The 68730-nt window shown below is 48.8% G+C and overlaps 5 protein-coding genes across 15 annotated transcripts in view; all 5 read left to right on the top strand.

Moving 5' to 3' along the window:
• Positions 1–1635: 1635 nt before the first annotated feature.
• Positions 1636–13890, top strand: LOC308127978 (uncharacterized protein). Its single transcript, XM_080493637.1, has 5 exons — positions 1636–1916; positions 6223–6768; positions 9546–9588; positions 9767–10550; positions 12982–13890. Exons 1-5 carry the CDS (start codon positions 1812–1814, stop codon positions 13847–13849), a joined length of 2346 nt encoding a protein of 781 aa, XP_080349763.1. The 5' UTR covers positions 1636–1811; the 3' UTR covers positions 13850–13890.
• A 2843-nt stretch (positions 13891–16733) lies between these two features.
• On the top strand, positions 16734–30510 carry rnf168 (ring finger protein 168). 3 transcript variants are annotated; one of them, XM_080493646.1, is made up of 9 exons: positions 17061–17348; positions 23810–24033; positions 24373–24574; positions 24866–24933; positions 25479–25634; positions 29229–29308; positions 29583–29631; positions 29702–30182; positions 30274–30510. In XM_080493646.1, the coding sequence occupies exons 2-9, from the start codon at positions 23863–23865 to the stop codon at positions 30312–30314; spliced, it is 1248 nt and encodes a 415-aa protein (XP_080349772.1). In that variant the 5' UTR covers positions 17061–17348; positions 23810–23862; the 3' UTR covers positions 30315–30510. The 3 variants fall into 3 exon arrangements, with proteins under 3 accessions (XP_080349771.1, XP_080349772.1, XP_080349773.1); XM_080493647.1 differs by having other exon boundaries at positions 29702–30010; positions 30139–30485; XM_080493645.1 differs by having other exon boundaries at positions 16734–17348; positions 29702–30485.
• An 18352-nt stretch (positions 30511–48862) lies between these two features.
• LOC308127986 (transmembrane 4 L6 family member 5) lies at positions 48863–55652 on the top strand. The gene is made up of 6 exons (XM_080493654.1): positions 48863–48991; positions 51857–52033; positions 52819–52887; positions 53174–53328; positions 55028–55220; positions 55510–55652. The coding sequence occupies exons 2-6, from the start codon at positions 51857–51859 to the stop codon at positions 55528–55530; spliced, it is 615 nt and encodes a 204-aa protein (XP_080349780.1). The 5' UTR covers positions 48863–48991; the 3' UTR covers positions 55531–55652.
• Positions 55653–57563: 1911 nt separating this feature from the next.
• On the top strand, positions 57564–64588 carry LOC308127983 (carboxypeptidase inhibitor SmCI-like). Of its 4 annotated transcripts, none has more exons than XM_080493648.1 (9): positions 57564–58536; positions 62087–62257; positions 62340–62528; positions 62865–62888; positions 62968–63129; positions 63439–63480; positions 63561–63773; positions 63858–63966; positions 64058–64588. In XM_080493648.1, exons 1-9 carry the CDS (start codon positions 58401–58403, stop codon positions 64143–64145), a joined length of 1134 nt encoding a protein of 377 aa, XP_080349774.1. In that variant the 5' UTR covers positions 57564–58400; the 3' UTR covers positions 64146–64588. The 4 variants fall into 4 exon arrangements, with proteins under 4 accessions (XP_080349774.1, XP_080349775.1, XP_080349777.1 ...); XM_080493649.1 differs by having other exon boundaries at positions 58193–58536; positions 62971–63129; XM_080493651.1 differs by lacking the exon at positions 62340–62528 and having other exon boundaries at positions 58193–58536; positions 62971–63129.
• A 2215-nt stretch (positions 64589–66803) lies between these two features.
• atg16l1 (ATG16 autophagy related 16-like 1) overlaps positions 66804–68730 on the top strand; it is a 15759-nt gene continuing 13832 nt past the window's right edge. For 2 of the 6 annotated variants that reach the window (XM_080493642.1, XM_080493640.1), the window contains exon 1: positions 66979–67372. The gene's annotated coding sequence lies outside the window, so the exon portion shown is untranslated. Of the gene's footprint in view, positions 67414–68730 lie in introns of all 6 variants that reach the window. The other 4 variants (XM_080493641.1, XM_080493639.1, XM_080493643.1 and 1 more) reach the window with 4 other exon arrangements.

Genomic DNA, 68730 nt, shown 5'->3' with positions numbered 1-68730 from the left:
TCTGATCCCTGCTGGTCTCTGCCCCCTGCTGGTCTCTGCCCCCTGCTGGTCTCTGATCCCTGCTGGTCTCTGGTCCCTGCTGGAACCATCTGGTTCAGTTCACCTTCTGGTTCAGTTCACCATCTGGTTCAGTTCAGTTCACCTTCTGGTTCAGTTCAGTTCACCTTCTGGTTCAGTTCACCTTCTGGTTCAGTTCAGTTCACCTTCTGGTTCAGTTCACCTTCTGGTTCAGTTCAGTTCACCTTCTGGTTCAGTTCACCTTCTGGTTCAGTTCACCATCTGGTTCAGTTCACCTTCTGGTTCAGTTCAGTTCACCTTCTGGTTCAGTTCACCTTCTGGTTCAGTTCACCATCTGGTTCAGTTCACCATCTGGTTCAGTTCACCTTCTGGTTCAGTTCAGTTCACCTTCTGGTTCAGTTCACCTTCTGGTTCAGTTCACCATCTGGTTCAGTTCACCATCTGGTTCAGTTCACCTTCTGGTTCAGTTCACCATCTGGTTCAGTTCAGTTCACCTTCTGGTTCAGTTCACCTTCTGGTTCAGTTCACCATCTGGTTCAGTTCACCATCTGGTTCAGTTCACCTTCTGGTTCAGTTCAGTTCACCATCTGGTTCAGTTCACCATCTGGTTCAGTTCAGTTCACCATCTGGTTCAGTTCACCATCTGGTTCAGTTCAGTTCACCTTCTGGTTCAGTTCAGTTCACCTTCTGGTTCAGTTCACCTTCTGGTTCAGTTCACCATCTGGTTCAGTTCACCTTCTGGTTCAGTTCAGTTCACCTTCTGGTTCAGTTCACCTTCTGGTTCAGTTCACCATCTGGTTCAGTTCACCATCTGGTTCAGTTCACCTTCTGGTTCAGTTCAGTTCACCTTCTGGTTCAGTTCACCTTCTGGTTCAGTTCACCATCTGGTTCAGTTCACCATCTGGTTCAGTTCACCATCTGGTTCAGTTCACCTTCTGGTTCAGTTCACCATCTGGTTCAGTTCAGTTCACCTTCTGGTTCAGTTCACCTTCTGGTTCAGTTCACCATCTGGTTCAGTTCACCATCTGGTTCAGTTCACCTTCTGGTTCAGTTCAGTTCACCATCTGGTTCAGTTCACCATCTGGTTCAGTTCAGTTCACCATCTGGTTCAGTTCACCATCTGGTTCAGTTCAGTTCACCTTCTGGTTCAGTTCAGTTCACCTTCTGGTTCAGTTCACCTTCTGGTTCAGTTCACCATCTGGTTCAGTTCACCATCTGGTTCAGTTCACCATCTGGTTCAGTTCACCTTCTGGTTCAGTTCACCATCTGGTTCAGTTCACCTTCTGGTTCAGTTCACCATCTGGTTCAGTTCACCTTCTGGTTCAGTTCACCTTCTGGTTCAGTTCAGTTCACCTTCTGGTTCAGTTCACCTTCTGGTTCAGTTCACCATCTGGTTCAGTTCACCTTCTGGTTCAGTTCACCTTCTGGTTCAGTTCACCATTTCACCATCTCAACGTCAGCAGCGTTATGAGACGAAGCCGCTGGCCAGTAAACTATAGAGGACTCGCATGGAATGTGTCTGATAACCAGCAGGTGGCAGCAACACGCCAGTCTTGCGTCTAGGCTGCCTAGTCCATAGAAGAAGAAGATGACCCGGATGTAGACACCACCGTCTACATCCGGGTCATCTTCTTCTCGGTCCACAGCTTTTCAGAACTTTATCTCTCTCTTCCGTCTCTCCCCTGGTCTCTCTTCCGTCTCTCTTCCTACCCCCCCCCCCCCCCCCCCCCCCCCCCACACACACACACACACTCTCCACCCCCAAGCTGTCCTCTCAGCGGTCCGCAGGCGACATGACGCCGGACACGGAGCTTCTGACGGCGGTTCAAACTTTCTGCTCACAGGCGGAGGTCATCGTGAGGCTGGCGGCCCAAGCTGCGGTGCTGGAGGGGGGGCAGGTGAGGGGGCTGGGGGGACGACAGCTGAGGGTTCTGGGGGGAGGACAGGTGAGGGTGCTGGGGGGAGGACAGCTGAGGGTTCTGGGGGGAGGACAGGTGAGGGTGCTGGGGGGAGGACAGGTGAGGGGGCTGGGGGGACGACAGCTGAGGGTTCTGGGGGGAGGACAGGTGAGGGTGCTGGGGGGAGGACAGGTGAGGGGGCTGGGGGGACGACAGCTGAGGGTTCTGGGGGGAGGACAGGTGAGGGTGCTGGGGGGAGGACAGGTGAGGGGGCTGGGGGGACGACAGCTGAGGGTTCTGGGGGGAGGACAGGTGAGGGTGCTGGGGGGAGGACAGGTGAGGGGGCTGGGGGGACGACAGCTGAGGGTTCTGGGGGGAGGACAGGTGAGGGTTCTGGGGGGAGGACAGGTGAGGGTTCTGGGGGGAGGACAGGTGAGGGTGCTGGGGGGAGGACAGGTGAGGGGGCTGGGGGGACGACAGCTGAGGGTGCTGGGGGGAGGACAGGTGAGGGTGCTGGGGGGAGGACAGGTGAGGGGGCTGAGGGGAGGACAAGTGAGAGTTCTGGGGGAGGACAGGTGAGGGTGCTGGGGGGAGGACAGGTGAGGGTTTTGGGGAGAGGACAGGTGAGGGTGCCGGGGGGAGGACAGGTGAGGGTTTTGGGGAGAGGACAGATGAGGGGGCTGGAGGGAGGACAGGTGAGGGGGCTGGGGGGAGGACAGGTGAGGGTTTTGGGGAGAGGACAGGTGAGGGTGCCGGGGGGAGGACAGGTGAGGGTTTTGGGGAGAGGACAGGTGAGGGTGCCGGGGGGAGGACAGGTGAGGGTGCCGGGGGCAGGACAGGTGAGGGTGCCGGGGGGAGGACAGGTGAGGGTGCCGGGGGGAGGACAGGTGAGGGTTTTGGGGAGAGGACAGGTGAGGGTGCCGGGGGGAGGACAGGTGAGGGTTTTGGGGAGAGGACAGGTGAGGGTGCCGGGGGGAGGACAGGTGAGGGTGCCGGGGGGAGGACAGGTGAGGGTTTTGGGGAGAGGACAGGTGAGGGTTTTGGGGAGAGGACAGGTGAGGGTTTTGGGGAGAGGACAGGTGAGGGTGCCGGGGGGAGGACAGGTGAGGGTGCCGGGGGCAGGACAGGTGAGGGTGCCGGGGGGAGGACAGGTGAGGGTGCCGGGGGGAGGACAGGTGAGGGTTTTGGGGAGAGGACAGGTGAGGGTGCCGGGGGCAGGACAGGTGAGGGTGCCGGGGGGAGGACAGGTGAGGGGGCTGGGGGGAGGACAGGTGAGGGTTCTGGGGGGAGGACAAGTGAGAGTACTGGGGGAGGACAGGTGAGGGTGCTGGGGGCAGGACAGGTGAGGGGGCTGGGGGGACGACAGCTGAGGGTGCTGGGGGGAGGACAGGTGAGGGTTTTGGGGAGAGGACAGGTGAGAGTGCCGGGGGGAGGACAGGTGAGGGTTTTGGGGAGAGGACAGGTGAGGGTGCCGGGGGGAGGACAGATGAGGGGGCTGGGGGGAGGACAGGTGAGGGTGCCGGGGGCAGGACAGGTGAGGGTGCCGGGGGGAGGACAGGTGAGGGGGCTGGGGGGAGGACAGGTGAGGGGGCCAGGGCAAAGGTCACAGCTAGGACACTACACACTCAAATATTTATTTGTTTATTTAGACGTATAATGTTCTGACGTAAGCAGAAAGGCGAATCAAGGTTCTTGATCATATCAGTCACTAACAGCTGCTAAAATACCAACTTGAATAATTTTCCATGTAGCACTGCCCCCTGTAGCACTGCCCCCTGTAGCACTGCCCCCTGTAGCACTGCCCCCTGTAGCACTGCCCCCTGTAGAACTGCCCCCTGTAGAACTGCCCCCTGTAGAACTGCCCCCTGTAGCACTGCCCCCTGTAGAACTGCCCCCTGTAGCACTGCCCCCTGTAGCACTGCCCCCTGTAGAACTGCCCCCTGTAGAACTGCCCCCTGTAGCACTGCCCCCTGTAGAACTGCCCCCTGTAGCACAGGTGCGGTACTGAAGGGTCTAGTGCTCTACAGGAAGCATCAGTGGTTCCTAGGCTAAAGGAGGTTCTAAAGGAACCATCAGTGGTTCCTAGGCTAAAGGAGGTTCTAAAGGAACCATCAGTGGTTCCTAGGCTAAAGGAGGTTCTAAAGGAAGCATCAGTGGTTCCTAGGCTAAAGGAGGTTCTAAAGGAACCATCAGTGGTTCCTAGGCTAAAGGAGGTTCTAAAGGAAGCATCAGTGGTTCCTAGGCTAAAGGAGGTTCTAAAGGAACCATCAGTGGTTCCTAGGCTAAAGGAGGTTCTAAAGGAAGGAACAAGCCTCCTTTCCTTTGCTTATTGAGAACTCAGACGGTCCTCATCATGGCCGCCACACTAAACCCTTCTGGGGTGAAGGAGACGTGGACAGAGAAGGAGACAGGAGGGACAATTTGGACAGACCCAGAGTCTCAGAGCTTCTGTCTCAGCCTACCAACTCCCAGTCAGGAACCTCAGCTCCAAAGTGACTGAGGAAGGTTCTAAGAGCAACTCTGATCCAGGAGTTGACAACTTTTATCTTAGTGAGGAGGAGTGGTGGACCCGTTGCTCCGATCAGGTTCTCCAGGGGAACACCTGGTGGGCTACGGTTCTATTTCAGCTCTAGTGACTCCAGTGTGTGCAGAAGGGTTTAGCCACCACATTCTAACCATGAGGTTCTCACCTGGTTCACCTGCTGGTTAATACTTTGAGTTGATTGTTGTCTTTTCTGTCCTCGCTGGTCGTTTTGCAGAGACGGTCCACCAGACAGAGACAGAAACAAACACCCCTTTAGAATAGTTACGTTTTTCAAAATAATAGTCTGCACAGTGCGCGGCACCACTGATTAAACAAACGGAGAACGTTTAACAAACCCTGTCTTCTTAAAGGTTCTCCTCTCTGCTCTGAGCGGTTCTCCACCTCCGGAGCTCTGAGGCCTGAAGATACTTCCTCAATTACTTTTATCTGAGGAAGGAAAGTTCTAGGAAGAATCTTCCATCTGGAGGAATTCTCCCTCCAGAGCGTCGTCCCAGAGCGTCTTCTGGCCTCAGGACGCTGTGAAGACGGAGCTGCAGGTCTGCGACCTTCCAGACGTTCCATTTTCATTTCGATGTCGGAAGAAGCAGAAACCCTCCGATTGCCGTTTTGGATTTGATTTTGGGAAAAAACGAAAAACATTTTTTGTTTTAAAATTGAAAATGTAAAAACGTAAACGGGGCCGTTTCCTGTTTCCTGTTGTTTGTTAAACAAAAAGCAGGAAAAGAAATCCGAGCCTAAATCTTTATTTCAGTTTGATTTAAACCCAGAAGTGGAGAGAAAAGAACTTTGCTGCCCCCTTCAGGCTGTGTGTGAGCATTGCCCACCAGTTGATCCAGATGTTTATCCAGCTGCTGCAGTTTAAATCAAATATTAATAATCCTGATGAATACACAGGAGGGGGGCGGGGCTTCATTCAGCTCCGTCACTCCTTTTCACACACGCTAGCTTTTCTACTGCAGCCAGTGTTTTTCATTTCTTTATGTTTGAAATGAAAGAAATGATTAATAAACTTTTACTTTGATGTTCTTTGAAACAGCATCAGTTCATCATTCCCTCACTTCCCAGCTGTTCTCTGGTTTTTCATTCATTGAATTCATGAACAAACAAATCAAAATAGAATTCCAGCCTTTCTTCAACTCACTTTATTGGAAGAGCAAATCCTCTCATGAAGAATGAATATGGATCTTTGTGGTTCCCTGCTGAGCCGGATGAGGTTCTGCAGAGCTGCAGAACCTCCAGCCAGACCAGTACTGACGCTGAAGACGAAGACGAAGACACTCCACTTCCAGGTTTTCCACCAAATCAAACCTGAAATAAAGAATTACAGTCGTATTTTATTTCCTGATGTTTGTTTAACAAACATATCGGGGAACGGGAAATGACCCCACTTTTTTTTTTCGTTTCCCAATATCAAATCAAAAAACAGAAATGAGATGGGTTCTGGTTTTTCGTTCTCCGACGTCAAAAGGAAAATGGAATGGCTGGAAGGGACACGGACCCCTGGACTCTATTGTAAAGTCTGTATGTGGGTCAGCAAGATGGCGTCCAAACTACAGGGACTCGGTCTGAATGTTGACCACAGACCCACGTCAGGCGCTGGAACCTTCCAGAACATTCAGGAGGATCTGGAAACAACTTTGTTTCTGAGTCCAGGTCAACGTTTGAACCAGAAATCTGTGATTGCTCTGGTTCCTGTTGTGAATAAAATATCCTACCATCCCTCCATTCCTCCCTCTGTCCCCCCCCCCCCCCCCCCCCCAGGCTCCACTCAGTGTCTTGTTGGACGTCCTATCCCGGGAGACGGTCCACAGACTGTCTGCTGTTTTCAAAGAGCTGTACATCGGCGTCTTGATGCAGAACCAGGACCTGAGGGACCAGATGAGACTAGCAGAGACGGACCGGACGACCCGTCAGAAGACATCTACAGCAGTGGAGACGCAGACGTCTGGTCAGAACCTCCATCAGGGTTCAGCCAACATCCAGGCTGAAGCAGTTCGAAAAGCCACTCCAGGTCCTGGACTTCATGATTCCCTGCAGACCACCACAGACGTGACATCACTTCCTGTGGCTCGCGAGGAAGACGTGACATCACTTCCTGTGGCGCGTGAGGAAGACGTGACATCACTTCCTGTGGCGCGTGAGGAAGACGTGACATCACTTCCTGTGGCTCGCGAGGAAGACGTGACATCACTTCCTGTGGCTCGCGAGGAAGACGTGACATCACTTCCTGTGGCTCGCGAGGAAGACGTGACATCACTTCCTGTGGCTCGCAAGGAAGACGTGACAGCTGCAGAAGAACAGAGGGCTGTGAGTTTCTGTCAGCATGAGTGCTAATGTTAGTGCTCGCTATGCTAATGTTAGTGCTCGCTATGCTAATGTTAGTGCTCACTCTGCTGTTAGCCCCGGCTCTGCTAATGTTAGTGCTCGCTATGCTAATGTTAGACTCTCACTACTAGAGTTAGCCCCACCCTGCTGTTAGCCCAGCTGTGCTAATGTTAGACCCGCTCTGCTAATGTTAGCGCTCACTCTGCTAAAGTTAGCCCCACCCTGCTAATGTTAGCACTAGGGACGTCCCGGTCACACTTTTCTGCCCCCGATACCGATCCGATTTTTCAGAATTGAGTATCGGCCGATACCGATACTTTCCCGATCCGATACTCACATTGCTATTGCACAAATACTCAACAGAGTATTTTAGGAGTAACTAAGATGTCTGGAGCTAAAAGTACTACTGGCAGAAGCTTTGTTTACCTAGAAATTATTGTAAAACTCACTTATTGAATCAGAATTCTTCTCAGAACGACTTCAGAACTTATTTAAACTTGATTCAGTCAGAAGAACCAAACAGTTCCACTCTGCAGTCTTGTTTCTCTTATTTATCTTAACTTAAACTACTTCTCCTGCATTTTGTGGCAAATAAAAAGAATTAAAAATGAAACCCAGAGAATCAGTTTGACTAACATAGAAAGTATAAAACACTACAACATAAACAGTATTCAGTAAAACCAATCAGAAGAACCCAGTTCTACTTCAAAGTGTCTTTGACTGGTTGGGTTGAAAATAAGTCCTAAAAAAGTGCAAAAACAATAATAAAAATAAATAAATAAATGTTAAACATAAATACTCTGAGGCTCCAATGTAACTTCTTTGTGTGTTAAATTCCAGTTTACCTTAAAGCAGTATGAGAGGTTTGACCTGAATATCACTAAACATTTACATTTCAATGTGAAGTATAAACACTTAATTCCACTTCAAAGTGGTAAAACCTGTTTGACTAAAGTACTCTGAACATAGTACTCTCAAAAACGTATTCAGAATACGATCTTTGTCCTCCCTGGCCTTCTCCCAACAAACCTCCGTCCTCACCTCACTATGAACACGGCTCAACACGAGGCTTCAGGGCATGTAGTACACATGCCAGGCCTGTAGGGGCGCTGTGACTCACCAAACAACAAGAACACAGAAGAAGACAGACCACATAGAAATATAGAAGTAGACTCCTGCACATAAACACATAAACCACTGTATATCACTCTAGTTTTATAGGTCTATGGCCCCGCTCCACCTGCTTCTAGCTTCTGCAGCTCCACCCGAGCTTCTAGTCCCTGATTGTTGTGGTTATTAGGTGACGTAGCGGAGCGGTGGGGGGAGGAGGGGGGCATTACGTCATCTATTGTCTACGGATGATGGTCTTTGCTGAGCGTACTCCGCCGCATGTTTACTTTTTAGATTTTTTATCAGATTAGTTGTGTTAAACGAAGCTCTGGTGCTCCACCTCTCAGGACTGTGGTGAAGCTCTGGTGCTCCACCTGAGAAGCTCTGGTGCTCCACCTCTCGGGTGAAGCTCTGGTGCTCCACCTCTCAGGACTGAGGTGAAGCTCTGGTGCTCCACCTCTCGGGACTGTGGTGAAGCTCTGGTGCTCCACCTCTCGGGTGAAGCTCTGGTATTCCACCTCTCAGGAGGACTGTGGTGAAGCTCTGGTGCTCCACCTCTCGGGTGAAGCTCTGGTGCTCCACCTCTCGGGTGAAGCTCTGGTATTCCACCTCTCAGGAGGACTGTGGTGAAGCTCTGGTGTTAGCGCTCACGCTGCTGTTAGCCCCGCTCTGCTAAAGTTAGCGCTCACTCTTCTGTTAGCCCCGCTCTGCTAATGTTAACGCTCACTCTGCTGTTAGCCCCGCTCTGCTAATGTTAGCGCTCACTCTGCTGTTAGCCCCGCTCTGCTAATGGTAGCGCTCACTCTGTTGTTAGCCCCACTCTGCTAATGTTAGCGCTCACTCTGTTGTTAGCCCCACTCTGCTAATGTTAGCGCTCACTCTGCTGTTAGCCCCACTCTGCTAATGTTAGCGCTCACTCTGCTGTTAGCCCCACTCTGCTAATGTTAGCGCTCACGCTGCTGTTAGCCCCACTCTGCTAATGTTAGCGCTCACTCTGCTGTTAGCCCCACTCTGCTAATGTTAGCGCTCACTCTGCTGTTAGCCCCACTCTGCTATTGTTAGCGCTCACGCTGCTGTTAGCCCCACTCTGCTAATGTTAGCGCTCACTCTGCTGTTAGCCCCACTCTGCTAATGTTAGCGCTCACTCTGCTGTTAGCCCCACTCTGCTAATGTTGGCGTTTACGCTGCTGTTAGCCCCACTCTGCTAATGTTAGCGCTCACTCTGCTGTTAGCCCCACTCTGCTATTGTTAGCGCTCACTCTGCTGTTAGCCCCACTCTGCTATTGTTAGCGCTCACGCTGCTGTTAGCCCCACTCTGCTAATGTTAGCGCTCACTCTGCTGTTAGCCCCACTCTGCTAATGTTAGCGCTCACTCTGCTGTTAGCCCCACTCTGCTATTGTTAGCGCTCACTCTGCTGTTAGCCCCACTCTGCTAATGTTAGCGCTCACTCTGCTGTTAGCCCCACTCTGCTAATGTTAGCGCTCACTCTGCTGTTAGCCCCACTCTGCTAATGTTAGCGCTCACTCTGCTGTTAGCCCCACTCTGCTAATGTTAGCGCTCACTCTGCTGTTAGCCCCACTCTGCTAATGTTAGCGCTCACTCTGCTGTTAGCTCCTGCTGATGTTCACGGTGTGTTTATGTGTTGCAGGTGGACGCAGCAGAAGACCGGAAAGTCCAAGAGAGTGAGACAGGTGATACATTTCAAACTGCTGCTCGTCTCACTTTCTACTCAACCCTCACTGTGTGAGCAGCAGGTTTAGCAGAGCAGCAGGTTGTGTGACAGAGATATCCTGCTGTTTATCACGGATCGTAGTCCAGATGTTGTGGTGGTGTTCCAGGAGTAATTGCCGGTGTTTCTCCTGCCTGCAGGGCCTCAGCAGCACCTCCTCCTGGGCGAGGAGGCGCAGAAGGAGCAGGAGCGGAGGAGGCGACGGGAGCGCTATAAGGAGAAGCGTTTCTTCTGCGAGCTGTGTTCCAGAGGTTTCCACCAGAAGCACCAGCTGCTCAAACACTCGTCGTGCCACCGGAAGCCGTTTCCGTGCAGCTCCTGTGAGCGCGGCTTCTACCGGGCGCAGACGCTGCAGCGCCACCTGCTGCTGCACCGCCTTCGGGAGGCGCAGCAGAACGACCCCGACAAGCTGCTGGGCTGCGAGCAGTGCGGCCGCAAGTTCCGCCTGCTGCGCCAGCTGCGGGCACACCAGGCGTCCCACCGCGCGGAGCGGACGCCGCTGCATTGCCACACCTGCGAGCGCTCCTTTGCCTCCGCCCGCGCGCTGCGCTACCACCAGGCGGCGCACGCCGACATCAAGCCCTTCATGTGCGACGTGTGCGGGAAGAGCTACGTCCGCAAGAAGAGCCTTCGGGAGCACCAGGCGGTGCACACCGGCGCCCGGCCATACGCCTGCGCCGCCTGCGGCAAGAGCTTCTCCACCGCCGGCAACCTGCGCGTCCACAAGCGCTCGCACTCCGACGAGCGGCCGCACAAGTGCGGCGAGTGCGACAAGGCGTTCAAGTCCCGGGTCAGTCTCCTGCAGCACGGCGTGGTGCACAGCGGCCACAAGCCCTTCGCCTGCCAGACCTGTGGCCTGCGCTTCGGCCTCAAGTTCAACTTCCAGAGGCACCAAAGGCTGCACAGCGGGGAGAAGCCCTTCAGGTGGTGGGGGGCAGGGGGGGGGCTTCAGGTGTGTGTGTGGGGGGGGGGGGTAACGGACTAGAGGCTACAACAGTGGTGTCCAAACTCTGTCCTGGAGAGCCGGTGTAGGTACCAGATCTGTCTCCGGGTCGGGGCTTGCACCCGCGCCTTCTGATGACGTTTCACATTATGATTGGCTGCAAGTGGAATAAATCAGGAGGTCTCTGGTTTAACTTCAGGAGGGACTGAAGGTCTCTGGTTTAACTTCAGGAGGGACTGGAGGTGTCTGGTTTAACTTCAGGAGGGACTGAAGGTCTCTGGTTTAACTTCAGGAGGGACTGAAGGTCTCTGGTTTAACTTCAGGAGGGACTGACGGTCTCTGGTTTAACTTCAGGAGGGACTGAAGGTCTCTGGTTTAACTTCAGGAGGGACTGAAGGTGTCTGGTTTAACTTCAGGAGGGACTGGAGGTGTCTGGTTTAACTTCAGGAGGGACTGACGGTCTCTGGTTTAACTTCAGGAGGGACTGAAGGTCTCTGGTTTAACTTCAGGAGGGACTGACGGTCTCTGGTTTAACTTCAGGAGGGACTGAAGGTCTCTGGTTTAACTTCAGGAGGGACTGACGGTCTCTGGTTTAACTTCAGGAGGGACTGAAGGTCTCTGGTTTAACTTCAGGAGGGACTGGAGGTCTCTGGTTTAACTTCAGGAGGGACTGAAGGTCTCTGGTTTAACTTCAGGAGGGACTGGAGGTCTCTGGTTTAACTTCAGGAGGGACTGAAGGTCTCTGGTTTAACTTCAGGAGGGACTGGAGGTGTCTGGTTTAACTTCAGGAGGGACTGGAGGTCTCTGGTTTAACTTCAGGAGGGACTGGAGGTGTCTGGTTTAACTTCAGGAGGGACTGGAGGTCTCTGGTTTAACTTCAGGAGGGACTGGAGGTCTCTGGTTTAACTTCAGGAGGGACTGAAGGTCTCTGGTTTAACTTCAGGAGGGACTGACGGTCTCTGGTTTAACTTCAGGAGGGACTGAAGGTGTCTGGTTTAACTTCAGGAGGGACTGGAGGTCTCTGGTGGAGCTTTGTCTGATTTTTTAAAAGTAGAACTAAAGCTACTTCACTACTTCACTACTTCCTCCAGAAGGAGCAGTGAGTAGCAGCGCCCAGTATTCCTCACTGCTGTAAAGACCTGGGATGAGAGACAGAGACATTTAGTCTCTTCCTCATGTCTCCAGCAGGTCAAACAATAAACCCAGTTTCCTAGACTGAAGATTAATATTGTGGCCTTACTGCTGAAGCTTTATGATGTAATATTAGAACAGTTATGGGGTCAAATGGCCACAAATCTCTGTTTGCTTATAATATATCAGGATAATCTGTGGCCCGATATGTTATAAATATATATAAGTAAGAGAGTGAAAATAATAATCTATGTAGAAAAAGTTTAAAACATGTACAGATATAATGTAGAGGTGTCACTGTCACATTACCAAATACACAATATTATAATATTGGAGAGAGCTACAAAGGTAGAATCATTATGAAAAAGTTTATTCGCCCATCCGTCCATCCCTCCATCCATCCATCCATCCATCCATTCATCCGTCCATCCATCCCTCCATCCATCCATTCATCCGTCCATTCATCCATCCATCCCTCCATCCATCCATCCATCCCTCCATCCATCCATTCATCCATCCATCCCTCCATCCATCCCTCCATCCATCCATTCATCCGTCCATCCATCCATCCATCCCTCATCCATCCATTCATCCATCCATCCCTCCATCCATCCATTCATCCGTCCATCCATCCCTCCATCCATCCATTCATCCATCCATCCATCCATCCATTCATCCATCCATCCCTCCATCCATCCATTCATCCATCCATCCCTCCATCCATCCCTCCATCCATCCATTCATCCGTCCATCCATCCATCCATCCCTCATCCGTCCATTCATCCGTCCATTCATCCATCCATTCATCCGTCCATTCATCCATCCATCCATCCATTCATCCATTCATCTGTCCATCCATCCATCCATCCCTCCCTCCCTCCCTCCATCCATCCATCCATCCCTCCCTCCCTCCATCCATCCATCCATCCATCCATTCATCCGTCCATTCATCCATCCATTCATCCATTCATCTGTCCATCCATCCATCCATCCCTCCATCCATCCATCCCGTATTGTAGTTTGTCCATGCAGAGTTGCCGTAGTTCATATTGTGTGTGACATCATCAGTAGGCACAAGCCCCGCCCCGGACAGATCTGGTACCTACACCGGTGTCCTGCAGGTTTTCGCTCCTCCCTGCTTCAGCACACCTGAATCTAATGATGATGTCATCACCAAGGTTGTGAAAACAATTTATTAAAGATGCTGTAATATGATCGAACTGAAAGACGTTCCCCCTGTTCCCCCCCCGTCCCCTCTGCCCCCTCTGCCCCCTCCCCCAGGTGTGAGACCTGTGGCGAGGGCTTCTCGGGGACCTGGGCCCTGAAGACTCACATGCTGGTTCACGGGGTGGAGAAGCAGTTCATGTGTGACCTCTGTGGAAAGACTTTCTTCTACAACTGCCAGCTGCGGAAGCACCAGCAGCTGGTGCACGCTGCCTCCAGCAGGGGGCGCCACGGCAAGGAGGAGGGGGTCTGCGGCGAGGAGGGGGGGCTCCGTGGCCAGGGGGCGGGGCCCCAGCCCGCGGCCCTCAAAGCCTTCAGCTGCCAGTCGTGTCCGAAGAGCTTCGGCAGCAGCGGCTCGCTGCGGACGCACCAGAAGATCCACGGCCGGGACCAAGAGTTCCGCTGCGAGCTGTGCGGGAAGGAGTTCCACCTGCGCCACCTGTACCGGGCCCACCTGAGGCAGCACGCCGGACTCCGCCCACACTGCTGCCCCGTCTGCCACAAAGGCTTCGTGCTGGCGGCGCAGCTGAAGCAGCACGAGCTGCTGCACTCGGGGCTCAAGCCCCACCGCTGCCAGCACTGCGGCAAGGAGTTCCGGACCCCCCAGAACTACCAGCGCCACCTGCGGGTCCACACCGGGGACAAGCCCTACCCCTGCAGCGTGTGCAGCCGCCGCTTCCGCCAGTCTAACCAGCTCAAGTCCCACATGCAGATCCACACCGGCATCAAGCTGTACTCCTGCCCCCGCTGCCGCCACGGCTTCTCCGACTCCCGTCGCCTCAAGAAGCACCGCTGTGTGGAACAGGACCGGGACCAGGGCCAGGGCCAGGACCGGGACCGGGACCAGGGCCTGGACCAGGACCAGGGCCAGGGCCAGGACCGGGACCAGGGCCTGGAGCCGGTGATGGCCCCCTGCTTGACGTGACCTTAGAGCTGCACATCAAAATAAAATGTTTTACATCTTTCATCTGTGTTTTTTCACTTCTACCACACACACACACACACAGACACACACACACACACACACACACACACACACACACAGACAGACACACACACAGACACACACACACAGACAGACACACACACACACACACACACACACACAGACAGACACACACACAGACACACACACACTCACACACTGCTCCTGTAAACAACGTTTCCACTGAAAGCATCGGTTCACAGGACTGTGTAGCTTGGAGTAACTGAAAATGCTCTGACTCCCATTTCCATGGAAACAGGGAGAGCTCTGGCCCTGGTCACCATAGTAACCAGTAGTTGTGCACATGCTCAGTAGAGCAAATCAGAACACATTTTCCTCCGTGGTGTCATGACTCCCAGTCCATGTTCTCCTGGCCTTCACCATTATCACGTCACATCACTGGGCAGCTCCGTCAGTGACAGGCTTCTCCACCCGCGGTGTCTGAAGGAGAGCCTCCGCCGGTCCTTCCTCCCTGCTGCAGTCAGACTCTTCAACCAAGCCTGCTCCCAGGAGACCACTGCACACCACCACCGGACAATATCACTCCACTCCAGCTGGACAAGAAGTAGTGCTATAACTATAATAATCTATAAAGAACCTATTTACTATGTAAAATACATCCACCCCCATATTCTGTACATGTCCACACTTATAGGCACCGTGTGCATATTTTTATTATATTGTATTTTTATCTGCTTTTTTAGTTCCTGCTGTGTACTTCTTTCTCTTTACTATCCTGTTGTACCACTGCACATTTCTCCACATGCGAGATAAATAAAGGAGATCTTATCTTATCTTATCTTATCTTATATTATATTATATTATCTTAACAATCCAACTTGGCAGTTTTATTTTGACAGTCACCATAATAACAATCCAACTTGGTGGTTTTATTTTGACAGTCACCATATTAACAATCCAACTTGGTAGTTTTATTTTGACAGTCACCGTAATAACAATCCAACTTGGTTTTATTTTGACAGTCACCATAATAACAATCCAACTTGGTTTTATTTTGACAGTCACCGTAATAACAATCCAACTTGGCAGTTTTATTTTGACAGTCACCATAATAACAATCCAACTTGGTAGTTTTTTTTGACAGTCACCGTAATAACAATCCAACTTGGTGGTTTTATTTTGACAGTCACCGTAATAACAATCCAACTTGGTTGTTTTGTTTTGACAGTCACCGTAATAACAATCCAACTTGGTTTTATTTTGACAGTCACCATAATAACAATCCAACTTGGCAGTTTTATTTTGACAGTCACCGTAATAACAATCCAACTTGGTTTTATTTTGACAGTCACCATAATAACAATCCAACTTGGCAGTTTTATTTTGACAGTCACCATAATAACAATCCAACTTGGCAGTTTTATTTTGACAGTCACCATAATAACAATCCAACTTGGTAGTTTTTTTTGACAGTCACCGTAATAACAATCCAACTTGGTTTTATTTTGACAGTCACCATAATAACAATCCAACTTGGTGGTTTTATTTTGACAGTCACCGTAATAACAATCCAACTTGGTTTTATTTTGACAGTCACCATAATAACAATCCAACTTGGCAGTTTTATTTTGACAGTCACCGTAATAACAATCCAACTTGGTTTTATTTTGACAGTCACCATAATAACAATCCAACTTGGTAGTTTTATTTTGACAGTCACCGTAACAACAATCCAACTTGGTTTTATTTTGACAGTCACCGTAATAACAATCCAACTTGGTTTTATTTTGACAGTCACCATAATAACAATCCAACTTGGTGGTTGTATTTTGACAGTCACCATAATAACAATCCAACTTGGTGGTTTTATTTTGACAGTCACCATAATAACAATCCAACTTGGTTTTATTTTGACAGTCACCATAATAACAATCCAACTTGGTGGTTTTATTTTGACAGTCACCAAAATAACAATCCAACTTGGTGGTTTTATTTTGACAGTCACCATAATAACAATCCAACTTGGTGGTTGTATTTTGACAGTCACCAAAATAACAATCCAACTTGGTGGTTTTATTTTGACAGTCACCATAATAACAATCCAACTTGGTGGTTTTATTTTGACAGTCACCATAATAACAATCCAACTTGGTGGTTTTATTTTGACAGTCACCATAATAACAATCCAACTTGGTGGTTTTATTTTGACAGTCACCATAATAACAATCCAACTTGGTGGTTTTATTTTGACAGTCACCAAAATAACAATCCAACTTGGTGGTTTTATTTTGACAGTCACCATAATAACAATCCAACTTGGTGGTTTTATTTTGACAGTCACCATAATAACAATCCAACTTGGTGGTTTTATTTTGACAGTCACCATAATAACAATCCAACTTGGTGGTTGTATTTTGACAGTCACCAAAATAACAATCCAACTTGGTGGTTTTATTTTGACAGTCACCATAATAACAATCCAACTTGGTAGTTTTATTTTGACAGTCACCATAATAACAATCCAACTTGGTGGTTTTATTTTGACAGTCACCATAACAATCCAACTTGGTGGTTTTATTTTGACAGTCACCATAATAACAATCCAACTTGGTGGTTTTATTTTGACAGTCACCATAATAACAATCCAACTTGGTAGTTTTATTTTGACAGTCACCATAATAACAATCCAACTTGGTGGTTTTATTTTGACAGTCACCGTAATAACAATCCAACTTGGTTTTATTTTGACAGTCACCATAATAACAATCCAACTTGGTGGTTTTATTTTGACAGTCACCATAATAACAATCCAACTTGGTCGTCTGTCCACTAGAATGTCCGTGTTCTCCTGTTGTTAAAGTTTAGAACAGGTTGTTCTCTGCTGTGTGTGTGTGTGTGTGTGTGTGTGTGTGTGTGTGTGTGTGTGTGTGTTTCTTTCAGTACTAAAACTAACAACAGCACCCACGACTGGCCCAACAGGGAAACTACATCGTTTTCACTGTTTCTGTAGTTGCAATTGAAAATGTGAAAGTTTTCTAAAATGAAAACTGCGTCACAGAATGACTGTGTTTGTGTTCGAATGTTTTGTATGAATCATTACATAGAAAAGGTGTACGGGATGTGAAAAACATGTTGCTGATTGTTTTTTAAGAGAAAGTGCGACGTCAGCCGTAACGTGCCTACGTCAGCCGTGCACGCGCTGCCGTTTTCGCGGGTGTGTGACGCTGATAGCGGCTAACAGGAGGCTAACGAGGCCTGAGCGGAGATAGAGCGTCCTGCGGAACCGGAGCGTCTGGTCCCGGAGCGTCTGGTCCCGGAGCGTCTGGTCCCGGAGCGTCTGGTCCCGGAGCGTCTGGTCCCGGAGCGTCTGGTCCCGGAGCGTCTGGTGCTGAACCAGGTTTTGGACTTTGGACTTTACTCGCCGTTAGCAGCTCGATGCTAACACGAACACTGCGGGGTTAGCTAACGGAATCAACAGGTGAGTCCACCTGAACCTTCATGTTTCTCCACCTGAACCTTCATGTTTCTCCACCTGAACCTTCATGTTTCTCCACCTGAACCTTCTGAACCTTCATGTTTCTCCACCTGAACCTTCATGTTTCTCCACCTGAACCTTCATGTTTCTCCACCTGAACCTTCATGTTTCTCCACCTGAACCTTCATGTTTCTCCACCTGAACCTTCTGACCCTTCATGTTTCTCCACCTGAACCTTCATGTTTCTCCACCTGAACCTTCATGTTTCTCCACCTGAACCTTCTGAACCTTCATGTTTCTCCACCTGAACCTTCATGTTTCTCCACCTGAACCTTCATGTTTCTCCACCTGAACCTTCTGACCCTTCATGTTTCTCCACCTGAACCTTCATGTTTCTCCACCTGAACCTTCATGTTTCTCCACCTGAACCTTCATGTTTCTCCACCTGAACCTTCTGAACCTTCATGTTTCTCCACCTGAACCTTCATGTTTCTCCACCTGAACCTTCATGTTTCTCCACCTGAACCTTCTGAACCTTCATGTTTCTCCACCTGAACCTTCATGTTTCTCCACCTGAACCTTCATGTTTCTCCACCTGAACCTTCTGAACCTTCATGTTTCTCCACCTGAACCTTCATGTTTCTCCACCTGAACCTTCTGAACCAGAGAAGAGGAGAACAGAAGAGGGAGAGGAGGAGGAGCAGGAGGTGGCATGCTTTTTTAATGCTAATGCTAAGCTAGTTAGCTTAGCAGATTAGCATATGAGATAAGACGAGGTTCCAGGTCAGGGACACCTGGGGAGGAACCTGTGTGATTTTCAGGTGAAGAACATTTAAAGGGGCCAGAGGACGGGCCAGGGGGCGAGGTTCCCTCCAACACTGCTTGCAGCTTTCATTTAATTTGTATTTCTAACATAATATGGTTCGGTACTACGTAATTTGAGGAAGCAAAGAAGCAGGCCTGTAGTTGGAGAGGTGGTGTCCCTCCCCACCTCTATCGAGGGACACAACTTTAACCATTTTCATTTTGGACCAGTTTGGAAAGTCAAGTTCCAGATGAACTTGAGGAGTTTAGAAATTCTCTCAATGACCTTTTTCGCAACTTCCATGTCAATGTTAGTACATTCCATGTACCTTGTGTCTTTACAACTATGTACAGTATGAAGGAGTTTTTCTCCCACTGCTGTGAGGAACATTGAGCTTTGCTTTGTTTCTATGTGACTCAGGAGAGTCAGCATCATGGCTGTCCTCACAGGGTCACGTGTTACTAAGACTGTATAATACCACCTAAAAGTAAACAAATATAATGTAACTACTCCTTAATTTTAAATAACTCTGACTTTATTACTTATTCATATTACCAATATTACATATGCACTTGCATAGATATAAAAGATATATTTGCTAGTTGCAGTGGCGGCCGTGCTTTTCAGCCCGAGGCCTTCCCCGGTGCTGGTCTGACTCACTCCATCCCTCAATAATGTTTTACGACTACAAAAATCAAGTTATCCTGCAGAAATGCAGTATAAAAAGCCTTTGCATGACAGATGGATACTTGTGTAGCCAGAATAAATACCTTTACCGATGGGAAATATCCCAGTTCAAGTCTCTCCTGCTGCAGCTGCATAAAGAAGTCTGCTCTTCCTGAAGCGTCTGGGCTCGAGGGCGGAGAAGGGCGGAGAAGGGCGGAGACAGACGTCAGCTTTTCACGGTCTTGAAAATAATATAATGGCAAATAGTGTAACCCTGAATCCTGCCATAGAGTTTGGAGTGAGCACTAGTAAATTGCACCGGACCTCCATGCGCTCGGAGCGCTGTGGTGCGTTCAAAGACCTCTTGGAAAAGAACTTCTTGAAAATTGTTTTGACAGTAAATCTGCAACCAAACTCCGCTTTGCCCTGGAGGGAGCAGTCGCCCCGTCCCTCTCCCAACCTGCCGCATGGCGCACCTCCTTGGGCCCTCGTTCCCCCGTGTCAGTGCCTCAACGCCCGCGCGCACATGGGGGGGGGGGGGGAACCCGGGTCGGCGCGGGGAACATCTTAATCTGGAGATGCACAAGTGCAGAACTACTGTGTCAACAAAGGCACATGTAATTCCCGTGTTGTTCCCAGTAGACACCCCAGGGCGTGCTCTGCGCGTCTATTGACAGCATTACGGTATTTATTTAAGACCATCAGACCGTTAAGCCCTCGCGCGCCACACAAAGTAACGTGGCGGGCCATGACTTTGACACATGTGATTTAATTATTATGGGAACGGAACCCAAAGAAACCAAGACTGGAAGTGGACTGGCAGGAACACCACATCATCCACCCCCAAGAAAAGGCCTCCATCAAGCAAGACATAGAAAAAACAGTAACAGACTCTTGATTCAGATTTGATCGGCACTGCCTAGTTTTACTCTTAGATTAGAGAGGTCACCAGGACGAGCACTACAGCTCATTGAACCTGAGGTTCTAGACAGCCCTGACAAAAACACACATTGGGCTTATATACTACGATAAATTGATTAAACCAGCCAAATATATGAAGTATTTACAATTTGCTCAATCATCAACCACAGAAAAACTGCAACATGCACACGATACAGAATATAAAACATCTCACTGTAACGTGCCTAATTTACTATCAAGTGCTGCTGAAAGTACTTGTATTCCTCACATTAGCTTAGTGAGTTTTTGAAAGTAGAACTTTCTCTTATACAGGCGTTTCCAAAGAGCAGTACTCATATTGTCACTTCAGTACATCTCCCACCACAGTTGATTGAGGTCTCCTCAGCAGTCCAACTGCATCTTTATTTCTTTGTTTGTTTAGTTTTTAGTGTGTATGAAGCTCCTGTTCAATGATTCCCATGTGAGATACGTGTCTGAGCGTCTTCAGCAGGATGGCCAGCTGGAACAGATCCTCCATATTGTGCTCTGTGAGAACTCTAAATAAATCATAGAACCAGCAGTCATGTGAAGGAGAAAGGGCTGATGGTCATTGATCCCGGGCCAAATACAGGAAGAGCAGCTGGGAGTGTTTCCTGTGGAAAGACGTTCAATTGAAGGGATAAACTGGGACTTTAATTGAAAACAGTTCATACATGGACCTACTGCAGAGCTGGAGACAGCGTCTCCACGTCGGCGTCTCCACGACGGCGTCTCCACGCCAGCGTCGGCACGTCGGCGTCTCCACGCCAGCGTCGGCGTCTCCACGACGGCGTCTCCACGCCGGTGTCGGCGTCTCCACGACAACGTCTCCACGACGGCGTCTCCACGACAACGTCTCCACGACGGCGTCTCCACCTCAGCGTCTCCACGCCAGCTGCCAGTGCATCACTGAGCAGTTCCTTCCTGTTTTGGGCTTCAGAATCACCAAATCCTCTGGTGACGTCTCCACCATGGACGCACCTTCTTCTTTCTTTTTGTTTTAGCAGACGCACGGCGGTGCATTGTGGGATTTGTAGTATAATAGTACACACAATATATCGGCTGGCTAGCAATACCTGTACATACAGTTTGTCATGTGGGTCAAAGATAATTCAATCTGAGCCTCGGAGGAAGTTTCTCTGGCCGGCCATTCCCTCTGAACGAGGTGTTTTAGTGAAGGGATTACTGGAGGATTGTTTCAGCACAAGACAAACCAAAGTGAGCTTTGCCTGACTTGGTAAGATACTACAGTCACTTTAAAGGCAAAAAGGAATTTCATCATTAATATTCAGAAAACGTTGACTCACCTCTCTACAAACCATGAAGCAAGCTGGGGATTATAATCTGGAGGCTTCCCCAGAGCTCCTCGCTGCAGGCCCTCCAGTTTGGCTTCAGTGTTCTAAAGAAGGATTCAACCACATGAAAATGAGTTGAACTTTCTATCTTCCCGCTTGTTAGGGTACCTTTCTTTTTTGTATTTCTGCAGAAGAGTTTGATATAAAAGGTTTTGACTTGCAGTCTGAAAAAATCGTTAATTCTAATTATTAAAGCAAATATGGCCCCGAGCTCATCTTTTACATTTTAATTTAGTGTCAAACTTTTCGTGAGCCATGACTTACCTTATCAAAATCACAATTAGCTGACAATCCAGAATGTCTCCATGTGTCTCCAGCTGCTGGACGTGAAGGTGGAGGACAGAGGGAACGGCGGCAGCAGTAACACTTTGGTTTACAAAGTACGTACAACGTGATGACGGAGTCACAAACAGCCAATGAGGACAGACGGTTACCGGCCCGTCGTTATGACGACCGTTCCTAAGTTCAATGGAAATGCTTTTTTAAGTTTGAAAACTTTTCATTAATGAACTCAACATAAACTTGGCATCTCGCGTTATCACAATTTCATACAATAACATTCAGTTGTCATCCTGACAATAAATTGTAAGTTATCATGACTGATGGGTAAATCTTTCCTTTACATTAGTACATTTCATACTTTACTGTAGAGAGGAGTTTATTACAGACTCATATAGAAACAACAATAATAATAATATATTGAAGCAAACAGCTCTGCTATCAGGATAGTATCAGCAGATATACAAGTTCCGGCATCAGGATCAGATCAGAAGTGAATAAACGTGATGGGTGCTTCCCTACTGCAGTGTAGGGACGAGCAAGTTCCTGAAGCTGTGTATTTAATGGCCGAATTCATACTTTACCCAGCTTATAGAGTTCCATTAAACTTCTAAAGTAAAACGTTGTGAACATCCTTAATGTGAAGCCCTGGAAACCTTGAATAATGAAGTATTGTAGTGAACAGGCATTCCAGGCAGGGGGGGGCACATTCTGACTTTACTTTCTCTACTTTGTTGCCGTGTACCAGAAAGGAAGTACTCTAAGATGATGTACCTGCAACACAGTGGAGCTTTTTAAAACAATCTATTGTTATTACTAGGATCCGGATTTTAATAGAACATGAAACTGTTTTTCTTTAACAAAATATATTTCACTGGGTGGAGGACTAGTGCAACGTCTGCAGGACTAGTGCAACGTCTGCAGGACTAGTGCAACCCATGGCTCACTAGTCCTCTCGACTAGTGGGAAAACGTTGAGATCCATCTCTGCCCGTGTTCTGATCCGCTGTGTCCATGAAGTTTTTATTTCTTCTCCCAGGGTGAAAATATTCTTTCCCGGTAGCTCTTCCCTCCTGCAGACTCTGATGGAGGCGGAGCCTGTTACTGCTCATCTCTCTCCTCCCTGCTCATGCTCCAGTAAACCAACATGGCCGACCTGTAGTGGGTTGACTGGCCGTCGTATTCTAGTTTAATAGTTGAGACTCTCCCTGATAGCATCTGATTCCTCATCAGTCCATGCGGATGTCAGGTTCTCTCCATTTTCTTCACCTTGATTGTGTTTTGTTCTCTGCACCCACGTCTGTAATTTCATTACAAAATCAAGCAACAGCACCCTCCAGTGGCCCGGCAGACTAACTACAGGGTGTCAGTGTCTGCTGCTGCTGCAGTGGAAACACTCCTTTGTTTCACGGATTAGGTGTTGTCACGTAATCAAAAGCTTCAACATGGAGGAATGGAGGTGTAGAATGATAGAACACTGCTCTACAGCCGTTTCCATGGTAACCTAGGTAACCACTCTGATTAAAGTTCTCTTTCACATGAAGCCATTAAAAGGCTCATTTTAGCTCTAAAAACTCCAGCTTTCATTTCCAGTAGTTTGTAGTTTGTTTAGTAGTTCCTGAGGAACCAGAAGTCTGGCTTCATTAGAAAGAAGTTCTGTAGAGCGTCTCATAGCGGAGCGCCCCCTGCTGCTCATGCAGACCTCAGCCTGCGGTCAGAACGCCAAACAAGACCTGGAGGTGAACTTAGTCACAATGATGTCACCATGAAAAGCCTGAAAAGAACTGGTTCTAGGTTCTAGATCCACCAGCTGACTGACAGGAGGAGCTCTGCAGCTCTAGAACCACGGCTCCACCATCGCCTTTAAATGATCTCCTTCCCTCGTATCATTAACTTCAAGGAACGACTATTTTTCTCGAGAACCACTCCGGGGCTCCGTGTTCACTGGACTTTCCAGAAAGCCGGTTCAGCGTCTTTTCTACCTTGGAGAGCGCGATAACTCGCCCCCAGCTGATGACGTGTCAGATCCTGCTCTGGCTCTGCTTTTGCCCAGCCAATGAGTTCAGCCCCTTATTGTCCGGGGCTTTGGTGGTAGGAAGACAAAGAACTGGTGCTAAATCTGTCCCTGGATCAGAACTATAACCCTGTTCTTTCTGCTGGAAAAGACCCCTGGGTGGTCTTTAAAAACCCACAACAAACTGCTGGAGTCGATTGTTCATGTCACAAAACCTTTGAGAAGGAACCATCCAGCTAGCAGCAGGCTAACTAGCAGCAGGCTAACTAGCACCAGGCTAGCTAGCAACAGGACAGGTGTGGTTGACAGGAGGACCAGGAGGCGGACCAACACTCCTCAAGTCACACAGGTGGACCTCCTGCTGGTCTGCACAGGGTCTGACCTGGTTTGTTGGTTCGGCTCCACAGACTGACTGGAAAAGCTTTGATCTGGGACCAGGAGGACCAGGAGGAGGACTAGGATGCCATCAGTGTCAGAAGAGGAGGTGGTGCAGGAGGTGTCCTCAGAGTCAGATGGACGGAGGAGGACCAGGAGACAGGTGGAGCTGTCCAGAGAAGACTGTACCTGTCCTGTCTGTCTGGAGATCTTTGTGGAGCCGGTCACACTTCCCTGTACACACACCTTCTGCAAGGTAACACACACTTCCCTGTACACACACCTTCTGCAAGGTAACACACACTTCTCTGTACACACACCTTCTGCAAGGTAACACACACTTCCCTGTACACACACCTTCTGCAAGGTAACACACACTTCCCTGTACACACACACAATACGGGGGAAAGGTCTGAGTGTGACATGATTTTCCTCCAGAAAGGTTTTGACGACGTATCAGAGACGTCCAACTGAATCTGTCATTTCCCCCTGAGGATTCTGGGAGAGGAACTCCGTTGGTTTCAGTCGGTGGACAAGGCAGCTCTCTGCTGCCCCCCCAGGTCACACATTAACGCCCCCCTGTGGTTGTGTCCAGGAGTGTTTCCTGCAGTCGGTGGACAAGGCGGCTCTCTGCTGCCCCCTGTGCAGGAGGAGAGTCTCCACCTGGACTCGCCTGCACAGCCGCAACAACACTCTGGTCAACCAGCAGCTGTGGACCAGGATTCAAACCTGTTTCCCCCAGCAGTGTGAGCGCCGGCTGGCCGGGCAGGAGGCCGACCACACCCAGGAGCACACAGGTACACACACCGCCACACACACTGGGACATACTCCGGGACACACTCGGGTAGACACACTGGGACACACACATACACACTCCAGTACACACACAGCTACACAGACGGGAGCACACACGTACACACACGTACACACACTGGGACACACTGGGACACAAACATACACACAGCAGGTACACACACAGAGACACACTGGGACACACACAGAGACACACTGGGACACACACTGGGACACACACTTGACAGGTAGAGAGATGGAGGGGCAGACTTCTTCATGGTGTGTGTGTGTGTAGTGCTTAGCTTTCCCAGGGTGTGTCAGCCTGGAGAGCTGCGACAGGAATATGAAGACCAGATCAGCAAAGTGAGTAGACTTCATCTAATGTGTGTGACGCTGTGCTCCTCCTCCCTGTGTGACGCTGTGCGCCTCCTCCCTGTGTGACGCTGTGCTCCTCCTCCCTGTGTGACGCTGTGCTCCTCCTCCCTGTGTGACGCTGTGCTCCTCCTCCCTGTGTGACGCTGTGCTCCTCCTCCCTGTGTGACGCTGTGCTCCTCCTCCCTGTGTGACGCTGTGCTCCTCCTCCCTGTGTGACGCTGTGCGCCTCCTCCCTGTGTGACGCTGTGCTCCTCCCTGTGTGACGCTGTGCTCCTCCTCCCTGTGTGACGCTGTGCTCCTCCTCCCTGTGTGACGCTGTGCGCCTCCTCCCTGTGTGACGCTGTGCTCCTCCTCCCTGTGTGACGCTGTGCTCCTCCTCCCTGTGTGACGCTGTGCTCCTCCTCCCTGTGTGACGCTGTGCTCCTCCTCCCTGTGTGACGCTGTGCTCCTCCTCCCTGTGTGACGCTGTGCTCCTCCTCCCTGTGTGACGCTGTGCGCCTCCTCCCTGTGTGACGTTGTGCGCCTCCTCACAGATGACGGAGGAGCGCCGGGTCTTGGATGAGGAGCAGGCGAGAGCCAGTGAGGAGCTGATCCAGAAGTTACTGGAAGAGGAGCAGCTGCTCCAGCAGGAGGAGAACAGGAGGAGTGCGGAGGACCAGCAGCTAGCGCAACTGCTCAGTAACCAGCTGGTTAGTATTACTAGTACAACCAGTATTACCAGTCCTACTTCATGTGTCCAGCAGGGCCCGCTTGTTCCAGACTGGGTTATTGTTTAAACCAGCCGTGAAATACATTTTACCGACCGTTAACTTTAACCAGGAGTTATCTTGTTGTTCAAACTGGGTTAACTTTAACCAGGAGTTATCTTGTTGTTCAAACTGGGTTAACTTTAACCAGGTGTTACCTTGTTGTTTAAAACTGGGTTAACTTTAACCAGGTGTTATCTTGTTGTTCAAACTGGGTTAACTTTAACCAGGTGTTATCTTGTTTCAAACTGGGTTAACTTTAACCAGGTGTTATCTTGTTGTTCAAACTATGTTAACTTTAACCAGGTGTTATCTTGTTTCAAACTAGGTTAACTTTAACCAGGAGTTATCTTGTTGTTCAAACTGGGTTAACTTTAACCAGGTGTTATCTTGTTGTTCAAAACTGGGTTAACTTTAACCAGGAGTTATCTTGTTGTTCAAACTGGGTTAACTTTAACCAGGTGTTATCTTGTTGTTCAAAACTGGGTTAACTTTAACCAGGAGTTATCTTGTTGTTCAAACTGGGTTAACTTTAACCAGGAGTTATCTTGTTGTCCAAACTGGGTTAACTTTAACCAGGTGTTATCTTGTTGTTCAAACTGGGTTAACTTTAACCAGGAGTTATCTTGTTGTTCAAACTGGGTTAACTTTAACCAGGAGTTATCTTGTTGTTCAAACTGGGTTAACTTTAACCAGGTTAGTTACCTTGACGTTAAAGTTAACCTCCACTAGCTGTTTACCAGTGGTTAACTCTCACCATGGTGTTGATGATAGCAGTTGAACAAAGGAAGGACAGGGTGGAGGACTGAACTTTGATAGAGTCGATCCTGGAATGAAGAGTTGCTCCTCTATGGAGCCCCAGAGTGGACATAGAGGAATAATAATAATAATAACAGGTGGGAATGAGATACTAACTAGTAACCTCAGATTACTAACTGGACACAGAGAGTTACTCTCTCCTTCCCTCACCAATGTGGCCTCCATCCCCTCATATTTGCTGCTCTGCAGCTTTAAGAGCCTCGTTTCCACGGAGAACATTAGATCCTGGTGTTTTCTAACTAAACCTGTGAAGTCCAGACGAGTTAAACTCTCCTTGGTCCAGAAAGAGAAGATCTCATTCTCATGTCTCCTCTTTAGCAGGAAGAAAGGATCTCCAGCCGTTTCCATGGTAACCTAGGTAACCACTCTGATTAAAGTTCTCTTTCACATGAAGCCATTAAAAGGCTCATTTTAGCTCTAAAAACTCCAACTTTCATTTCCAGTAGTTTGTAGTTTGTTTAGTAGTTCCTGAGGAACCAGAAGTCTGGCTTCATTAGAAAGAAGTTCTGTAGAGCGTCTCCTAGCGGAGCGCCCCCTGCTGCTCATGCAGACCTCTCCCTTCGTCAATCCAGAGATGAAATGATCTGGTTCCCTCGCTTCATTCATTTGAGGGAACGACTTATTATCTGGTTCCCACGTTCTTCTTATTTTCCTCTCTGGTCACTCAGTCCACAATCTAGATGGTTCTCTCTGGATGGTTCTCTCTAGAGGGATCTCTCTGGAGGGTTCTCTCTGGAGGGTTCTCTCTAGATGGTTCTCTCTGGAGGGTTCTCTCTGGAGGGTTCTCTCTAGATGGTTCTCTCTGGATGGTTCTCTCTAGATGGTTCTCTCTGGAGGGTTCTCTCTAGAGGGTTCTCTCTGGATGGTTCTCTCTGGAGGGTTCTCTCTAGATGGTTCTCTCTGGAGGGTTCTCTCTGGAGGGTTCTCTCTAGATGGTTCTCTCTAGATGGTTCTCTCTGGAGGGTTCTCTCTAGATGGTTCTCTCTAGATGGTTCTTTCTAGATGGTTCTCTCTGGATGGTTCTCTCTAGATGGTTCTCTCTGGAGGGTTCTCTCTAGAGGGTTCTCTCTAGATGGTTCTCGCTGGAGGGTTCTCTCTGGATGGTTCTCTCTGGAGGGTTCTCTCTGGAGGGTTCTCTCTGGAGGGTTCTCTCTAGAGGGTTCTCTCTAGAGGGTTCTCTCTGGAGGGTTCTCTCTGGAGGGTTCTCTCTGGAGGGTTCTCTCTGGATGGTTCTCTCTGGATGGTTCTCTCTAGATGGTTCTCTCTAGATGGTTCTCTCTGGAGGGTTCTCTCTAGATGGTTCTCTGGAGGGTTCTCTCTAGATGGTTCTCTCTGGATGGTTCTCTCTAGATGGTTCTCTCTAGATGGTTCTCTCTGGATGGTTCTCTCTGGATGGTTCTCTCTAGATGGTTCTCTCTAGATGGTTCTCTCTAGATGGTTCTCTCTGGATGGTTCTCTCTAGATGGTTCTCTCTGGTCAGATTAAAGAAGAAGAGGCACCATGAAGCCTCTGATCCTCCAGCTCAGTTTTCATCTTTAACATCCTGGTAGCAGCGTAGTTTCTATGGTTTATGGTAGTTTATCATGGTTAATGGTAGTTTCTATGGTTTATGGTAGTTTATCATGGTTAATGGTAGTTTCTATGGTTTATGGTAGTTTATCATGGTTTATGGTAGTTTATCATGGTTTATGGTAGTTTATCATGGTTAATGGTAGTTTCTATGGTTTATGGTAGTTTCTCCTGGTTTATGGTAGTTTCTCATGGTTTATGGTAGTTTCTCATGGTTTATGGTAGTTTATCATGGTTAATGGTAGTTTCTATGGTTTATGGTAGTTTCTATGGTTTATGGTAGTTTCTCCTGGTTTATGGTAGTTTATCATGGTTTATGGTAGTATCTCGTGGTTTATGGTAGTTTATCATGGTTTATGGTAGTATCTCATGGTTTATGGTAGTTTATCATGGTTTCTGGTAGTTTCTCAGGGTTTATGGTAGTTTCTCCTGGTTTATGGTAGTTTCTATGGTTTATGGTTGTTTCTCAGGGTTTATGGTAGTTTCTCATGGTTTATGGTAGTTTCTCAGGGTTTATGGTAGTTTATCATGTTTTATAGTAGTTTCTCATGGTTTATGGTAGTTTCTCATGGTTTATGGTAGTTTCTCAGGGTTTATGGTAGTTTATCATGTTTTATAGTAGTTTCTCATGGTTTATGTAGTTTCTCATGGTTTATAGTAGTTTCTCATGGTTTATGGTAGTTTATCATGTTTTATGGTAGTTTAATAGAGCAGATAAAAACACTGCTCTGCCTCCACCACTATGTTTAAGACAAAACACGGAAGAACGGAGACGAAAGTGGGCGGAGTCTTGGGCGGAGCAGCGTCAGGGACGCTAACCACTGTTGTTAACCTCACAGTTAACTTTGACGGTAACTAACGGGATGACTAACCATGTTTTAAACAAGGCATAATTAACAGTCAGTTAGCTAATGGCGGGTTAAGGATTTAACCAGCGGTTAGGGCTTAACCAGTGGTTAACATAAAACAGATTAGAACAACCGGGCCCTGGTTAGTATTACTAGTCTGCATGTCTGTTAACATGTTACTGAAACTATTTTCTTTAGATTTTATAATGTGTGATTTTGGATATATTTATGGGATCCTCTTCTTCCTCCTTCTTATCCTCTTCCTTCTCCTCCTCCTCTTTCTCCTCATGTCCTGATGCAGAACAATGCTCCTCCTCCATCACAGGACAGCGCTCCTCCTCCTCAGAAGAAGAAAAAGGATGTGGCTGGACACATTGAGAAGTGGGTGGAGCTTGACTTGACATTTATAAGTGGGTGGAGCTTGAGTAGACGTTAGAAGTGGGTGGAGCTTGAGTAGACGTTAGAAGTGGGTGGAGCTTGAGTAGACGTTAGAAGTGGGTGGGGCTTGAGTAGACGTTAGAAGTGGGTGGGGCTTGAGTAGACGTTAGAAGTGGGTGGGGCTTGAGTAGACGTTTATAAGTGGGTGGAGCTTCAGTGGTTGTATTGGGCTCTTCATGTGTGGGTCAAAGGTCACAGTGTCTTCTTCTCCTTGGAGGTTCCTGAGCCCTCGTTGTCTCGCTCCGTCCAGCTTCCTGTCAAACAAGGTGAGTTTGATTCTCCGTCAGACTCCACCTGGGCCAGCCGGAGGCGCTAACCTCCGTCCATCTCTTTCAGGAGAACCTCCCCCAGTCAGAGCCCCGCCCCCTCCCCTTGGAGCCCCGCCCCCTGGACAGTCCCGGTAGGACATTTAGTACTTCGCTGAAGAGGAGGAGCCCCGAGGAGCAGCAGGAGGAGGAGTTCAGACAGTGCCTTCACAGCCCAACCTCCCCCCCCTCCTCCACCTCCTCTCTGCAGCAGGAGGAGGAGGAGGAGGACCGGCGGCAGCAGGAGGAGGAGGATCGGCGGCTGGCTCTGCTCCTGCAGAAGGAGCTGGACCAGGAGGAGCGACAGAAAGCCACCAACCGACGTAAAGGAACACCATCTGCCTACCTGCTGAGGAGAGGAGGAGCACAGAGGAGCAGCACCTCCTCTCCTCCCTCTGGGAAGACGGGCAGAACCTCCTCCAGCACCTCCTCTCCTCCCTCTGGGAAGACGGGCAGAACCTCCTCCAGCACCTCCTCTCCTCCCTCTGGGAAGACGGGCAGAACCTCCTCCAGCACCTCCTCTCCTCCCTCTGGGAAGACGGGCAGAACCTCCTCCAGCACCTCCTCTCCTCCCTCTGGGAAGACGGGCAGAACCTCCTCCAGCACCTCCTCCTGCCACAGACGCACTAAACAAACCACCCTGACTGAGATGTTCACCAGCAGCTGAGAGCACCTCCTGTTCCACCTCCTGCTGATTCAGATCGGAAAACCAGGTCCTGGTCCTGGTCCAGGTCCAGGTCCAGGTCCTGGTGTTTGTAGCATCCTGAGGAAAAGTTCATGTTTTACTTCAGAAATAAAAAATCGGGTTAAATGTTTCAGTGTTTTAAATCCCTGAGCTGCAGCTCTGATGGTTCGCTGTTTTTAATCATGTGACTAACTTGAGTCATTGGTTGTGTTGGAGTGTCATTGTTGTCATTCAGGGGCAGGCCTTTGGGAGGGGCTGGGAGGGCGGCACGCCCCCGGCTCGGGCCTCAGAGACCTGGGGGGGGACCTCCGGGCTCGGGAGGGGGGCCTCTCCTGGGCCTGGAGGAGCTCAGATCATGCAAACAGTTTCTAATCACCACTATGCAGCAGAACGTCCATGTTGGTTCCCCCAGAGCCAACCATGTATGGTCAATGACCATATATGGTCATTGACCATGTATGGTCAATGACCATATATGGTCAATGCAAAGGGCCTCAACAGTCTGCAGATCAACAACAGCGCTTTCCCACAGCGCTTAACTCCAAATCATGGTAGAGAAGAACCGGAACCCAAATGTCAGAGTTTCTGGTGGGAAGGGGGAGGCACAGGGAGAGGGGGAGGGAGAGGGGGAGGGAGAGGGGGAGGAACAGGGAGAGGGGGGAGGGGGAGGGGGAGGAACAGGGAGAGGGGTGAGACAGGGGGGGGTTCAGCAAGAAAAGACCAGTGAGTGGGAGCACGTTGCCGCTGCGGTCAACTCTGAGTTCCACAGACCTTCTGTGAAAAAGAAATGGTCGGACCTGAAGGTGGAGGCGAGGAGGAGGGTGGCGCCGCACAGCCAAAGCGTGTGTGCTCCAGGTGGGGGCCAGGCCACACCTGAGCCCACAGAGGACACCGGGAAATCCACTTTGATCTCTTGATTAAATATATTCATTAAATATTCCCGCAGCAACCGCTCAGTGGACTTTGTTGTGTCCCCAGTCACTCTCGAGCTGGAACCGGGGGGAACCGGGACGTCCCTCACCGGGGCTGCAGGTCCAGCTGTCCCCAGCAGCAGTGCGTCCCAGCTGTCCCCAGCAGCAGTGCGTCCTGAGCACATGTTGCACCTGAAAGTGGTCTGGTCCTCAAAACGCAGAGACACACCATCGTGTCCATCACTGCGGTCAGAGACCGGCCGTGCGGCTGTCGGCTGCTGTCGATCATCAAGAATGCAGCGTACTATTTCCGCCGACTGATTTCAAAATAAAAGCTCACAGCACATCGAAATGAAGCCTTGAGAACTCTGTTAAAGACTGATTTATTCAAGCTAAACACTACTTATTTAAAGATAATTCACATAGCGTATCGATGGACTCAAACTATTGTTTTCAAAATCTGAAGTCCAACTTGTATTCTTACAGTATGATGTTGCATTTCAAAATAAAATCTATTTCAAAATTACAATATAAGCAAACACTCTTATTTCGAGTAGGATTATCTCACTGAAACAACTTTGAAAATTCAATAGGACACCTTAGTTCAAGGTGGAATGACGCCAACATTCCTAGTTGTCCCGGGGTCATTCCCCCTCACAGTGATGGTACACCATTCCAGGATACCACTCAGTCAGTAGGAAGGCATTCTGATGTGTCATTTCAAAATAAAACTACGATACATCAGAATGCCTTCATACAGACACTGTTATCTTGGCATGGTCTACTTTGACATGGAATGACCCTGGGACAACTAGGAGTTATTCCACCTAGAAATCAGGGATTGATTGGTAATGTTCAAAAATTTAGGTATTTTATTTTGAAATGCAACCTCAAATTGTCAAAAAATTGATGATTAATAAATAGATCAATTAGTTTTACCTAATATCACATTGAAAAGACCATTTGATATTCCACCCAGAAATTAATGAAATGAACCTTTCATCCACTGCTTGTCTCGTGTGGTTGGACTTTATTTATTTAATGACTCTGTCTTTGCTCCGGGACGTTTCTTTGCTTTGTGTGTTTTTATTGAATTTTACTCTTATTGTTTTGAATAATCAAATTTGTGCCCAAATGTCTGAAATAAACTTTTGTTCTATTCAAAAAATCAACTGAAAGCCTTTGATAAGTAGGTTTCAGCTTGAGTGAATCATTGTTCTTAAAGGAGCCATATCATGCTTTTAAATCCTTCCTTTTTACATATAAATCATACAGTTGTGGTCTATATAAAGCGAAACTGCAATGCTTGGGTCTGAATTCCTCATTATTAGAGCTCCACAGGCCCCTTTTCTACCCCTTTTCTGATGTGCTTCTGAGAGCAACTGGTTTTGGGGCGGTCTCTTCATACCCCTCCTCCTCTCCAGGTTGCAGAGGTGACACTCTGTTCAACTCCACCCTGTTCGGCCATCTTTGTAGTTTGATAGAACAGATACAATTATCTAGCGGCGCAGAAACTTTCTATTCACACATTATTTACAAAATGTCAACAAGGGAAGATTTGTCCATCCAGCCATACATGTTGGAGCCAGAGTCGGACCCGGCGGAGCCAGATGAAAATGACCATGATGCACCTACAGAACAACGTCTTCATATGGATGTAACGCAATGGTGTGTTACTATATTTACACTAACTTCTCCATCCATGCCCACTACTACAATACTGCCTGTATTACAACGACTATTTAACACAGAAGTTACATTCTAATCTAAAACGAGCACACAGCGCTAACATATGAAGACGGTGCAACTGCTAATGCTAACAAAACAATGACAGGGACGTCTTATCATCACACTTTTTAGCGTTATATACAGCTTACCGAAGTGCTCTGTTCTAATTTGGCAGTTCCGCTGAGAATACTGTGACGTCATTGTTCAAAAAACGTAATAGAGAATAGAAAAATCTAAACGGATCGCAAAATATGACCAAAACAGAATATAAAGATATCAACGGAGCACCTGAAGAGAGTACTTTGAACTTTTCTGTACTTCTAAACACTCTAAATATACAACAACATGCATTTAAGGGCTAAAAAAGTGGATTTAGCAGGATATGTCCCCTTTAAAACCCTTTATTTTGAAATCAGATGGTGGAAACCGTACACTGCATAGATGACTGGGGACAAAAGCCGACAGCCGCACGGCCGGCTCACTGGACTTGGTGTTTGGACCTGCGGGCTGGTGGAGACGGGGCAGGCTCCGTCAGGCTCCGTCAGGCTCCGTCAGGGTCCACCTGCTGTGGGGGAGCAAGGCCAGGCGGGAGGGGGGTGCAGAACACCACCCACCCTGATCATTTGACACTCTTTGGTGGGGTGATGGAGCAGCTTGCCACCTGATGCATCTAAACACCTCCAGCTTTTCAGGAGGCCGAGGCTCCATGACGGAGCCCATGAGCAAGACCACATCAAAACACACCTCTTCTGCTCTGCGGGTTGTTTAATGGGGTCAGGAGCCGGCGCCGTGGTGGGTACCCCCCGGTACCCCCCGGTGCCCCCCGGTACCTGCAGGGGTAAAGGAGTGACTGTCAGTCATTCTGAACTAGTTCTGGTTTCTCCAGTGGTGTTGGTGTAGGAACCAGCGCCAGTCGCCACGCACTGCGCCTGCCTGCAGTCTGTTCCCTCCACTGCTGGGCGTCAGGATGAAGGAGTCCTGCGTGGACCCGGGCCACCCAGGCCCCCCAGGCCCCCCAGGCCACCAGGCCACCCAGGCCACTGGGCCACCCAGGCCACTGGGCCACCGGGCCACCCAGGCCCCCCAGGCCACCAGGCCACCAGGCCACCAGGCCACTGGGCCACCCAGGCCCCCCAGGCCACCCAGGCCACCCAGGCCACCCAGGCCACTGGGCCACCCAGGCCACTGGGCCACCCAGGCCACTGGGCCACCGGGCCACCCAGGCCCCCCAGGCCACCAGGCCACCAGGCCACCAGGCCACTGGGCCACCCAGGCCCCCCAGGCCACCCAGGCCACCCAGGCCACCGGGTCACTACATTTGTGAGAACCATGTTGGCGCCAGAGACTACTTGCACATTGACTGTGTGAACATTTGTTCACTAGACCTGGAGCCTAAAGCAATGTGAGGGCAGTTAATTGCCCCGATTACATTTGGAAAACTGGACGTGGCTGTAAATTGTATTTTAATATTGGCCTGTTCATCCACAGTGTAGGGAATGGAGAGAACGGAGGGGATGGAGAGAACGGGGGGGATGGAGAGAACGGGGGGGATGGAGAGAACGGGGGGGATGGAGAGAACGGAGGGGATGGAGAGAACGGGGGGGATGGAGAGAACGGGGGAACGAGGAGAACGAGGAGAATGGAGAGAACGAGGAGAATGGAGAGAACGAGTGTAAGCGCTGCTCACCAGCTGTGGAGTCATTAAATGCCGGCCATTCTACCTGCCGAGAGAATTTAGTGCCATAATGCTGGTAGCAACATACATCCCCCCCCGGCTCCACCACCAGCAGGAGTGAGGCTCTGTTTGATCTCCACAAGCACATCAGTGAGCAGCTGACAGCCCACATCAGATTTCCCACTAGAGGTAACAATATACTGGACAATGTTTACTCTGTCAACAAAGGAGCCTACAAAGCTCTCCCCCTCCCCCACCTCGGAGCCTCAGACCACTGTGATGCTAATGCCTGCATACAGGCCACTGGTTAAAGTCACCAAACCAGCTACAAAGCGAGTACGGATATGGCCTGAGGGGTCCACCGAAGCACCCCAGGACTGCTTCTCCACCACTGACTGGAGTGTGTTCAAACAAGCAGCCACCACCAACAACACCACCGACCTCCAGGAGTACACAGAGACCGTCGGGCCAATCAGAAGCCATGGCTGACAGGTGAAGTCCACAGGCTCCTGAGGGCCAGGAACGCTGCCTTCAGAGCCGGGGATGCGGCGGGCCTAAAGACTGCCAGGGCCAACCTGTCACGAGGCATCAGATTGGCCAAAAGGAATTACTCCAGGAGGATCGCAGACCGTTTCACCGACAGCAGTGACACCAGGAACCTGTGGCGGGGGATCCAGACCATCACGGACTACAAGCCCCCCCCCGCAGACCTGCGACAGCTCCACCTCCCTGCTGCACAACCTCAACGACTTCTTCGCGCGGTTTGAGGCAGACAACAACTCCCCAGTACAGAAGCCGCCACCTTCTCCTGGCGACCAGGTGCTGACGTTTTCCCGGGACAGCGTGAGGCGATCCCTCAAGAGTACAAATGCAAGGAAAGCGGCAGGTCCTGACAACATCCCAGGTCGTGTCCTGAGAGACTGTGCTGAGGAGCTCACAGAAGTCTTCACCGACATCTTTAACACCTCACTGAGCCAAGCTGTTGTCCCCACATGCCTCAAAGCCACCACCATCATCCCGGTCCCGAAGAAGTCACCTCCATCCTGCTACAATGACTACCGCCCGGTCGCACTCACCCCCATCATCATGAAGTGCTTCGAGCGGCTGGTCATGCAGCACATCAAGTCCGCCCTCCCCTCCACCCTGGACCCCTACCAGTTTGCTTATCGGCCCAACAGATCAACCGACGACGCCATCTCCACCGCCCTCCACTCAGCCCTCACCCACCTGGAGACCAAGGACTCCCACGTCAGAATGCTGTTCATCGACTTCAGCTCAGCATTCAACACCATCATCCCACAGCAGCTCATCCACAAACTGGACCACCTGGGCCTCAACACCGCCCTGTGCAACTGGCTGCTGGACTTCCTGACGGGGAGACCACAGACAGTTCGGGTCGGCAGAAACACCTCCAGCACCATCATGATGAACACGGGGGCCCCCCAAGGATGTGTGCTGAGCCCCCTCCTTTTCACTCTGCTGACCCATGACTGCACCCCATCTTCCAGCTCCAACCTCTTCGTAAAGTTTGCTGACGACACGACTGTGGTGGGTCTCATCAATAACAACGACGAGACAAGCTACAGGAGTGAGGTCAGCAGGCTGGTCTCGTGGTGTAAGGACAACAATGTCCATCTGAATGTGGGAAAGACAAAGGAGATTGTTGTGGACTTCAGGAGAACGCTCACCCAGCATGCTCCGCTGATCATCCACGGTGCTACAGTGAAGAGGGTGAGCAGCACCAAGTTCCTGGGTGTGCACATCTCTGAAGACCTGACCTGGACCCACAACACCACATCACTGTATAAGAGATCCAATCAGCGCCTCTACTTCCTCCGCAAACTGCGAAGAGCAAGAGCCCCGCCCTCCATCATGCTCCCCTTCTACAGAGGCACCATGGAGAGCACCTGTCCAGCTGCATCACCGTGTGGTACGGCGCCTGCACCGTGTCCTGCCGTGAGACTCTGCAGCGCATCGTGAGAGCAGCAGAGAAGATCATTGGTGTCTCTCTTCCCCCCCTTCTGGACATCTACAACTCCCGTCTCACCCGCAAACCCACCCGTCTCACAGCCTCTTCAGCCTGCTGCCATCCGGGAGGAGACTGCAGAGTCTCCGAGCTCGAACCAGCAGCTCAAGGACAGTCAGGAGACTCAACTCACTCCCTGCTCTCCCCCCCATTCCCCCCTCTACCCTCCTCCCCCCCTCTGCCCCCATTCCCCCCTCTACCCTCCTCCCCCCCTCTGCCCCCATTCCCCCCTCTACCCTCCTCCCCCCCTCTGCCCTCATTCCCCCCTCTACCCTCCTCCCCCCCTCTGCCCTCATTCCCCCCTCTGCCCTCCTTCCCCTCTCTGCCTCCTGCCACAGTCCGCCCTCACATCACATGACCCCCCCCCCAACTGACTATCTGCCCCCCCCCCGAACTCACGCACTCACAATCACCTCCACTCACTTGAACCCTCTGCCAACTTGAGTCACTTCGCACGTCAACGCACTACCTCACCTTCATAACTTTATTATTTACTATTGCTTAGATTGTTGTATATATTGTATAGTATTTCTATTCCTATTGTTATTTTTTTTTTACTAATTTATTCTTGTTTGTTGTTTTTTTGCACTGCAGTTTGCACTGATGGGAGGATCGCAATTTCATCTGTGCTGCATGGCAACATGCAGCATATCTGACAAATAAAATACTTTGACTTTGACTTTGAGGGGGAATGGAGAGAACGGGGGGAATGGAGAGAACGGGGAGAATGGAGAGAATGGAGAGAACGGGGGGAATGGAGAGAACGGGGAGAATGGAGAGAATGGAGAGAACGGGGGGAATGGAGAGAACGGGGAGAATGGAGAGAACGGGGGGAATGGGGAGAATGAGGAGAATGGAGAGAACGGGGGGAATGGAGAGAACGGGGAGAATGGAGAGAACGGGGGGAATGGAGAGAACGGGGGGAATGGAGAGAATGGAGAGAACGGGGGGAATGGAGAGAACGGGGAGAATGGAGAGAATGGAGAGAACGGGGGGAATGGAGAGAACGGGGAGAATGGAGAGAACGGGGGGAATGGGGAGAATGAGGAGAATGGAGAGAACGGGGGGAATGGAGAGAACGGGGAGAATGGAGAGAACGGGGAGAATGGAGAGAATGGAGAGAACGGGGAGAATGGAGAGAATGGAGAGAACGGGGGGAATGGAGAGAACGGGGAGAATGGAGAGAACGGGGGGAATGGGGAGAATGAGGAGAATGGAGAGAACGGGGGGAATGGAGAGAACGGGGAGAATGGAGAGAACGGGGGGAATGGAGAGAACGGGGGGAATGGGGAGAACGAGGGGGAACGGGGAGAATGAGGAGAATGGAGAGAACGGGGGGAATGGAGAGAACGGGGGGAATGGAGAGAACGGGGGGAATGGGGAGAACGAGGGGGAACGGGGAGAATGAGGAGAACGGGGGGAATGGAGAGAATGGAGAGAATGGAGAGAACGGGGGGAATGGAGAGAACGAGGGGGAACGGGGAGAATGAGGAGAACGGGGGGAATGGAGAGAACGGGGGGAATGGAGAGAACGGGGGGAATGGAGAGAATGAGGAGAATGGAGAGAACGGGGGGAATGGAGAGAACGAGGAGAATGGAGAGAATGGGGGGAATGGAGAGAACGAGGGGGAACGGGGAGAATGAGGAGAACGGGGAGAATGGAGAGAACGGGGGGAATGGAGAGAATGAGGAGAATGGAGAGAACGAGGGGAATGGAGAGAATGAGGAGAATGGAGAGAACGGGGGGAATGGAAAGAACGGGGGGAATGGAGAGAACGGGGGGAATGGAGAGAATGAGGAGAATGGAGAGAACGGGGGGAATGGAGAGAATGAGGAGAATGGAGAGAACGGGGGGAATGGAGAGAACGGGGGAATGAGGAGAACGGGGGGAATGGAGAGAACGAGGGGGAACGGGGAGAATGAGGAGAACGGGGAGAATGGAGAGAACGGGGGGAATGGAGAGAATGAGGAGAATGGAGAGAACGAGGGGAATGGAGAGAATGAGGAGAATGGAGAGAACGGGGGGAATGGAAAGAACGGGGGGAATGGAGAGAATGAGGAGAATGGAGAGAACGGGGGGAATGGAGAGAATGAGGAGAATGGAGAGAATGGGGGGAATGGAGAGAACGAGGGGGAACGGGGAGAATGAGGAGAACGGGGAGAATGGAGAGAAAGAGGAGAATGGAGAGAACGAGGAGAATGGAGAGAACGGGGGGAATGGAGAGAACGAGGAGAATGGAGAGAACGAGGAGAATGGAGAGAACGGGGGGAATGGAGAGAACGGGGAGAACGAGGAGAACGTTCACCGGACAGCTCTGGTACCTACACCGCACCGCTCTGGTACCTACACCGGACCGACCGCTCACTGTCCAATCAGCAAACGGCTCCTCAAAACCAGACCTGTTCCATGGTCCTTAGTACCCTGACGGAGGTGTAGCGGAGAAGCCTCCACCTTTGGAGTGGGATTTTCCGGAAAATCCCAAATTCTTGCAGTGGAAACCTGGACCGGACCGGACCGGACCATTCCTGCACTTTATGTGTGGTGGAAACACGCCTTTAGTGATGTAGCAGCTACTACATTTTGTTGTTTTTGTTGTTCTCTTGGTTTGTTCTACTTCAAAATGACGTAGTTGATCTCCGTGGTGCTGAAGCTCGTAGCCCCTGTTGAGGGAATGTGTGTGTTGTGAAATGATGTTATGATGAGCTTTATTATTTGGGTTTAAAGGGCCCGGTCATGTGCCCCGCTCCCGGTCATGTGCCCCGCCCCCGGTCATGTGCCCCGCCCCCGGTCATGTGCCCCGCCCCCAGCCCCACTCTGATTCGTTCCGCTAGTGGTGTCATTGTATTGTGTAGTGTCGTTGTGTTGTGTTGTTTTGTCGTTGTGTAGTGTGGTTGTGTGGTTGTGTTGTGTCGTGTCATGTCATGTTCTTGTGTCGTGTCGTTGTGTTGCGTCGTTGTGTTGTGTCGTTGTGTTGTGTTGTGTCGTTGTGTTGTGTCGTTGTGTTGTGTCATTTTGTCGTTGTTTAGTGTGGTTGTGTCGTTGTGTCGTGTGGTTGTGTGGTTGTGTTGTGTCGTGTCATGTCATGTTGTTGTGTTGTGTCGTTGTGTTGTGTCGTGTCGTTGTGTTGCGTCGTTGTGTTGTGTCGTTGTGTCGTTGTGTTGTGTTGTTGTGTTGTGTTGTGTCGTTGTGTTGTGTCGTGTCGTTGTCTTGCGTCGTTGTGTTGTGTCGTTGTGTCGTTGTGTTGTGTTGCGTTGTTGTGTTGTGTTGTTGTGTCGTTGTGTTGTGTTGCGTCGTTGTGTTGTGTTGTTGTGTTGTTGTGTTGTGTCATCGTGTTGTGTCGTTGTGTTGTGTCATGTCGTGTCGTTGTCTTGCGTCGTTGTGTTGTGTCGTTGTGTTGTGTTGCGTTGTTGTGTTGTGTTGTTGTGTCGTTGTGTTGTGTTGTGTTGTGTTGCGTTGTTGTGTTGTGTTGTTGTGTTGTGTCATCGTGTTGTGTCGTTGTGTTGTGGTGTTGTGTTGTGTCGTGTCGTTGTGTTGCGTCGTTGTGTTGTGTTGTTGTGTTGTGTTGCGTCGTTGTGTTGTGTTGCTGTGTTGTGTCGTTGTGTTGTGTCGTTGTGTTGTGTCATCGTGTTGTGTGATTGTGTTGTGTCGTTGTGTTGTGGTTTTGTGTCGTTGTGTTATGTTGTGTCATTGTGTTGTGTCATTATGTTGTGTCGTGTCATGTTGTGTCGTTGTGTTGTGTCGTTGTGGTGTGTCATTGTGTTGTGTCGTTGTGTTGTGTTGTTGTGTTGTTGTGTTGTGTCATCGTGTTGTGTCGTTGTGTTGTGGTGTTGTGTCGTTGTGTTGTGTCGTGTCGTTGTGTTGCGTCGTTGTGTTGTGTTGTTGTGTTGTGTTGCGTCGTTGTGTTGTGTTGCTGTGTTGTGTCGTTGTGTTGTGTCGTTGTGTTGTGTCGTTGTGTTGTGTCATCGTGTTGTGTGATTGTGTTGTGTCGTTGTGTTGTGGTTTTGTGTCGTTGTGTTATGTTGTGTCATTGTGTTGTGTCATTATGTTGTGTCGTGTCATGTTGTGTCGTGTTGTGGTTTTGTGTCGTTGTGTTATGTTGTGTCATTATGTTGTGTCGTGTCATGTTGTGTCATTGTGTCGTTGTGTTGTGTCATTGTGTTGTGTTATGTCATTGTGTTGTGTCATTGTGTCGTTGTGTTGTGTCATTGTGTTGTGTTGTGTCATTGTGTCGCTGTGTTGTGTCATTGTGTCGTGTTGTGTCATTGTGTCGTTGTGTTGTGTCATTGTGTTGTGTTGTGTCATTGTGTTGTGTTGTGTCATTATGTCGTTGTGTTGTGTCATTGTGTTGTGTTGTGTCATTGTGTCGTTGTGTTGTGTCATTGTGTTGTGTTGTGTCATTGTGTTGTGTTGTGTCATTGTGTCGTTGTGTTGTGTCATTGTGTTTTGTTGTGTCATTGTGTCGTTGTGTTGTGTCATTGTGTTGTGTTGTGTCATTGTGTCATTGTGTTGTGTCGTTGTGTTGTGTCATTGTGTCGTTGTGTTGTGTCATTGTGTCGTTGTGTTGTGTCATTGTGTCGTGTCATTGTGTCGTTGTGTTGTGTCATTGTGTCGTTGTGTTGTGTCATTGTGTCGTTGTGTTGTGTCATTGTGTCGTGTCATTGTGTCGTTGTGTTGTGTTGTGTCAAAGTGTCATGTCATTGTGTCATGTCATTGTGTCATTGTGTCGTTGTGTTGTGTCATTGTGTCATTGTGTTGTGTTGTGTCATTGTGTTGTGTCATTGTGTCGTTGTGTTGTGTCATTGTGTTGTGTCATTGTGTCGTTGTGTTGTGTCATTGTGTCATTGTGTTGTGTCATTGTGTCATTGTGTTGTGTCATTGTGTTGTGTCATTGTGTCGTTGTGTTGTGTCATTGTGTTGTTTCATTGTGTTGTGTCATTGTGTCATTGTGTTGTGTCATTGTGTTGTGTTGTGTCATTGTGTTGTGTTGTGTCATTGTGTTATTGTGTTGTGTCATTGTGTTGTGTCATTGTGTTATTGTGTTGTGTCATTGTGTTGTGTCATTGTGTTGTGTCATTGTGTCATTGTGTTGTGTCATTGTGTTGTGTCATTGTGTCATTGTGTTGTGTCATTGTGTTGTGTTGTGTCATTGTGTTGTGTTGTGTCATTGTGTCATTGTGTTATTGTGTTGTGTCATTGTGTCGTTGTGTTGTGTCATTGTGTTGTGTTGTGTCATTGTGTTATTGTGTTGTGTCATTGTTTTGTGTCATTGTGTCGTTGTGTTGTGTCATTGTGTTGTGTTGTGTCATTGTGTCGTTGTGTTGTGTCATTGTGTTGTGTCATTGTGTCATTGTGTTGTGTCATTGTGTTGTGTCATTGTGTTGTGTCATTGTGTCATTGTGTTGTGTCATTGTGTTGTGTTGTGTTGTGTCATTGTGTTGTGTCATTGTGTTGTGCTGTGTCGTTGTGTCATTGTGTTGTGTCATTGTGTTGTGTCATTGTGTTGTGTCATTGTGTTATTGTGTTGTGTTGTGTCGTTGTGTTATTGTGTTGTGTCATTGTGTCGTTGTGTTGTGTCATTGTGTTGTGTTGTGTCATTGTGTTATTGTGTTTTGTCATTGTTTTGTGTCATTGTGTCGTTGTGTTGTGTCATTGTGTTGTGTTGTGTCATTGTGTCGTTGTGTTGTGTCATTGTTTTGTGTCATTGTGTCGTGTCATTGTGTCGTTGTGTTGTGTCATTGTGTTGTTATGTGTCATTGTGTTGTGTTGTGTCATTGTGTTGTGTCATTGTGTCGTTGTGTTGTGTCATTGTGTCATGTCATTGTGTCGTTGTGTTGTTTCATTGTGTCGTTGTGTTGTGTCATTGTGTTGTGTCATTGTGTCGTTGTGTTGTGTCATTGTGTTGTGTTGTGTCATTGTGTCATTGTGTCATTGTGTTGTGTCATTGTGTCATTGTGTTGTGTCATTGTGTTGTGTCATTGTGTCGTTGTGTTGTGTCATTGTGTTGTTTCATTGTGTTGTGTCATTGTGTCATTGTGTTGTGTCATTGTGTTGTGTTGTGTCATTGTGTTGTGTTGTGTCATTGTGTTATTGTGTTGTGTCATTGTGTTGTGTCATTGTGTTATTGTGTTGTGTCATTGTGTTGTGTCATTGTGTTGTGTCATTGTGTCATTGTGTTGTGTCATTGTGTTGTGTCATTGTGTCATTGTGTTGTGTCATTGTGTTGTGTCATTGTGTCATTGTGTTGTGTCATTGTGTTGTGTCATTGTGTTGTGTTGTGTCATTGTGTTGTGTTGTGTCATTGTGTCATTGTGTTATTGTGTTGTGTCGTTGTGTTATTGTGTTGTGTTGTGTCATTGTGTTGTGTTGTGTCATTGTGTTATTGTGTTGTGTCATTGTGTTATTGTGTTGTGTCATTGTGTCGTTGTGTTGTGTCATTGTGTTGTGTTGTGTCATTGTGTCGTTGTGTTGTGTTGTGTCATTGTGTTGTGTCATTGTGTTGTGTCATTGTGTCATTGTGTTGTGTCATTGTGTTGTGTCATTGTGTTGTGTCATTGTGTCATTGTGTTGTGTCATTGTGTTGTGTTGTGTTGTGTCATTGTGTTGTGTCATTGTGTTGTGCTGTGTCGTTGTGTCATTGTGTTGTGTCATTGTGTTGTGTCATTGTGTTGTGTCATTGTGTTATTGTGTTGTGTTGTGTCGTTGTGTTATTGTGTTGTGTCATTGTGTCGTTGTGTTGTGTCATTGTGTTGTGTTGTGTCATTGTGTTATTGTGTTGTGTCATTGTTTTGTGTCATTGTGTCGTTGTGTTGTGTCATTGTGTTGTGTTGTGTCATTGTGTCGTTGTGTTGTGTCATTGTTTTGTGTCATTGTGTCGTGTCATTGTGTCGTTGTGTTGTGTCATTGTGTTGTGTTGTGTCATTGTGTTGTGTTGTGTCATTGTGTCGTTGTGTTGTGTCATTGTGTTGTGTCATTGTGTCATTGTGTTGTGTCATTGTGTTGTGTCATTGTGTTGTGTCATTGTGTCATTGTGTTGTGTCATTGTGTTGTGTTGTGTTGTGTCATTGTGTTGTGTCATTGTGTTGTGCTGTGTCGTTGTGTCATTGTGTTGTGTCATTGTGTTGTGTCATTGTGTTGTGTCATTGTGTTGTGTCATTGTGTTATTGTGTTGTGTTGTGTCGTTGTGTTATTGTGTTGTGTCATTGTGTCGTTGTGTTGTGTCATTGTGTTGTGTTGTGTCATTGTGTTATTGTGTTGTGTCATTGTTTTGTGTCATTGTGTCGTTGTGTTGTGTCATTGTGTTGTGTTGTGTCATTGTGTCGTTGTGTTGTGTCATTGTTTTGTGTCATTGTGTCGTGTCATTGTGTCGTTGTGTTGTGTCATTGTGTTGTTATGTGTCATTGTGTTGTGTTGTGTCATTGTGTCGTTGTGTTGTGTCATTGTGTCGTTGTGTTGTGTCATTGTGTCGTGTCATTGTGTCATTGTGTCGTTGTGTTGTGTTGTGTCATTGTGTTGTGTCATTGTGTCGTGTCATTGTGTCGTGTCATTGTGTCGTTGTGTTGCGTCATTGTGTTGTGTTGTGTCATTGTGTCATTGTGTTGTGTTGTGTCATTGTGTTATTGTGTTGTGTCATTGTGTTATTGTGTTGTGTTGTGTCATTGTGTTATTGTGTTGTGTCATTGTGTTATTGTGTTGTGTCATTGTGTTGATCAGACAGATTCCTTCATGTTAACGACTCTTCAGCTCAGACTAAAGTTAAACCCGAAGTTCCTCAGGGTTCAGTCCTCGGTCCTCTTGGTTTGGTTTGGTACGGTATGGTATGGTTTGGTTTGGTATGGTATGGTATGGTATGGTATGGCACGGTACGGTACGGTTCGGTATGGTATGGTATGGTATGGTATGGTATGGTATGGCACGGTACGATTCGGTATGGTATGGTATGGTATGGTTTGGTTTGGTATGGTTTGGTATGGTATGGTATGGTATGGTATGGTATGGCACGGTACGGTTCGGTATGGTATGGTATGGTTTGGTATGGTACGGTTCGGTATGGTTTGGTATGGTACGGTTCGGTATGGTATGGTATGGTATGGTTTGGTGTGGTTTGGTTTGGTACGGTACGACACGGCACGGTACGGTTTGGTATGGTATGATATGGTATGGTATGGCACGGTACGGTTCGGTATGGTATGGTATGGTTTGGTTTGGTTTGGTTTGGTATGGTTTGGTTTGGTACGGTACGGTACGGTACGGTTTGGTATGGTATGGTATGGTATGGTATGGTATGGTATGGTATGGTATGGCACGGTACGGTTCGGTATGGTATGGTATGGTATGGTATGGTATGGTTTGGTTTGGTTTGGTTTGGTATGGTTTGGTTTGGTACGGTACGGTACGGTTTGGTATGGTATGGTATGGTATGGTATGATATGGTATGGTATGGCACGGTACGGTTCGGTATGGTATGGTATGGTTTGGTTTGGTTTGGTTTGGTTTGGTATGATATGGTATGGTATGGCACGGTACGGTTCGGTATGGTATGGTATGGTATGGTATGGTATGGTATGGTATGGTATGGTATGGTATGGTATGGTATGGTATGGTTTGGTATGGTATGGTATGGTATGGTTTGGTATGGTACGGTTCGGTATGGTATGGTATGGTATGGTTTGGTGTGGTTTGGTTTGGTATGGTTTGGTATGGTATGGTATGGTATGGTATGGTATGGTATGGTATGGTATGGTATGGTATGGTTTGGTTTTTATTTGGACAGGGACAGTGAACAGTTTAACATTGAGCAGGAGGAAAGAGGCCTTGTACCAGGTGAGAGCAGGAATACTAATTTCCACCTGTGGTCCCTGGGCAGGTTGATGTTCCAGTACAAAAAACCAAAAGCTGATTTTAAATGTCGATGAACATGTGACCATGGGTTCATACATTCATACATAATCAGTTTGAAACATTCTAAAGTTTGCCTCAGTCCTTTGTTCAGGTGAGCGGCCGCTCCCTCGTGACATCGTCACCCATCATAAGGTGGATTTTCTAGAAGCCATTTTTTACTTCAATGTGTAAATGCTTTGAATGTACTACCGCTGTACTAGTACATGTAATATTCTCTGCTGGCAGAGAATATTACATGTACTACATGTAGTATTCTCTGCCGGCAGAGCGTTCCACTGACCCATTGCCATTATAGAGAAGGCAGATTTAACAAAAGCAGTTTTGGAATTGGAATGGAACTGATCAGCTGCTCTCAATCCACCAAATTGTCACGACAAGACGATCAGGCAAGGGACAGCCCACATGTCCCGATGGGACGTTTGCTACCGGATACACGTTGGACTCCTGGGACAGCTGGAGGTCCGTGTGTCTGTCCATTCTTTCCATGGAGGACGTGGAAGACCTGTACATAATGGATTGATGAGAACAGGTCTGCTGCTGATTGGAGCTGCTGGGTTCCTGATCTAAAGAGGAGAAGACGCTGGCAGCTGCTCTGTAGCTCCGCCTCCTGAGACCCTTCCTCACCTGAGCTACCTCAACGGAGGCAGTGCCTCACCTGAGCTACCTCAACGGAGGCAGTGCCTCACCTGAGCTACCTCAACGGAGGCAGTGCCTCACCTGCCATCATGGAAAGAAAAAAAAATGTAAAAAGAAAAAAATTAATTAAATAGTTCTATGTATCCAGTGATTATACTATAAAGTTATTTTCCATTTAACTTCACCAGTTTTAGATTATTTTTATTCAAAATCGCTGAATTGTCACATTTACCGTTCAAACACTGAGAAGAGACTTGTGGTGAGGCGGCAGCCAGCTGAGCCTCACCATGGATTACCACTGGCTCGGCTAACTGCCGGCCTGCTGTGCAGTGAGACCGGATTGCTATCTCTCTGGATGTCGCTGTTAAAATGTTTAAACACTTTTGCTATATGAATTATATTATACATTTCCATAGTTTAGTTAACAGGTATATAATGTACTGTGTGTTTTGTCAACAACTGTATGTGTGTAACGTGTTTCTTGTGCTGAGCGGCTGGGTGAGGCACGCAGTTCTCCTGCCTCATGGTAGAGGGCGCCAGTGATCCCAGGGATCCTTCCTGCGACTCCTCGGCTGCAGAATAAGTGACAACAAGCGACAGTTAGCAAGTCAAGTGCAGCGGCGGCGATCGGTTATCTTTTCCTCTCGCCTGGACTTCCTGTTACCATGGAGGACTACAGATCTAAAATAAAACTGTTTTCTAAACTTTTGTTCTGAAGGAGCGGCGAAAGGACTTCATTTCTAAGTAAAGGTTAGACCATAATAACGTTTTGTTTTATTAAATGTGCTTTTTTGTTGTGCTCCAGTTTGTATGTGTGAAGAACGCTGGGATGAGCTTCTAAACAGAACCCGTTAACTGCTGCCGATCAAATGGTGAATCAGATCCTCTTTAGGGTTCTTATGTTTGTACATCTGACTGTGATGAAGTCGGTGCCTCACCAGCCAGGAACCTCACCTCACCTCACCTCACTGGTGGAAACACACAAAAACCCGAACGGTACAGTACGGAACCATACAGGACCGAGACAGCCCTGGTAAAGACTGTTAATGACATCAGGGCTAACATGGCGGCTCAGAACCGTTCCGTCCTGGTGCTGCTGGATCTTAGCGCTCCTTTGATACAGTCGATCACCACATATTGTTAAATAGACGTCAAACCCTGGTAGGACTCTTTGGCACTGTTCTTAACTGGTTCCCCTCGTCTCTCAGATCCTCCCTTTCATGTCAGTATGGATACTTGCTCCTCAAGAACCCAGAGAATCAAGTGTGGAGTTCCCCAAAGTCCAATTTCAGGTCCAACGTTTTTTAATCTTCAGATGTTGCTGCTTGGGGACGTCATCAGGAGACATCAGCTTTCACAGCTATGCTGATGATACACAGCTGTACAGTGCCATGTCTCCTGAGGACACAGGGCCATGAGACGCCTTTTTAACTGTATTCTAGATTTACAATCATGGATGGCAGAGAACGTCCTCCAGCTCATCAAGGACCAACTGAGGTTTTAGTTCTGGGTCCTGAAGGCCAGAGAGACAGGCTTTTACCGTCACTGCAGGACTTTCTAGTGTCAGGACCAGGACCTGCTGGGTCGGGGTCCCCCATAGCTCCAGGCTGTGGCTCCTCTCAGTGTGGTCGGCCCCCTGGGGTGGTGTTTTCTGTCCTGCATCATCAGGGCCAAACATTCTGACATCACTTTTTATATTTTGATACGGCAGTTGGGGTTGGTGGTGTGTGTGTGTGTGTGCATGTGTGTGTGTGTGTGTGTGTGTGTGTGTGTGTGTGTGTGTGTGTGTGTGTGTGTGTGTGTGTGTGTGTGTGTGTGTGTGTGTGTGTGTGTGTGTGTGTGTGTGTGTGTGTGTGTGTGTGTGTGTGTGTTATTTCTCTTGTGCTCCCACCTTGTATAAAGTTTGATTTGATCTCGTGGTCTTGTGACGTTGTGGGGTTGTTGTGATGTTGACACTGAGCAGCGGTACACTCGCAGCTCCGGCTGACTTCCTGTTTCCAGCAGGGGGCGGGGCCTGTGATGGTCAGTGTGAGTCAACTTCTTCTTCTTCCTCTTCATCTTCTTCATCCCGTGACCGTGAATCCAGAAATCTCGCTTCTGCTTTTAAACATTAACGTCTGAAAGAACACCAGAACAACCAGGACCAGAACAACCAGGACCAGAACAACCAGGACCAGAACAACCAGGACCAGAACAACCAGGACCAGAACAAGCAGGACCAGAACAACCGGAACCCAGAACAACCGGAACCCAGAACAACCAGGGCCAGAACAACCAGGACCAGAACAACCAGGACCAGAACAACCGGGACCCAGAACAACCAGGACCAAAACAACCAGGACCAGAACAACCGGAACCCAGAACAACCAGGACCAGAACAACCAGGACCAGAACAACCGGGACCCAGAACAACCAGGACCAAAACAACCAGGACCAGAACAACCGGAACCCACAACAACCAGGACCAGAACAAGCAGGACCAGAACAACCGGAACCCAGAACAACCGGAACCCAGAACAACCAGGACCAGAACAACTGGAACCCAGAACAACCAGGACCCAGAACAACCAGGACCAGAACAACCAGGACCCAGAACAACCAGGACCAGAACAACCGGAACCCAGAAAAACCGGAACCCAGAACAACCAGGACCAGAACAACCAGGACCCAGAACAACCAGGACCCACTTTCAGTTCACATTTCACCAGAAAGCTAAATCTGCAGAACCAGACTAAGAGGAACCTGCAGAACCAGACTCAGGGTGATGGTTTATTGGTTTTCCCTGTGAAGTGTTTGCAAAAGATTGTCTTGTATTTGTTGCTGTATCATGTTGTTGTCATTGTGTTATTGTTGGTGTTCTTTCATTGCTGTGTTCCCTTGTAGTTGTTGGTGTGTTGTTGTCGTTGAGGTATTCTCGTGTTATTGTTATTTCGTAGTTTTCTGTTGTGTTGTTATCATTGTTGTGAATGCAGTAGTTGTGATGTTTTATTATTGTTGTGAGTGCAGTTGATGTGACATTGTTATTGTTGTGAGTGTAGTAGTTGAGGTGTTGTTGTGAGTGTAGTAGTTGAGGTGTTGTTGTGAGTGTAGTAGTTGTGATTTTGTGTTGTGAGTGTAGTAGATGTGATGTTGTGTTATCATTGTTGTGAGTGTAGTTGATGTGATGTTGTGTTATCATTGTTGTGAGTGTAGTAGATGTGATGTTGTGTTATCATTGTTGTGAGTGTAGTAGTTGTGACGTTGTGTTATCATTGTTGTGAGTGTAGTAGATGTGATGTTGTGTTATCATTGTTGTGAGTGTAGTAGTTGTGACGTTGTGTTATCATTGTTGTGAGTGTAGTAGTTGTGATGTTGTGTTATCATTGTTGTGAGTGTAGTAGATGTGATGTTGTGTTGTTGTGAGTGTAGTAGATGTGATGTTGTGTTATCATTGTTGTGAGTGTAGTAGATGTGATGTTGTGTTGCTGTGAGTGTAGTTGATGTGATGTTGTGTTGTTGTGAGTGTAGTAGTTGTGATGTTGTGTTGTTGTGAGTGTAGTTGATGTGATGTTGTGTTATCATTGTTGTGAGTGTAGTAGATGTGATGTTGTGTTATCATTGTTGTGAGTGTAGTAGATGTGATGTTGTGTTGTTGTGAGTGTAGTAGATGTGATGTTGTGTTGCTGTGAGTGTAGTTGATGTGATGTTGTGTTGTTGTGAGTGTAGTAGTTGTGATGTTGTGTTGTGAGTGTAGTAGATGTGATGTTGTGTTGTTGTGAGTGTAGTAGATGTGATGTTGTGTTATCATTGTTGTGAGTGTAGTAGATGTGATGTTGTGTTATCATTGTTGTGAGTGTAGTAGTTGTGATGTTGTGTTATCATTGTTGTGAGTGTAGTAGATGTGATGTTGTGTTGTTGTGAGTGTAGTAGATGTGATGTTGTGTTATCATTGTTGTGAGTGTAGTAGTTGTGATGTTGTGTTATCATTGTTGTGAGTGTAGTAGATGTGATGTTGTGTTGTTGTGAGTGTAGTAGATGTGATGTTGTGTTATCATTGTTGTGAGTGTAGTAGATGTGATGTTGTGTTGTTGTGAGTGTAGTAGATGTGATGTTGTGTTGCTGTGAGTGTAGTTGATGTGATGTTGTGTTGTTGTGAGTGTAGTAGTTGTGATGTTGTGTTGTGAGTGTAGTAGATGTGATGTTGTGTTGTTGTGAGTGTAGTAGATGTGATGTTGTGTTATCATTGTTGTGAGTGTAGTAGTTGTGATGTTGTGTTATCATTGTTGTGAGTGTAGTAGATGTGATGTTGTGTTGTTGTGAGTGTAGTAGATGTGATGTTGTGTTATCATTGTTGTGAGTGTAGTAGTTATGATGTTGTGTTATCATTGTTGTGAGTGTAGTAGATGTGATGTTGTGTTATCATTGTTGTGAGTGTAGTAGATGTGATGTTGTGTTGTTGTGAGTGTAGTAGATGTGATATTGTGTTATCATTGTTGTGAGTGTAGTAGATGTGATGTTGTGTTATCATTGTTGTGAGTGTAGTAGATGTGATGTTGTGTTGTTGTGAGTGTAGTAGATGTGATGTTGTGTTGTTATGAGTGTAGTAGATGTGATGTTGTGTTATCATTGTTGTGAGTGTAGTAGTTGTGATGTTGTGTTATCATTGTTGTGAGTGTAGTAGTTGTGATGTTGTGTTATCATTGTTGTGAGTGTAGTAGATGTGATGTTGTGTTGTTGTGAGTGTAGTAGATGTGATGTTGTGTTATCATTGTTGTGAGTGTAGTAGATGTGATGTTGTGTTGTTGTGAGTGTAGTAGATGTGATGTTGTGTTATCATTGTTGTGAGTGTAGTAGTTGTGATGTTGTGTTATCATTGTTGTGAGTGTAGTAGATGTGATGTTGTGTTATCATTGTTGTGAGTGTAGTAGATGTGATGTTGTGTTGTTGTGAGTGTAGTAGATGTGATGTTGTGTTATCATTGTTGTTAGTGTAGTAGTTGTGATGTTGTGTTATCATTGTTGTGAGTGTAGTAGATGTGATGTTGTGTTATCATTGTTGTGAGTGTAGTAGTTGTGATGTTGTGTTATCATTGTTGTGAGTGTAGTAGATGTGATGTTGTGTTGTTGTGAGTGTAGTAGATGTGATGTTGTGTTATCATTGTTGTGAGTGTAGTAGTTGTGATGTTGTGTTATCATTGTTGTGAGTGTAGTAGTTGTGATGTTGTGTTATCATTGTTGTGAGTGTAGTAGATGTGATGTTGTGTTATCATTGTTGTGAGTGTAGTAGTTGTGATGTTGTGTTGTTGAGTGTAGTAGATGTGATGTTGTGTTATCATTGTTGTGAGTGTAGTAGATGTGATGTTGTGTTATCATTGTTGTGAGTGTAGTAGTTGTGATGTTGTGTTGTTGTGAGTGTAGTAGATGTGATGTTGTGTTGTTGTGAGTGTAGTAGTTGTGATGTTGTGTTATCATTGTTGTGAGTGTAGTAGTTGTGATGTTGTGTTGTTGTGAGTATAGTAGATGTGATGTTGTGTTGTTGTGAGTGTAGTAGATGTGATGTTGTGTTGTTGTGAGTGTAGTAGATGTGATGTTGTGTTGTTGTGAGTGTAGTAGTTGTGATGTTGTGTCTTCCTTTCTCTGGGAGACAGATGTGTGTGCCCAGGTGTCTCCGCTGTGTGGGCGTGTCTCTGGTTCCCATGGCGATCATCAGCATGCTGTCCAACATTCTGTTGCTGTTTCCTGAACTGGACGTCCACTTCTTGTTGGACGGTCACGTGACCCGAGAAGCCACCTGGTCCACCGGGCTGTGGGGGTCTGGGTTCCTGGTACTGCTGGTCTCACACTGTCTGCATCAAGTCACCGTGTCACCTTGTCACTGTGTCTTGTCATTGTCACCATGTCAACGTGTCACCGTGTCAACAGGTCACTTTGTCACCGGGTCACCTTGTCAATGTGTCAACGTGTAACTCAGTCAATGTGTCACCTTGTCAATGTGTCAACATGTCAACAGGTCATCTTATCAATGAGTCACCTTGTCAACGTGTCACTCAGTCAATGTGTCACCTTGTCAATGTGTCATTGTGTCACCTTGTCACTGTGTCACCGGGTCACCTTGTCAATGTGTCAACGTGTCACTCAGTCAATGTGTCACCTTGTCAATGTGTCACCATGTCAACAGGTCATCTTATCAATGAGTCACCTTGTCAACGTGTCACTCAGTCAATGTGTCACCTTGTCAACGTGTCATCGTATCACTGTGTCACCTTGTCAACGTGTCACTGTGTCACTTTGTCACTTTGTCACCGGGTCACCTTGTCACTGTGTCACTTTGTCAACGTGTCATGTTTATTCAACATGTTAACATGTCAACGTGTCACCATGTCAGTGTGTCACTTTGTCACTGGGTCACCTTGTCACTGTGTCACTGTGTCACTTTGTCAACGTGTCATGTTTTTTCAACATGTTAACGTGTCACTGTGTCAACGTGTGACTTTGTGAACGTGTCACACTGGCGGGGCGTTGTGTTGTGTCTACTGAGGTTTCACTGTAATGCCTGTACCGGACTCTGAGCTCTTGTCTCTGACCTTTGACCTTTGACCTCTCATGTCAGGTTCTTCTGGGAGCTCGAGCCTTTGTTGAGAGCAGCAGGACAAAAGGCTGCTGGGCCTTCAGGAGTCAGGTCAGGTTACAACGTCACACCACACAAGTCAACACACAACGTCACACTCACAACGCCACACTCACAACGTCACACTCACAACGTCACACTCACGTCACACACAACGTCACACTCACAACGCCACACTCACAACGCCACACACAACGTCACACTCACAACGCCACTCACAACGTCACACTCACAACGCCACACACAACGTCACACTCACAACGCCACGGTTTACACGATTCAGGTTTACAGTTGGCTTTCACAGACGTCCTGCCTCACTGCCTCTCCTTCTGTCCAGATGTTGTGCCAGATGTTGTACTCCAGTGTGTGTCTGCTCGCTGCTGCCACCTGCTGTCTGGTCAGTGCCACTGGTCTGTCTCAAGGTCCTCTGTGTCTCTATAACTCCTCTTCTGGACCAATGTGGGGCGTCCCGCTGCAGCCACGGCCCGACCGGTGAGACTCCACCCACACCTGTCTCCTGTTGTTCTGTCTCCTGCTGTTCTGTCTCCTTCTGTTCTGTCTCCTTCTGTTCTGTCTCCTGCTGTTCCTCCCAGCTGTTGCCCCCAGCTGTTCCTCCCTGCTGTTCTATCTCATGCTGTTCCCCCTGCTGTTCTGTTTACTGTTGTCCTTCCCTGCTGTTCTGTCTACTGCTGTTCTGTCTCCTGCTGTTCTGTCTCCTGTTGTCCTTCCCTGCTGTTCTGTCTCCTGCTGTTCCTCCCAGCTGTTCCTCCTTGCTGTTCTATCTCCTGCTGTCCCCCCTGCTGTTCTGTCTCTTACTGTTCCCCCTACTGTTCTATCTCCTGCTGTTGCCCCTTGCTGTTCTGTTTAGTACTGTTCCTCCTAGCTGTTCTATCTCCTGCTGTTCCTCCCAGCTGTTCCTCCCAGCTGTTCTATCTCCTACTGTTCCTCCCAGCTGTTCCTCCCTGCTGTTCTATCTCATGCTGTTCCCCCTGCTGTTCTGTCTACTACTGTTCCTCCCAGCTGTTGCCCCCAGCTGTTCCTCCCTGCTGTTCTAGCTCCTGCTGTTGCCCCTGCTGTTCTGTCTACTACTGTTCCTCCCAGCTGTTCTATCTGCTGCTGTTCCTCCCAGTTGTTCTATCTCATGCTGTTCCTCCCAGCTGTTCTATCTCCTACTGTTCCTCCCGGCTGTTCTATCTCATGCTGTTCCCCCTGCTGTTCTATCTGCTGCTGTTCCTCCCAGTTGTTCTATCTCATGCTGTTCCTCCCAGCTGTTCTATCTGCTGCTGTTCCTCCCAGTTGTTCTATCTCATGCTGTTCCTCCCAGCTGTTCTATCTCCTACTGTTCCTCCCAGCTGTTCTATCTCCTGCTGTTCCCCCTGCTGTTCTATCTCCTACTGTTCCTCCCAGCTGTTCTATCTCCTGCTGTTCCTCCCAGCTGTTGCCCCCAGCTGTTCCTCCCAGCTGTTCTATCTCCTGCTGTTCCTCCCAGCTGTTCCTCCCTGCTGTTGCCCCTGCTGTTTTGTCTACTACTGTTCCTCCCAGCTGTATCTCCCTGCTGTTCTATCTCATGCTGTTCCCCCTGCTGTTCTGTCTACTACTGTTCCTCCCAGCCGTTCTATCTACTACTGTTCCTCCCAGCTGTTCTATCTCCTGCTGCTCCCCCTGCTGTTCTATCTCCTGCTGTTCCTCCCAGCTGTTGCCCCCAGCTGTTCCTCCCTGCTGTTCTAGCTCCTGCTGTTGCCCCTGCTGTTCTGTCTACTACTGTTCCTCCCAGCTGTTGTGTCTCCTACTGTTCCTCCCAGCTGTTCTATCTGCTGCTGTTCCTCCCAGTTGTTCTTTCTCATGCTGTTCCTCCCAGCTGTTCTATCTCCTACTGTTCCTCCCAGCTGTTCTATCTCCTACTGTTCCTCCCAGATGTTCTATCTCATGCTGTTCCTCCCAGCTGTTCTATCTCCTACTGTTCCTCCCAGATGTTCTATCTCATGCTGTTCCCCCTGCTGTTCTATCTCCTACTGTTCCTCCCAGATGTTCTATCTCATGCTGTTCCCCCTGCTGTTCTATCTCCTACTGTTCCTCCCAGATGTTCTATCTCCTGCTGTTCCCCCCCGCTGTCCGGTCTCCTGCCTTTGCCTCCTGCTGTTCATCCCTGCTGTCCCCCCCCCCCCATCCCCCCCCCCCCCCCCCCCCACAGTCACTCAGGGTACCTGTACAACCGAACTCTGTGGACCGGGGTGTGTGAGCGCCCCCGGCTGGTGGTGCAGTGGAATGTGGTGCTGTTCTCAGTGATGGGCGGCAGCAGTGCAGCTCAGACGCTGCTCTGTGGAGTCAACCTGCTAAACTCCGCCCTCGGACTGCTGATTGGTCACCGCTGCTGCACAAACAAGGTGGGGGGGGGGGGGGGGGGGGGGGGGGGGCATGATGGAGGGGGGGGGGGGGGGGGGTTGGAGTAACGAGGTGGAATGCACTGTGACCTCTGACATCTCCCCGTCTCTCCCTCTGCCTGTCTGTCTCTGTACCTGTCTGTCTCTCTCTACCTGTCTGTCTCTCTCTACCTGTCTGTCTCTACCTGTCTGTCTCTCTACCTGTCTCTCTCTGCCTGTCTGTCTCTCTCTACCTGTCTGTCTCTACCTGTCTGTCTCTCTACCTGTCTCTCTCTACCTGTCTGTCTCTCAGGTGTCTCCAGCCTCGGAGTGAATCTCGTCTGGATTCAAACGAACTTCAAATATTTTGTTTCTATGTTGGACTCAATTATTTATTTAATTTAAATTCAAACATGAATCAGTGAGGTAGTGAGTGGGGTAGTGAGGGAGTGAGTGAGGTAGTGAGGGAGTGAGTGAGGTAGTGAGTGGGGTAGTGAGGGAGTGAGTGAGGTAGTGAGTGGGGTAGTGAGTGAGGTAGTGAGGGAGTGAGTGAGGTAGTGAGTGGGGTAGTGAGGGAGTGAGTGAGGTAGTGAGGGAGTGAGTGAGGTAGTGAGTGGGGTAGTGAGGGAGTGAGTGAGGTAGTGAGTGGGGTAGTGAGTGAGGTAGTGAGGGAGTGAGTGAGGTAGTGAGTGGGGTAGTGAGGAGTGAGTGAGGTAGTGAGGGAGTGAGTGAGGTAGTGAGGGAGTGAGTGAGGTAGTGAGTGGGGTAGTGAGGAGTGAGTGAGGTAGTGAGGGAGTGAGTGAGGTAGTGAGTGGGGTAGTGAGGGAGTGAGTGAGGTAGTGAGGGAGTGAGTGAGGTAGTGAGGGAGTGAGTGAGGTAGTGAGTGGGGTAGTGAGGGAGTGAGTGGGGTAGTGAGGGAGTGAGTGAGGTAGTGAGTGGGGTAGTGAGGGAGTGAGTGAGGTAGTGAGGTAGTGAGTGAGGTAGTGAGGGAGTGAGTGAGGTAGTGAGTGGGGTAGTGAGGGAGTGAGTGAGGTAGTGAGTGAGGTAGTGAGTGGGGTAGTGAGGGAGTGAGTGAGGTAGTGAGGTAGTGAGGGAGGTAGTGAGGGAGTGAGTGAGGTAGTGAGTGGGGTAGTGAGGGAGTGAGTGAGGTAGTGAGGTAGTGTGTGAGGTAGTGAGGGAGTGAGTGAGGTAGTGAGTGGGGTAGTGAGGGAGTGAGTGAGGTAGTGAGTGAGGTAGTGAGTGGGGTAGTGAGGGAGTGAGTGAGGTAGTGAGGGAGGTAGTGAGGGAGTGAGTGAGGTAGTGAGTGGGGTAGTGAGGGAGTGAGTGAGGTAGTGAGGTAGTGTGTGAGGTAGTGAGGGAGTGAGTGAGGTAGTGAGTGGGGTAGTGAGGGAGTGAGTGAGGTAGTGAGGTAGTGAGTGAGGTAGTGAGTGGGGTAGTGAGGGAGTGAGTGAGGTAGTGAGGTAGTGAGTGAGGTAGTGAGGGAGTGAGTGAGGTAGTGAGTGGGGTAGTGAGGGAGTGAGTGAGGTAGTGAGTGAGGTAGTGAGTGGGGTAGTGAGGGAGTGAGTGAGGTAGTGAGTGAGGTAGTGAGTGGGGTAGTGAGGTAGTGAGGGAGTGAGTGAGGTAGTGAGGTAGTGAGGGAGTGAGTGAGGGAGTGAGTGAGGTAGTGAGTGGGGTAGTGAGGTAGTGAGGGAGTGAGTGAGGTAGTGAGGTAGTGAGGGAGTGAGTGAGGTAGTGAGGGAGTGAGTGAGGTAGTGAGGTAGTGAGGTAGTGAGTGAGGTAGTGAGGTAGTGAGGTAGTGAGTGAGGTAGTGAGTGGGGTAGTGAGGGAGTGAGTGAAGGAAGGTTAAAATGTAGGCGGGGTTTAGAGCTGCTCAGATATGTGCGGTTGCAGCAGTGATGTCAGCGAGGCGACAGACCTGGACCTCCTGAATCCTCTGTTGTTCTTTACTTCTTTTACTTCATGTGTTGCAGAGCTGCAGCTGAACCTCTATGTTGGTTCCTAGAGCGTGAGCACCTAGTTGTTCCTCATTTTATTCTAATTTTAGTATTTATATTGATGCAGGCTTTTAAATTAAAAAAATATTTATTCAGTAGCTACTTCAAGTAGTCATTTAAACCATGTGTACATCAACGCACACACAGACACACACACACACGCACGCACACACACACACACACACACACACACAGACACGCACGCACGCACGCACACAGACAGACAGACAGACACGCACACAGACACAGACACACACACACACACACACGCACGCACACACACACACACACACACACACACAGACACGCACGCACGCACGCACACAGACAGACAGACAGACACGCACACAGACACAGACACACACACAGACACGCACGCACACAGACAGACAGACAGACAGACAGACAGACAGACGCACACACACACAGAACACGCACACACACACAGAACACGCACGCACACACACACACACACACACACACACACACACACACACTGAGGGTGACTCTCTAACTGCTCTACACACTGTTGCTTTACCAATATTATAAAGAAAACCACCATTTCACAATAAAAGGTAATGCTGTGTACCAGATGCGCTGTGATGTGAAGCAGGAGTCCATTCAGGAAAGAATGAATACAGTCACACACTAGAAGCTCTTGTGACATCAGTCATCTCAAATGATTTCTGCCTCGATGTCGATCGGGTTTGGAAACAACCAACAATCCATTCCTAGTCACTGTTTCAGGTGGGAGGAGCCAGTAGAAACTCAGGGTTTCTTCTACAAAACCTGCCAGTGAGCAGGTTCTGTTCAGTCTGTTACCATGGTGACCCCCCCCCCCCCCCCCCCCCCCCACACACACACACACACCAGAATCGTTGGAATGTGGACTATTTCTGTTTGTGGAAAATCACCTTCAAATAGAGTTTATTTTTAATATTATTTATTATGACCGAGCAGCTTTCTGACACACAGAAAATCTGTGCGTGTGCGTGCGTATGAGCGTGCGTGTGAGTGCCCTGAAGCCCCGCCCTCTGTCGGCTGGGGTTGGCTGGGTGACGTGTGATGGGCGTGGCCTCGGTGACCTCACCTGTAGCTCAGGTAAATTGAGCTGCGACATCGCGGAGCCACCAAACCGGAAGCGGCTCGGACTCAGTGGAGTCGTTCACAGATTGTCCAGTTTGTTCCCGCCACTCCAGCCGTTCCCGCCATGAAGGTGACCGTGTGGAGCCTCCCGCTGCTGTTGCTGCTCCTCCTCCCGCCGCTCAACGCCTCACCGGACGGAGACAAGCCCCGGGTCCAGCCGCTGCTGGAGGCGGCGGAGCCGCGAGGCAACGGCAGCAGAGGTCAGGTCACGTGACTGGCGGAGGGTCTCTCTGTGTGTGTGTGTGTGTGTGTGTGTGTTTCTGTGTGTGTGTGTGTGTTTCTCTGTGTGTGTGTGTGTGTTTCTCTGTGTGTGTGTGTGTGTGTGTGTGTGTTACTGTGTGTGTGTGTGTGTTTCTCTGTGTGTGTGTGTTACTGTGTGTGTGTGTGTGTGTTACTGTGTGTGTGTGTGTGTGTGTGTATGTGTGTGTTTGTTTCTGTTTCTGTGTGTGTGTGTTTGTTTCTGTGTGTGTGTGTGTTTGTTTCTGTGTGTGTGTGTTTGTTTCTGTGTGTGTGTGTGTTTGTTTCTGTGTATGTGTGTGTGTGTGTTTGTTTCTGTGTCTGTGTGTGTGTGTTTGTTTTTGTGTGTGTTTGTTTCTGTGTGTGTGTGTGTGTTTCTGTGTGTGTGTGTGTGTTTCTCTGTGTGTGTGTGTTACTGTGTGTGTGTGTGTGTGTTACTGTGTGTGTGTGTGTGTGTGTGCGTGTGTTACTGTGTGTGTGTGTGTGTGTGTATGTGTGTGTTTGTTTCTGTGTCTGTGTGTGTGTGTTTGTTTTTGTGTGTGTTTGTTTCTGTGTGTGTGTGTTTGTTTCTGTGTGTGTGTGTTTGTTTCTGTGTGTGTGTGTGTTTGTTTCTGTGTATGTGTGTGTGTGTGTTTGTTTTTGTGTGTGTTTGTTTCTGTGTGTGTGTGTGTTTGTTTCTGTGTGTTTGTTTCTGTGTGTGTGTGTGTTTGTTTCTGTGTGTGTGTGTGTTTGTTTCTGTGTATGTGTGTGTGTGTGTTTGTTTCTGTGTGTTTGTTTCTGTGTGTGTGTGTGTTTGTTTCTGTGTGTGTGTGTGTGTGTGTATTTCAGGTCTAACTGGTTGGGCCACATGTCACCTGTGAACACACCTGTTAGGAGGCGGAGCCTCAGTGTAAAGATAAAGTTCACATAGCTCCCATCATTTACTCTGATTACTTTGTGGTCAAAGCACCTAGTAGAAGAGTAACACTGATCTCTACCGATGTAACTGAGGTGAAAGTACTTGGTGGATGATTAGTAACTGATACTTGATCATGTGACTTAGAAATTACAACAAAGGAGAAACAGAACAGATGAGTAATCTGATTACAATAAACCACCAGAGGTAATCCTGGCATTGAACCTGAAGAGTCACGATGGACAGGAAGTTCATATCAATGACACCCAAATCCAACAGAGCAGGAAACTGGTTCACTGAAGGGTTAAAAGCAGCTTTTCAAAATAAAAGCAGGCTCTATAGGGGGATTTATCATAAAGATGAAAGGAGGACAAGTACAAAAAAAGTATAAAAGACCAAATTCCATTTATTATCAGAACAAGACTATTATGATCCTGCTCAGTTCAACAAACCACTTTCATGGTACAATAATAAAATGTAGTAAAAAAGACTTTCTAACATTTTATAAATAATAACAATTCAGTTAGAATGACGACTGAGTAACGATTGTTTTGTTGTAAACTTTAGTACTTCGTGATGAGGATCATAATTCTGATTTAACAATCAGAGAGAAGATCAGTCCGGACGTTTCAGAGTAAAACATCAACAGAGTGTAATACTACTGCTACTATTGTCACGTATAGAGGAAGTACTGGACTTTAACAGTCGCTTGTAGATCTAATCAATATTTTCAAACTGCTATTTTTCCAGACATGTTGAGAATGGCTCAGCGGGTCTCAATATATAGAAATGGTGACAAACGTATATTAAATATAATGTATATAATCACGGTCAGGCAGGGACGACTGTACTGCAGCTGTACTGCAGCAGTACTGCTGCAGTACAGTCTTGGCCAGGCAGGGACGAGGAGAACTTAACTCATTGATGTTTGTTGTTCTAAGGATCTCTAGAGTTCTGTGAGTTCTGTGATTTGAGGACTTGGGGGTCAGCTAGCAGAGATCAGGAACCGGTAGTTCAGCTGAGGGAGGAAGTTCATTCTTATTGTCTTGATTTTCCCAGTGAGGTCGGCAGGAGGACCAGGAGGACCGGACCGTCAGCTCACTCTGGACTTTGTGGATTAAGGCTGAGGACTTCGTTTTGAACAGATTGTTTCAGTCAGGACTGACGGAGGTCCCGAGATATTTGAAACCCGTCACGACTCCTGAAAAGGAAGTTGTACCGACTGTTGTTGGGACCGTTAAAAGGCAAGGCAGCAGATTTCCCTCAGTTAGTTTAAGAACCAGATGCAGCGCTGAGTGGAGCGGTGGATTATCAAACTGCTGGGATTATATTCTCAGGTTTAGTCAAGTATCAGGAAATGGTCTTCCTGTCTTCATCTGTCCCACTCCTGGTCCATCAGGGCCCTGCTCACCAGGAGACCATCGGACGGTTGGTCTTCACTCTGGCTGTTGGGCTGGAGGAGAGGGTTTTAATCCCGTTAATGAAGGTCGGGCCAAGACCACATTTCTGCAATACCAGGACCAGAAAGAGCATCCCACTCGCTGGAAGGTCTTTTCAGCATCAAGGCTCGGTCTTTATGGGTCTTAAGACAATGGAGGGCATCAAGAGCACGCCGTTCATGGTCTGTACCATATCTTAACTTTACAGATCCAGCCTGATCTAGGACCTCCGCCGACAGGTCGGGGTAGAACCGGAGCTGGGACCCACTGGAGAATAATGCTTTTCTTCAGAGCTGCTCTGAGCACCGATTCTGTTTGAGGGAACCGTAGGAACCGTAGGAACCGTAGGAACCGTACCAGACTCTCCGAGGGGCGTTACCCTCCACCTTCTCCGGCAGCTGGATTATTTTCAAGTTTTTACGTCGACCACGGTTTTCAGCTGCGGGAACCGCACGGTTCTCCCTACGAAGAAAAAATAGAAAAGTCTGTCTGGCTGGGATTTAGGGCTCTCTGGAGTATGGTGAGCTCTCTGGAGTATGGTGAGCTCTCTGGAGTATGGTGAGCTCTCTGGAGTAGAGTGAGCTCTCTGGAGTATGGTGAGCTCTCTGGAGTAGAGTGAGCTCTCTGGAGTGTGGTGAGCTCTCTGGAGTAGAGTGAGCTCTCTGGAGTATGGTGAGCTCTCTGGAGTGTGGTGAGCTCTCTGGAGTATGGTGAGCTCTCTGGAGTATAGTGAGCTCTCTGGAGTATGGTGAGCTCTCTGGAGTATAGTGAGCTCTCTGGAGTGTGGTGAGCTCTCTGGAGTGTGGTGAGCTCTCTGGAGTAGAGTGAGCTCTCTGGAGTAGAGTGAGCTCTCTGGAGTATGGTGAGCTCTCTGGAGTGTGGTGAGCTCTCTGGAGTATGGTGAGCTCTCTGGAGTAGAGTGTGAAAGTTAGAATGGGCTGTATCTGGAGAAAGTCTGGAGCTGAGCAAAGCCTCAATCGTCCATCTTGTTCCAGATCATGTGACCTCCCTGGTGTAAATCTGGACTCACCATCAACTGAAGCTCACGTTTCAATTTTTGCACAGAAATAAATGATTCATTAATTCATTCAAACTACTTGTTTACTACTTCCATCCAGTACAGGAAGATCTTCCTGTTAACGTCTGCCCCCCCCCCCCCCCCCCCCCCCCCCCCCCCAGACCACTGTCTCCTCCCCCCCAGGGTTGGTCCCTGTCGAGCTTCTTTCCCGAGGTTTTTCTACAACGTCTCGTCTGAATCGTGTGTCGCCTTCCTGTATGGCGGCTGTGAGAACAACAACAACAACTTCCTGACGGAGGAGGAGTGTGTGTCGGAGTGCAGCGGAGTGACAGGTGTGTGTGTGTGTGTGTGTGTGTGTGTGTTTGTGTGTGATAATGAAGTTCAGATGACTGATGGACAATGTGCTGTGTTCAGGCAAAGTTCTCCCTGACGACTGGACTGCTGCTTCTGCAGCTCCTCCTGCTCCTCCTGCTCCTCCTGCTGCTTCTGCAGCTCCTGCTGCTCCTCCTGCTGCTTCTGCAGCTCCTGCTCCTCCTGCTGCTCCTGCAGTGAAAGCTCCTCGGAGGGCTCCTCTAGGCCCGACTGAGACCCTCCAGAAAAACGGTGCGTCCTCACCATCAGTGTGACACTGCTTAACCCAAACCGGTACGGTACTGCACTAAATCCAGAACTGTACCTTACTGTAGCATACCGTACCTTACTGTACTTAACCATACCGGACTGTAGCATACCGTACCTTACTGTACTTAATCATACCATACTGTACCATACCGTACCTTACTGTACTTAATCATACCATACCATACTGTACCATACTGTACTTAATCATACCGTACTGTACCATACCGTACCTTACTGTACTTAACCATACCATACCGTGTTGTACCATATTCGACCATACCGTACCCTGGCTATAGAACGGTGTCTTTGTCTCCTCAGAGTTTTCCACCGAGGGACGAGCAGGTACGTCCTCATTTCATAGATTCTGACCCACGTCAATTTTGTCCAACCACGTGACCAAACGTTGCTGTTGTCCAATCAGAAGGCTGCGAGGCGGAGCCTGAGGTGGGTCCGTGCAGAGCAGCGTTTCCACGCTGGTTCTACAACCAGAAGACTGGCAGCTGTCAGTCCTTCGTCTACGGAGGCTGCAGCGGAAACCAGAACAACTACCTGACCGAGGACAGCTGCTTGTCCAACTGTGCAGGTGAGTCCAGGTGGTGGTGGTGGGGGGGGGGCTGCTTGTCCAACTGTGCAGGTGAGTCCAGGTGGTGGGGGGGGGGGGGGGGCTGCTTGTCCAACTGTGCAGGTGAGTCCAGGTGGTGGTGGTGGGGGGGGGCTGCTTGTCCAACTGTGCAGGTGAGTCCAGGTGGTGGTGGGGGGGGGGGGGGCTGCTTGTCCAACTGTGCAGGTGAGTCCAGGTGGTGGTGGTGGTGGGGGGGGGGGCTGCTTGTCCAGTTGTGCAGGTGAGGTCTGTCCTGCCGACCTGACCTCTGACCCTGTGTCTGTCCTGCAGTCAGGGTCTCGTCCTCCCAGAAGCTATCAGACGAAGATGAAGGTGAGTCGTCCTGAAAGGGGCGTGTCCAGGTGCATCATGGGAGACGTAGGACTGAAGGACTGATAGAGGATCTTGTGCAGGGCTCTGCTCAGCGACCCCTGACCCCGGGCCCTGCCGTGCCGCCTTCCCCATGTACTACTACGACCGGAGCGGCGCCACTTGTCGGCCCTTCTTGTACGGCGGTTGCCAGGGCAACGGGAACCGCTTCGGCACGGTGGAGGAGTGTTTGAGCCGCTGCGGCTCCGCAGGAGACCTGGACCGCCGAGACCAGAACCGCAGCCGCTGGACCGCAGGTGAGTCTGTCCTGGGGTCCCGGGTCCCGGTCTGTGGCCCCCCCAGATCCACTCACTCCAAGTCTGTCCCCCTTCTGTCTGCAGCCATCTTCCTCTTCGTCACTCTGGCCATCGTCTCCCTTCTGCTCCTTGTCTCCCTCGTCATCCTCACCTGGAGACGCCACCGGGCTCCTCGCCGGACCTCATCCTGCAGGTACTGGACCTGGACTGACCTGAACCTGACCTGCTAACTAGGTCTTGAGTTCAGACCCGGTGCCAGTCTAACATCTTGTTTGTGTCCTCAGTGATAAGGAGGAGCTCCTTCCAGAGGACCAGTCCTCTCTGGACTCCCTCAGTGTCTCCGGGACCCCCACACCACCAGTCAAGGCCTGAGCGAGGGTCTCCAGGTCCTGGGGGGTCTCCAGGTCTCCACGTGGTGGGAGAGGAATTTTCTTCACCTCGGCTGAAAGAATCTTTTATTCATATGATTATTTTGTTTTAATCAGATTGAACTTGTTCCTGTCTTCCTCTCTGCTCACACCCGAGTTAACTCTGATTAACTCGGGTTAATACAGATTAATGAGTTTTAATCAGAATGAACCGGTCACTGTCTTCTTCCTCTCTGCTCACACTCCGATTCCTCTGACGTTGAACTCCTGAGATTCAAGCTGAAGACATTTAGGTCAAACAGGGTGTGAACTCTAGCTCCCATGATGCACCAGATGCTGCAGGGGGCGGAGCTTTGGTAGGGTTCAGAAGTCTTTTAGGGATTGATCACATGATTATTTATTGTTTTGGTGAAGTGTTTCTGTGAACAATAAAGTTTCTGTTTCTGACTCGGATGTTTGGAATCTGTTGGCGCTTTCAGACGAGTCTCCCGGTGACAGGAAGTGACATCAGTCCAGGACGGATCACCCGGCCTGATGGGCACCGCCCACTTCCAGCATGCGCTCAGGTCTCGTTTCCATGACAACGGTTCAAGCGAAAACATAGTTTTCCGTCCATCCATTCATTTTCTTCCGCTTATCCGTGTCCGGGTCGCGGTGGTGACAGTCTGATCAGACCCAGATCACACCGCACCATGAAGAACCTTCCTGCAGGTGGAGAGCCCACGGGAAGGTGGAGAGCCCACAGGAAGGTGGAGAGCCCACAGGAAGGTGGAGAGCCCACGGGAAGGTGAAGAGCCCACAGGAAGGTGGAGAGCCCACGGGAAGGTGAAGAGCCCACGGGAAGGTGGAGAGCCCACGGGAAGGTGGAGAGCCCACAGGAAGGTGGAGAGCCCACGGGAAGGTGAAGAGCCCACGGGAAGGTGGAGAGCCCACAGGAAGGTGGAGAGCCCACGGGAAGGTGAAGAGCCCACGGGAAGGTGGAGAGCCCACAGGAAGGTGGTGCCCGGCGTGGGACATGAACCCTCTACCTAGAGATTGAGAGTCTCATGCTCTACCTACTGAGCAGCCGGGGGAAACATAGTTTTGCTTCCAGAAAAGTTTCACGTTTCCACGGCAATGCTCTTAAACCAATGTCCATTTCCATGGCAACGGTAGTAGTTTTCATGTTGATCCAGTAGGTGGTGCTGTTTGATGTCATAACCCACCACATGTAGTTTATTTTTTATTTTCAACTTTATTTATAGAGCATTTTGAACATTGTAGACAACAGTAAAAAAAAATAAAATAAAATAAAAGTTTCAGGTAATAACTCACCTGGTGACCCGGCGGCTGTGAAGCTTCAGGTAATAACTCACCTGGTGACCTGGAGGCTGTGAAGCTTCAGGTAATAACTCACCTGGTGACCCGGCGGCTGTGAAGCTTCGGGTAATAACTCACCTGGTGACCTGGAGGCTGTGAAGCTTTAGGTAATAACTCACCTGGTGACCTGGAGGCTGTGAAGCTTTAGGTAATAACTCACCTGGTGACCTGGAGGCTGTGAAGCTTTAGGTAATAACTCACCTGGTGACCCGGCGGTAAGAATGATGGTTTGTGCAGCTTTAGATTTTAAGATCTGAGGTTCTCTCCCATGTATTTGGCCAGACTTTCTGTTTTAGTGCTTTTCCTGTTTCAGGACCGTTCAGCTGTAGGAGGCTGAAGAATTCCATAGCTTCAGTTTTGTGAGGGAATAAACACCCAGTCTATTCTCTTCTTTTTGTTTTGTATTATTGTTGATGTATCTTTTGTTTTGGGGATAAGATCCTCCTGCTGCACTCCGGGTCTGCCTCGCTCCCGGATCGGGGTGGGCCAGCTCCTTTAGGAAGCCTCCTAACACCTTTCCTAACTCCTTTAGGAAGCCTCCTAACACCTTTCACTAACTCCTTTAGGAAGCCTCCTAACTCCTTTCCTTAACTCCTTTAGGAAGCCTCCTAACTCCTTTCCTTATCTCCTTTAGGAAGCCTCCTAACTCCTTTCCTTAACTCCTTTAGGAAGCCTCCTAACTCCTTTCCTTATCTCCTTTAGGAAGCCTCCTAACTCCTTTCCTTAACTCCTTGAGGAAGCCTCCTAACTCCTTTCCTTATCTCCTTTAGGAAGCCTCCTAACACCTTTCACTATCTCCTTTAGGAAGCCTCCTAACTCATTTCCTTAACTCCTTTAGGAAGCCTCCTAACTCCTTTCCTTATCTCCTTTAGGAAGCCTCCTAACTCCTTTCCTTAACTCCTTGAGGAAGCCTCCTAACTCCTTTCCTTATCTCCTTTAGGAAGCCTCCTAACACCTTTCACTAACTGCTTTAGGAAGCCTCCTAACACCTTTCACTAACTCCTTTAGGAAGCCTCCTAACTCCTTTCCTTATCTCCTTTAGGAAGCCTCCTAACACCTTTCCTAACTCCTTTAGGAAGCCTCCTAACACCTTTCACTAACTCCTTTAGGAAGCCTCCTAACACCTTTCCTTAACTCCTTTAGGAAGCCTCCTAACACCTTTCACTAACTCCTTTAGGAAGCCTCCTAACACCTTTCCTTAACTCCTTTAGGAAGCCTCCTAACTCCTTTAGGAAATCTCCTAACACCTTTCACTAACTCCTTTAGGAAGCCTCCGAACGCCTTCCCCTAACCCCGTGACGTCATCCACGGGGTTAAGGTAAAGTCGATAGTTAAGGGGTTAGGAGGGACAATTCGGACGTATCCATTATGTCTATGGTTTGAGTTTCACAAATAAACCAGCTGTAGCCAGATTAACAAGAGAGGGCTCCGCAATAACGTCATGACGCAGCATTTTCAGACGTCATCTTCAAGCGCCCGTCTCGAAAGTGTGCGGCAGGAGCCAAAATGGCGCCGAAATGCAGGAGGAGGAGGAGAGAGCAAATGAAGCCCGGTAACCGTTAACCAGCAAACTAGTTAACTAACCAGGTAACCGGTTAACAAACCCGGTTTTACTGGCGGTTACAAGCAGCGCGAGGACCGTAGACCCGCTACCGGAGCCCCTCCACCGGGAAACCTCAGCGGAGGCTCCCCGCTACCGGAGACCCTCCACCGGGAAACCTCCCCGTAGGCCCGGTACTGGAGACCCTGCGCCAGGAAACCTCCCCGGAGGCTCCCTGCTACTCGAGACCCTCCACCGGGAAACCTCTCAGGAGCCCCCCCCCACCTTCCCCGCCACCGGAACCTCACCGAAGGCCCGGCCACAGGACGCAGGTACGCCGCGGTGTGGAGCTCAGCGGCTACATGCTCACCGGGTGAGTCACGGCGGGCTGAACGGAACCACCGGAGCTGGACCGGTCCCGGTCCAGTGCTTCAGCCGTTGGCTCTTGGTGGATTCTAGATGAGGTGTGGTGGGTCCTGGTCCTGGTCCTGGTCCGAACCCTGCATGAGTTCAGTTCATAATGATGAATCTCAGCAGGAAGCCAATCAATCAATACTGGGGATGCACTGAGCTGTTTGCTTTAATATTATTATTATTATTATTTTATATGAGGCTGTAATAAACTCCTCTCTACAGTAAAGTATGAAATGTACTAATGTATACATGTATTCTCTCTAAAGACAACTTGAGGTTAGTATCAGGACAGTAAAGGAAGCAGTACAAAGTATTTTTGTTCCATGTGGACAATGTGGGGGTCTGCGTGACGTCATCATCTCATAATAAACTACTTCTATCCCTTTATTAATCCCTGGGGAAATTCTTGAGCAAGGCAGCAGCAACAGCAGTGTTTCCAGCTCGAACACAGAACAAATGATTGGGACTATTTCCAGGGAGTTTAGCGTGGAGTAGGACGCAGCTTCACGGAGGTGTGAATCTCCTGCTGACAGCCTGGAGGAGCTGCTGCTCATTGTTCTGATGTCAGAGCTGAGTCAGCGCCGTTCTCCTCCCAGAGCTGGAGGCTGCAGAGCGCCGCCCTGCTGGACTCCGGCTCTGCTAACATCCACGTTGCTGCGTTGCTTTGCTAACATCCACGTTGCTGCGTTGCTCTGCTAACATCCACATTGCTGTGTTGCTTTATGAACATCCACGTTGCTGCGTTGCTTTGCTAACATCCACGTTGCTGCATTGCTTTGCTAACATCCACATTGCTGCGTTGCATTGCTAACATCCACATTGCTGTGTTGCTTTATGAACATCCACGTTGCTGCGTTGCTTTGCTAACATCCACGTTGCTGCATTGCTTTGCTAACATCCACATTGCTGCGTTGCGTTGCAAACATTGCACGTTGCTGCGTTGCTTTGCAAACATCCACGTTGCTGCGTTGCTTTGCTAACATCCACGTTGCTGCGTTGCTTTGCTAACATCCATGTTGTTGTGTTGCTATACTAACATTGCACGTTGCTGCGTTGCTTTGTAAACATCCACGTTGCTGCGTTGCTTTGCTAACATCCATGTTGCTGTATTACTTTGCAAACATCCGTGTTGCTGCGTTGCTTTGCTAACATCCACGTTGCTGTGTTGCTGCGTTGCTTTGCAAACATCCACGTTGCTGCATTGCTTTGCAAACATCCACGTTGCTGCGTTGCATTGCTTTGCAAACATCCACGTTGCTGTGTTGCTTTGCGAACA

Source organism: Lipophrys pholis (assembly GCF_963383615.2).
Source record: "Lipophrys pholis genome assembly, contig: SCAFFOLD_46, whole genome shotgun sequence".
Lineage (NCBI taxonomy): Eukaryota > Metazoa > Chordata > Actinopteri > Blenniiformes > Blenniidae > Lipophrys > Lipophrys pholis.
This window is presented reverse-complemented; position numbering and strand designations above follow the sequence as displayed.

Excerpts from the sequence above, each read along its gene's own strand:
- LOC308127978 (XM_080493637.1), top strand. The coding sequence starts at position 1,812 with ATGACGCCGGACACGGAGCTTCTGACGGCGGTTCAAACTTTCTGCTCA. Across the intron at positions 6,769-9,545 it reads CTGCAGAAGAACAGAGGGCT|GTGGACGCAGCAGAAGACCG; the intron begins GTGAGTTTCTGT and ends TATGTGTTGCAG. Across the intron at positions 10,551-12,981 it reads AGCGGGGAGAAGCCCTTCAG|GTGTGAGACCTGTGGCGAGG; the intron begins GTGGTGGGGGGC and ends CCCCTCCCCCAG.
- rnf168 (XM_080493645.1), top strand. The coding sequence starts at position 23,863 with ATGCCATCAGTGTCAGAAGAGGAGGTGGTGCAGGAGGTGTCCTCAGAG. Across the intron at positions 24,934-25,478 it reads ATGAAGACCAGATCAGCAAA|ATGACGGAGGAGCGCCGGGT; the intron begins GTGAGTAGACTT and ends GCCTCCTCACAG. Across the intron at positions 29,632-29,701 it reads CCAGCTTCCTGTCAAACAAG|GAGAACCTCCCCCAGTCAGA; the intron begins GTGAGTTTGATT and ends CATCTCTTTCAG.
- LOC308127986 (XM_080493654.1), top strand. The coding sequence starts at position 51,857 with ATGTGTGTGCCCAGGTGTCTCCGCTGTGTGGGCGTGTCTCTGGTTCCC. Across the intron at positions 52,034-52,818 it reads TGTGGGGGTCTGGGTTCCTG|GTTCTTCTGGGAGCTCGAGC; the intron begins GTACTGCTGGTC and ends CTCTCATGTCAG. Across the intron at positions 53,329-55,027 it reads CTGCAGCCACGGCCCGACCG|TCACTCAGGGTACCTGTACA; the intron begins GTGAGACTCCAC and ends CCCCCCCCACAG.
- LOC308127983 (XM_080493648.1), top strand. The coding sequence starts at position 58,401 with ATGAAGGTGACCGTGTGGAGCCTCCCGCTGCTGTTGCTGCTCCTCCTC. Across the intron at positions 62,258-62,339 it reads GGAGTGCAGCGGAGTGACAG|GCAAAGTTCTCCCTGACGAC; the intron begins GTGTGTGTGTGT and ends TGCTGTGTTCAG. Across the intron at positions 62,889-62,967 it reads TTCCACCGAGGGACGAGCAG|AAGGCTGCGAGGCGGAGCCT; the intron begins GTACGTCCTCAT and ends TTGTCCAATCAG.